The 72089-nt window shown below is 41.0% G+C and overlaps 2 protein-coding genes across 3 annotated transcripts in view; both read right to left on the reverse strand.

The window, feature by feature from the left end:
* Nucleotides 1-4670: 4670 nt before the first annotated feature.
* Nucleotides 4671-44254, reverse strand: LOC130912552 (prickle planar cell polarity protein 3-like). 2 transcript variants are annotated; one of them, XM_057830710.1, is made up of 10 exons: nucleotides 44105-44254; nucleotides 33624-33673; nucleotides 20789-20969; nucleotides 19315-19428; nucleotides 19014-19145; nucleotides 17981-18184; nucleotides 17734-17920; nucleotides 16130-16369; nucleotides 9630-9848; nucleotides 4671-6501 (listed from the first exon to the last, which is right to left on the reverse strand). In XM_057830710.1, exons 1-10 carry the CDS (start codon nucleotides 44144-44146, stop codon nucleotides 6053-6055), a joined length of 1818 nt encoding a protein of 605 aa, XP_057686693.1. In that variant the 5' UTR covers nucleotides 44147-44254; the 3' UTR covers nucleotides 4671-6052. The 2 variants fall into 2 exon arrangements, with proteins under 2 accessions (XP_057686693.1, XP_057686694.1); XM_057830711.1 differs by lacking the exons at nucleotides 19014-19145; nucleotides 19315-19428.
* Nucleotides 44255-46697: 2443 nt separating this feature from the next.
* LOC130911956 (proteolipid protein 2-like) overlaps nucleotides 46698-72089 on the reverse strand; it is a 32269-nt gene continuing 6877 nt past the window's right edge. Inside the window, exons 2-5 of the mRNA XM_057829653.1 lie at nucleotides 52699-52854; nucleotides 50552-50650; nucleotides 50386-50482; nucleotides 46698-48867 (exon numbers count right to left, since the gene is read on the reverse strand). Of these exons, the coding sequence (XP_057685636.1) occupies nucleotides 48854-48867; nucleotides 50386-50482; nucleotides 50552-50650; nucleotides 52699-52854 (366 nt within the window). The 3' untranslated portion in view covers nucleotides 46698-48853. The remainder of the gene's footprint in view (nucleotides 48868-50385; nucleotides 50483-50551; nucleotides 50651-52698; nucleotides 52855-72089) is intronic.

The following is a 72089-nucleotide window of genomic DNA, read 5'->3' on the forward strand; positions in this document are numbered from 1 at the left end:
TGCACAGTACTGTATATATAATTTTTTAATTATTTAATTTATTAGGATCATGGAAGCTTCCACTTGGGGAAAATATATACATACAGTATATCCTGTATATACATAATATAATAAAAATATACAGTACTGTGCAAAGGTTTTAGGCAGGTGTCCTGCCTAAGACTTTTGCACAGTACTGCAGTTTTGGTTTAAAAGTTTACATACACTTGTGAAGAACATAATGTCATGGCTCTCTTGAGTTTCCAGTTATTTCTACAACTCTAAATTTTTCTCTGATAGAGTGATTGGAACAGATACTTCTTTGTCACAAAAAACATTCATGAAGTTTGGTTCTTTTATGACTTTATTATGGGTTAACAGAAAAAGTGATCAAATCTGCTGGGTCAAAAATATACATACAGCAACACGAATTAGCAATTTTGGTGACTTAGAAAGTTGTGTCAGTGAAATGAGCTTCATAGCATTTGTAATTGCAATCATTTTCTGGGAGAAATTGAGCATTATCTGACAGAATTGCAGGGGTGCCAATACTTTTGGCCAGCACTGTATACATACATACATACGTATACAGTTGTGGTCAAAGGTTTACATACACTTGTGAAGAACATAATGTCATGGCTCTCTTGAGTTTCCAGTTATTTCTACAACTCTGATTTTTCTCTGATAGAGTGATTGGAACAGATACTTCTTTGTCACAAAAAACATTCATGAAGTTTGGTTCTTTTATGACTTTATTATAGGTGAACAGAAAAAAGTGATCAAATCTGCTGGGTCAAAAATATACATACAGCAGCGCTAATATTTGGTAACATGTCCCTTGGCCATTTTCACTTCAATTAGGCGCTTTTGGTAGCCATCCACAAGCTTCTGGTTGAATCTTTGACCACTCCTCTTGACAGAATTGGTGCAGTTCAGTTAAATTTGATGGCTTTCTGACATGGACTTGTTTCTTCAGCATTGTCCACAAGTTCTCAATGGGGTTTAAGTCAGGACTGTGGGAAGGCCATTCGAAAACCTTAATTCTAGCCTGATTTAGCCATTCCATTACCACTTTGATGTGTGTGGGGTCATTGTTCTGTTGGAACACCCAACTGCAACCCAAGACCCAATCTTCGGGCTGATGACTTTAGGTTATCTTGAAGAATTTGAAGGTAATCCTCCTTCTTCATTTTCCCATTTACTCTCTGTAAAGCACCAGTTCCAATGGCAGCAAACAGCCCCACAGCATAATACTACCACCACTGTGCTTGACGGTAGGCATGGTGTATTTGGGGTTAAAGGCCTCACCTTTTCTCCTCCAAACATATTGCTGGGCATTGTGGCCAAACAGCTCGATTTTTGTTTCGTCTGACCACAGAACTTTCCTCCAGAAGGTCTTATCTTTGTCCATGTGATCAGCAGCAAACTTCAGTCGAGCCTTAAGGTGCCGCTTTTGGAGCAAGGGCTTCCTTCTTGCACGGCAACCTCTCAGTCCATGGAGATGCAAAACACGCTTGACTGTGGACACTGACACCTGTGTTCCAGCAGCTTCTAATTCTTGGCAGATCTGCTTTTAGGTGATTCTCGGTTGAATCTTCACCCTCCTGACCAATTTTCTCTCAGCAGCAGGTGATAGCTTGCATTTTCTTACTGATCGTGGCAGTGACAACACAGTGCCATGCACTTTATATTTACAAACAATTGTTTGCACTGTTGCTCTTGGGACCTGCAGCTGCTTTGAAATGGCTCCAAGTCACTTTCCTGACTTGTTCAAGTCAATGATTCGCTTTTTCAGATCCATGCTGAGCTCCTTTGACTTTCCCATTGTAGCGTTTGTGGGCGTTTGCATCCAATGAGCCCTATTTAAATGGCCTCAGAGAAGTCACCAGCGCACCACTCATAATCACTCACAAGAAGTTAAGAGGCCATGCTATCATAGGCGTGGCCACAAGGGTGGCCGGGGGTGGCATTTGCCACCCCTGAAATTTGGTTGGCCACCCTAAGTGCCCCCCAACCAACCACCACCTCAGTAAAGCTACGTTCACACCGGCCGCTTAATTTGCTTGTCGCGCCGCGGGTTCCCATGAAAGTCAATGTGAACATGTCACGCATGTCGCGTCGGGGCGATGCGATGACGCCAAATTGACTGTAGCTCGTCAAATTTAACGCACCGCCAAGGAGATGGTTTGGTTGAACTTTCTGCGACTGAGTTCGGCGTCGAGGAGGAAGCAGCCAATCGAATACTTTTTCCTCATTCACGTGACTTTAGGCGAATAGGATGCACAGGAACGTCAATATCATGCATTCACAACAGACCAAGTTGGACAATTTGGTGTTTATGTTGTTCTTGAGAACACACCTACCACGGCGGTGGTTAAACACCATTAATAATTGAGGTAAGTGAGAATGTCCAAACTGTGAAAAAAATGTGAATGTTAGTGTTTAATGTATAGGCATGTCACAGGTGGTTGGGTAACGTTTGTGTAGCTGAAATTAAGAAGCTAATGTTAGCAACACTAGCTCAAATCGTTTGAAAGAATTTAACTGATTAGAACTTGGTAGTTTTTTTCCTTTTTCTTTTTGCCTTTTTCTTGGTTGGGGTAATTTTCACTTGAGTTTGTTTGCGTTTGCTGTGATTTTAGTTTTTTTCAACATGACACATGATAAATGCCTGAGCATTATGGCCTCATTTTCTCGGGCAGATTAGGGAAAGAACAATGAAGAGATCTCAAAACATTGAGACATTCTTTATTGTCAAGAAGAAAAAAAGATCAGCTGCTGGAGACAGTGGGGCTACAGCATCCTCTTCAGGACAGCATTCAGCAGGTAAATATGTCATAAAATTAATAGTTCTAAATGTGTACTTATCTGTAAGACAACAAGTTGAAATATATTTCTTTGTGTGGTCAGAGATTCATTCATGATTGGGGTGATTAGGTAAGGATTTTAATCATTCACGAGGAAGCAAATCCTTGATTTGTGCTACTGTGATCATGTGAGTTTTGTTTTAATAAACAACATGCTGAGCAAGCAAATGGTTTAACATGTTATTCCTGTACTTTACTGAAACGAATTGTGACCCCAAAACCGAGGTAATCGTGACTTTTTTTGTATCGTTACACCCCTACAGTAAAATATGCCACCCCTCTACAGATTGTGACCCTGTTTGGCCCCCCCAAGAAAAAAAATCCTAGACATGCCCCTGTTTGGCAGTAATATTTTCATTGATTTTGCTTGCAATGAAAAAACACAAAAGAGAATGGCAAAAAAAAAAAAAAAATCATCATATTCATTTTACACAACACCCCAAAAATGGGCCGGACATAAGTATTGGCACTCTTTGAAAAATCATGTGATGCTTCTCTAATTTGTAGAATTAACAGGACCTGTTACTTACCTGTGGCACAAAGCAGTTGGCGGCAATAACTAAATCACACTTGCAGCCAGTAAAAATGGATTAAAGTTGACTCAACCTCTGTCCTGTGTCCTTGTGTGTACCACATTGAGCATGGAGAAAAGAAAGAAGACCAAGGAACTGTCTGAGGATTCCTTGGTCTTCTCCTCTTTCATGAGGATGAAAATTGTGAGGAAGCATGGGTAATCTCAAGGCTACAAGTCCATCTCCAAAGACCTGAATGGTCCTGTGTCTACCGTACGCAGTGTCATCAATAAGTGTAAAGCCCACGGCACTGTGGCTAACCTCCCTAGATGTGGAGGGAAAAGAAAAATTCACGAGAGATTTCAACGAAATATTGTGCGGATGGTGGATAAAGAAACTCGACTAATATCCAAACAAGTTCAAGTTGTCCTGCAGTCCGAGGGTACAACAGTGTCAACCCGTACTATCCGTCAGCGTCCAAATGAGAAGGGTGTCTATGGTAGGATACCCAGGAAGACCCCACTTCTGACCCAGAGACATAAAAAAGCCAGGCTGGACTTACTACCTGAGAAAGCCAAAAACATTTTGGAAGAATGTTCTCTAGTCAGATGAGACAAAAGTAGAGCTTTTTGGGAAAAGGCATCAACATCGAGTTTACAGGGGGAAAACTGAGGCCTTCAAAGAAAAGAACACGGTCCTCACAATCAAATATGGCAGAGGTTCGCTGATGTTTTGGGGTTGCTCTGCTACCTTTGGCACTGGACTGCTTGACCATGTGCATGGCATTATGAAGTCTGAAGACTACCAACAAATTTTGCAGCATAATGTAGGACCCAGTGTGAGAAAGAGGTCATGGGTCTTCGAGCAGGACAATGACCCAAAATACACTTCAAAAAGCACTAGAAAATGGTTTGAGAGAAAGCACTGGAGACTTCTAAAGTGGCCAGCAATGAGTGCAGACCTGAATCCCAGAGAACACTTGTGGAGAGGTCTGAAAATGGCAGCTTGAAGAAGGCATCCTTCAAATCTCAGAGACCTGGAGCAGTTGGCCAAAGAAGAATGGTTTAAAATTCCACCAGAGCATTGTAAGAATCTCATTGATGGATACCAGAAGCGGTTGATCGCAGTTATTTTGTCAAAAGGTTGTGCTACCAAGTATTAGGCTGAGGTTACCAATACATTTGTCCGGCCCATTTTTGGAGTTTTGTGTAAAATTATTATTATTATTTTTTTTTTTCATTCTCTTTTGTGTTCATTGCAAGCAAAATAAATGAAGATATTACTACCAAAGCATTTGTAATTGCAATCATTTTCTGGGAGAAATTGAGCATTATCTGACAGAATTGAAGGGGCGCCAATATATTTGACCAGCACTGTATATACACATATATATGTTAGGAGTCCATGGTCAATGTTATTGGACCCATTAAATCTTCCCATTAATATCTATTGGGTCCTGTTCCGTGTATAAGACCCACAAAACCTTAAACCATTCCTCTGAAATCCACCCCAAAAGACTCATTTTTTACCATTCATTTCCAATGGGTTAGTTACCCCCAAATCAACAGGAAGTGACCCCGAAAAAATGTTACAGGTTAAAAAAAAATAGGATTTTGACCATTTTAAACAAATATATTGTTTATTGACAATCAAAATAAATGACCAATCATTTGCCACTCGATAAGTCAATTCATCGCGGTGGCCAATGAGTCAATGGCACTGAATCACATCCAGGAAGTGACCCAAAATCAACAGGAAGTGGCCCAAAATGATCAGGAATTGACTTGGAACTGAACTTAAACATGAGTGGGCCAGAATGGAAGCTAAATAAACAGGAAGCGACCCAAAATTTTCAGGAAGTGACCTAGCAATGCCCAAAAATCAACAGGAAGTGACCCAAAATCATGAAGAAGTGAACTGTAAATGCCGAAAAATGGACTGGAAGTTACCCAATCCACAGGAAGTGATCTGTAAATGACTCAATGTTAACAGCAAGTGACCCAAAATGTTTAGGAAGTGACCTAGCAATGAGGCAAAATCACCAGGAAGTGACCCAAAATTCATAAGAAAGTGACCTGTAAATGCCATGAAAATTGACAGGAAGTTATTCAATCCACAAGAAGTTACCGGTAAATGGTGACAAACGAACAGGAAGTAACCCCAAAATCCAAGAAGTGACCTGGAATTAAAGCTAAATACACAGGAAGTGACCCAAAATCATTAAGAAGTGAACTGTAAATGCTTTAAAATGAACCGGAGGTACCCAATTCACAGGAAGTGATCTAAAAATAGCTCAATGTTAACAGGAACTGACCCAATCTACACGAAGGGATCTGTAGATGGCTCAAAGTTAACAGAAAGTGACCCCAAAAAACAGGAAGTGGCCTGGAATTGCTGGGTAAGTGACCCGTAAGTACCCTTGACAGAGAATAAACTCATTGCCCACCATTGACAACAAAAGATTTCTAAATTATGAACAATGTTCTACGTATACTGTATTGAGTAATCCGAGTAGAGATCTGTATATGTTGCCCTATAGTGTTTGGTGGCCATTACTGGGGTGTTTGCATATCTATAGCAGCTCAGCTTCAAACAATGTAAACAGTAACGTGAGCTGCTGTTGACAATGTCCGGTCTTTTTGCTCGGATTAGTCAATATTTACATACAAAAATTGTTGTTTCCGGTCGTTTGCGTCAAGAAAGCGAGCAGTTTGGATCTTTGTCCTTGGCGTCGCCAGCACGCCTTCGCCTGAAGCTGTCCCTCAAACTCTTTCTGGAAGGCTCTTCGTCTTCTTTCCGTTTTTGGAGCGGCGGCGGTATCGGCCGCCCCAGGAAGTAGCCCTCTGGCTCCGAATCGGAGGAAGATGAACACGTGGAGCACGAGGAACCCGAGTCCCGTCGCTCTCTCTCGCACGGGCTCAGATTCTCCTCGGCGTCCGCCGTGCGCTCGTCGTCTTGGCTTTCCTCGTCCGCAGAGTAGCTGCTGCTTATGGGCTCTCGGAAGCTGACCCTCGCCGGGCCACTTCTCAAAGGGGGCGGGGACTCAGGGGGCGCGTTTTCAAACGTTGGCGGCGGCGGGGTTGTGGGAGCGGACGGGTGGCGAGACTTGACGGGAAGCGGAGGTGCGTCAGGCGAAATGTCGTCTGAAAATCGGAAGGAAACATTTGGATTAATGCAGGGCGAATTAACTCGGAATTAACTCGGCGTTAACTCACAGATGCAAGTAGTTATTTACAGTGGGGCAAATAAGTATTTAGTCAACCACCAATTGTACAAGTTCTCCTACTTGAAAAGATTAGAGAGGCCTATAATTGTCAACATGGGTAAACCTCAACCACCACCAGACAGAATGTGGAAAAAAGAAACAGAAAATCACAATGTTTGATTTTTAAAGAATTTATTTCAAAATTAGAGTTGAAAAGAAGTATTTGGTCACCTACAAACAAGCAAGATTTCTGGCTGTCAATGAGGTCTGACTTCTTCTAACGAGGTCTAACGAGGCGCCACTCGTTACCTGTATTAATGACACCTGTTTTAACTCATTATGGGTATAAAAGACACCTGTCCACAACCTCAGTCAGTCACACTCCAAACTCCACTATGGCCAAGACCAAAGAGCTGTCGAAGGACACCAGAGACAAAATTGTAGACCTGCACCAGGCTGGGAAGACTGAATCTGCAATAGGTAAAACGCTTGGTGTAAAGAAATCAACTGTGGGAGCAATTATTAGAAAATGGACATAGACATACAAGACCACTGATAATCTCCCTCGATCCGGGGTTCCATGCAAGATCTCACCCCGTGGCATCAAAATGATGACAAGAACGGTGAGCAAAAATCCCAGAACCACACGGGGGGACCTCGTGAATGACCTACAGAGAGCTGGGACCACAGTAACAAAGGCTACTATCAGTAACACAATTCGCCGCCAGGGACTCAAAACCTGCACTGCCAGACGTGTCCCCCTGCTGAAGCCAGTACACGTCCAGGCCCATCAGCGGTTCGCTAGGAGCATTTGGATGATCCAGAAGAGGACTGGGAGAATGCGTTATGGTCATATGAAACCAAAATAGAACTTTTGGGTAGAAACACAGGTTCTAGTGTTTGGAGGAGAAATAATACTGAATTGCATCCGAAGAACACAATACCCACTGTGAAGCATGGGGGTGGAAACATCATGCTTTGGGGCTGTTTTTCTGCAAAGGGACCAGGACGACTGATTTGTGTAAAGGAAAGAATGAATGGGGCCATGTATCGAGAGATTTTGAGTGAAAATCTCCTTCCATCAGCGAGGGGATTGAAGATGAGACGTGGCAGGGTCTTTAAGCATGACTATGATCCCAAACACACAGCCAGGGCAACAAAGGAGTGGCTTCGTAAGAAGCATTTTAAGGTCCTAGAGTGGCCTAGCCAGTCTCCAGATCTCAACCCCGTAGAAAACCTGCGGAGGGAGTTGAAAGTCCGTGTTGCCCAACGACAGCCACAAAACATCACTGCTCTAGAGGAGATCTGCATGGAGGAATGGGCCAAAATACCAGCAACAGTGTGTGAAAAGCTTGTGAAGAGTTACAGTAAATGTTTGGCCTCCGTTATTGCCAACAAAGGGTACATAACAAAGTATTGAGATTAAAATTTTGGTATTGACCAAATATGTATTTTCCACCATGATTTCCAAATTATTTAAAAATCAAACAATGTGATTTTCTGTTTTTTTCCCCACACATTCTGTCTCTCATGGTTGAGGTTTAACCATGTTGACAATTACAGGCCTCTCTAATATTTTCAAGTGGGAGAACTTGCACAATTAGTGGTTGACTAAATACTTATTCGCCCCACTGTATTTTTATCTTGCATTGATATTAAAGCAATCAAAGAAAAATAAGCCTTCGATATTGGACTGATATATGCTAGTTAGAAAATGCTATTAGCTTAGGTCACTTCCTGTAGATTTTTTGTCACTTCGTGTTCATTTTAGGTATCATGCCTCGTTAACTCACGGGCTGCCATTGACATTCAATTTCACTAACTTCCTGATCATTTTGAGCCATTCATGGGTTACTTCCTGTATATGTTGTCTTATTGTCTTAGGTGCCTTACAGTCACTTCCTGTTCATTAGTCAACTCCTGTTGATTTTAGGGCTTCTCTGGGTCACTTCCTGTTGATTTGGGAGCATTTCCAGGTCACTTATTGTTGATTTTGAACCACTTCCTTCCTGCACATTAAGTGGGATTACGAAGTCACTTCTTGTACAATTTGGATCATTTCCTGTTGCTTTGAGGACTTTTCCAGGTCACTTTATGTTTCTTGGTCATTTCCTATACATGTTGGGCCATTTCAGGGTCACTTTCTGTAATTTTTTTGGTGACTTCATGTGGATTTGGGGGGTTTTCACAAGTCACCACCTGCTGGTTTGGGTTACTTAATCTTGATTTTGGGCATTTAGGCTCATTTTCTGTTCATTTTAGGAAATTTCCAGGTCACTTCTTGTTCACTGATCATTTCATTTTAATTTTGGGTGACTTCTTGTACATGATGGGTCATTTCAGTCTCAATTCCTGTACATTTTTGGTGACTTCATGTTGATTTTGGGGCTTTTTTATGGTCACTTCCTGATGATGTGGGCCACTTATCTTAATTTTGGCCATTTAGGCAAATTTTCTGTTGATTTCAGACATTTCCAGGTCACTTCTTGCTCATTGGTCACTTTTGATTTTGGGTCACTTCCTATACATGTTAGGCCATTCCAGGGTCACTTACTGTACATTTTTTTTTGGGTGAATTCATGTTTATTTGGGGACTTTTTTCAGGTCACTTCCTGTTTATTTGAGCCACTTATCTTGATTTTTGGCATTAAGGCTCATTGCCTGCACATTTAGGACATTTCCAGGTGACTTCTTGTTCATTGGTTTCTTCCTGTACATTTTGGACCATTCCCCAGGGTCACGTTCTGTACATTTTTGGTGACTTCAAGTTGATTTTGGGGACTTTTTCGGGTCACTTCCTGTTGCTTTGGGCCACTTTATCTTGATTTTGCGCATTTAGGCTCATTTTCTGTTGATTTAAGAAATTTCTTTGTCACTTTCTGTTCATGGGTAACTTGTTGTTGATGTTGGGGCTTTTCTAAGTTCCAGGCTCCTCTTTTGGTTTTTGTTATTTTGTTGCTTTTATACATTTATATCCTAGACATTTTATTATTGCTTTGCACGTGTGGGAATCACAAAAATATCACACTAATAATCACGAGGCCCTAGTTTTGAAACAACAGGCACCTTTCAGGGGACGATCGTTTTGCTCGACGTCCTGATTGGTGGAGGTTCCCCTTGAAGACACGCTAGCCAGTCCAGGTCCGGAATTTCCTTCCGAAAGGCCGTCGTCCCCCGGACGTGGAAGGTCTGGGGGCCCGGGGCCGTTCCCTCCCCTGATGTTGGGGACAGGAGACCGGGAGCGCGCATTGCCGAGCAGAGGAGAGTCTCCACTTGCCTCCATGTCTAAAAGGAAAAATGGAAAAGGGAACATTTGAAAACTGGATGCACCCAGAGCACTTTTGAGTACTCACGGCACTGTTTTGTTCTGCCATTGTACATATTTTTGTCACAATTCTGAACCTTTAGGAATTTCTCACATTTCTGCATAAAATCACCATCAAATGTGATCTGATCTTTGTCAAAATCACGCAGATGAAAAAACAGTGTCTGCTTTAAAGTGCGTATGACACCAAAAAGCATGTTTATTTCATATTTCACGTTGTGTTTTATGCTGCTGAATGAAATGGACCACTTGAATGTGTGTGTGGAAGCGATCATTTTATATATTCAATTTTTGAATCCCGCCCTATGAAAATGAGTGACTTCCAGCTTCAGTCTCGGGTTTAGGACGAATGCGAATGTGACGTCTCCCGGGTCAGCATCTCATAATACAGCATTGCTTTATAGCATGCAGATGGACTACGGATTCAGCTGATTTTGCGGATTAATTCGTTAATTTTTCGCATCATCCAGCCAAACGGCTGCAGAAAATTGTTGCTGCACCAGGGAGAGTCTTTTTGGGTTTCAAAAGGTTCCCGTTCACCGCGGATATTGGCCAAAACAAGCCCTACCACTGTGGGACCATTGGACTTACGAGGAAGTGAGTAAACATCGTATTTTGTATTATGTCAAATACTGCTATCATGGCACACATTTTAATACGGAGGTGGCTTGCATTTTGTGGCTGATTGTCCACAGAGAATATCACTCGGACGATGACCGGCGGCTTGTTTGCACACACCCCTCTATACCCGACTTATTGCCCTCTTCGTGTGCCCGGTGTTTTGTCGATTTTTCAATCCCATCAGAAACTGCAACTTTGTGTTAAAAATGGCCACGAAAACAGGGATCATAAAGTAAACACTACAAACTTTCTTTAAATAAAAGGACAATTTACTTACGTTTGATCATGGACCGACATGTAAAAAAGTTCTTCTCAGACACATCCTGCCATGTTACCTGCACAACAACTGCACGCCGCTCTCTGTTTACGTATTGCTGTGTAGTAAAGCATTATTTTACGCCGTATTCGTATTGACCATGTGGCAGCTAGGCGCTCCTCCAACGTCAGCCGGTTTGTCCGGCGATACTCTCCAAATGGTTCCCCGGCGAGCTCTCCTGTCCGTAGTAGGGGAATGAGCTGTAAATCGCTCGCCGCCAGGCGGGTTGCCGATCGGCAAAGACAATCGCCAACCCCGCCGCTGTGTGACATGATCCGGGCTAGTTTTGTGCGACTTTTTGCTTCGAAAAGCGAAAATAAGACTTTGAGACATCACTCAATTCGGGTTAGCATGGCGGGTAGCTGTCACGCCTCTCGGTTTGTTTACATTCTCCGAAGCTGGGGCAGGGAAATGACAAAAGCCTGACTAACTATGGTGGCATAAAATATCATTCGGGAGGTGCGACAGTAAAGGTGAAGTCGACAGTTTTGACCATTATGGAGAAATTTTGCCATGTTGTACTAAATAAATGCATTTTGATTATTCCATATTCCATTTAGCATAAGACTGTTACTTGTCATGACCATACCATTTATTTAGCAATTGGGGAAAAAATACTTCAATAAAAAGAATATCCTGTAAAAATATTGGAGTAGAGAGACTGAAACAATGACATTTTGCGTCTCTCTTCATCCCATTTTCCTCGTTCTGAATAATTCCCCCTCAGTGGGTTGACACTGCTGACGTCATCCTTCTATTGGGGACGCTAGAGTCCTATATTCAGGCATGAAAATGGGTCAGGGGTTAAAAAGGTGAGAAGGGTGTGGAGGAAATATGTTCCAGTACACTGTACACCCCAACAAAATATTGAGCTCTGTCGACCCACACTGTGTTTCAGCAGGGCCGTGCAGAGACCGGTGGAGGGGCGGGTGCTCATAGATCAAAAGGGGCACATGAACAAGTATTTAATACACCTTAAAACAACATAACTTCAATTTTAACCAGCTTTAGATAATAATTGGCTGCGACTGTGACATACTTTAATTGGGAGGGGGCAACAGTGAATAGAAATCAAAACTGTCATCCACACTTTCTGGCTGTGACTCAGTCAGTCTAGCTCTTTTCTTCCTTCAACCTCTGCATCAAAACTTCCTTCCTCAACTTGTTCATCTGAGAACAAACCACATCAGATGGTCACTGAGCCACCAACAGCACAGTTTTCTCAAAACTATTATTTCATTATTATCCATACTTAACAACTCTAGCACCTAATGATTAATAAAGCAATGACATAAAATCTTATAGAAAAATAACATTGTAATGTGTTTATAATTGTATTTAATACCCGACTATCCTTGCAAACCTGTTCTTACCAGGTCTGCTATTCACCCAGCTGATGAGATATCCGCTGCCTTTAGCAGCCTCATCCAACTCCTTTTTTTATCCCTCAATCTCCTTTCCCTACGAGGCATGTCTATGTAATGAAATATAAATATTAAAAAAATAAATAAAAAAAAACAGACTCCCCGGTGGCTTTTAGTTTTAAAGCTTTCTTAATTTCTTTCTCTCTCAATAACGATGGAGGTAGATTTGTGTTTTTATTATTCAATCAAAAAACAAAGTTACTTCTATCAAAAACAAAGTTGCTTCAATCAAAATGCAGTTATACTTTTAATCCCAAAAGTCACTTCAATAAAAAAAAAAAAAATTTGATTGCAAAATAAATTTGAGACAAAAAAAGCATTTGAAAACTATTTTTCTTGATTGAAACAAATTTTTCCATTGAAGTAATGTTGTTTTGCGTTTGGGCCACATTTTGGCTAGGACATTTGTGTTTTTATTATTCAATCAAATAAGTTGCTTCAAACAAAAAATATATATAAAAAGAAAAACTTTGCACGTGTGTCAATCACCGTTTAACAAAGCCTGAGAGGGTTTGAGTAGACTCAGTATGAAGCATTTAATAAAGCCAAGCATTTTCTTACTACTTTATTCTTGTTTAAAAATAATTCGGTGGGGCAGTAACATGTTTAAAACTTATCATAATTCTTACATTTTGAAGTGCTTGAAAACCATTTATAAATGATACTTTGGTGAAAAAAGTGAAAAAACATGTCATATATATGTATCTTTCTTCCAATGTAAAATCTGAATAAATACATTGAACACACACAAAAAAATGGGGGGGTGCTACTTCGCGGTTTTCACTTATTGCAGCGGGTTCTGGTCCCCATTAACCGCGAAAAACGAGGGATCCCTGTATTTCTGAAAAGCTTTAAGAAGCAAGAGTCATTCCCACCACTCGTCAGCTCAAGTCCCAACCGAAAATAACGCGTCTAAGGCGGACGACGGGAGCGATGCGATGCGAGGCGACCCCTCCATCCGAGAGCATGCCGCTTAATTTGACTCAACAGTGTGTTTCTTCGTTTATATTACCGCTAAATACACAAGCTTGACGCCAATTTAACGGGAGCTATTTTTTTTCATGGGAGATTTGGCTAGCTCTGGGAGTGTTCAACGCAAGCTGCAACGAGTGGCATTAACTTTTTTATATCGCAAAATGTGAAAACGATTGAAACCATTACTCACCAAATTCAATCTGCTGACAAATACAGGCAAGTGTGTATGCTGCGCTCTGGTCTGCCCCGGTGTGGATAAGGCCTGCTTTTTTGTTTTCGCAGCTTTGCAATGCAACCAAAGGCTCGCCGAGCACTCCTTGTTACACGTAAGGAGTGCGCGCGTTTGGAATAATGGCCCGCAGCTTGGGCCGATGATTGGTTCTCGTCAGCGAAGCATCTAGAACAGTGGTCTCAAACCGGTCCTCAAAGGGCCGCAGGGGGTACTGGATTTCATTCCAACCAAACGAGACAAATACCTTTTCACCAATCTGGTTTCTTACAAGTGTAATCAGTTGATTGCAATCAGGTGCTGCTTATGTTAGTAGAAACCTCATTGGTTGAACTGTTTGTGCTGGATCTGTTGGAACAAAAACCAGGACCCACTGCGGCCCTTTGTGGAGTCGGTTTGAGACCGCTGATCTAGAAGGATTTGCTGACTGTCCGTGTCACTTTTTTAAAGAACCGATCAGTTTACGTACTAAGTTAATCACATGATGATAATAATAATAATAATTTAATAAAACCTCCCGACCCCCCCCCTCCCAAAAAGAATTTCTCCTCGGATCTACGCAATTCACGTAGGTCGCCCTTTTTTACTTCAAAACGGCGAATTTCGCCGAAAGGTGAGAGATTTTCATGCCTGTATATTGGTAGGCGTGGCTAAACGGCAGATTAAAAGACTAATTTCTCGTCATCTGCGCTTTGCCAAATTGTTGTATATAGTCGAATTGTCTCAAAATATGATTCTAATTCACACAATAATGCTATTTAAGACTTGTTTTCTCCTGTCGTAGGCACTTTAATGAAAACCACCCAAACATTTATAGGGTTTCATCTTTTAATGAGGATAGTATGCAAACAATGACAAAAGGGGGAGAATAAGTACTAAGTGAACCATCACATGTAATATTTTGTGCCCCCCCCCCCCCCCCCCACCCTTTGGCAGCAATGACTTTAACCAGACGCTTCCTGTAGTGCAGATCAGTCTGGTACATTGATCAGGGCTAATCTTGGCCCATTCTTCTCTACAAAACAGCTGTAGTTCAGTCAGATTTCTGGGAATACTGGCATGAATCGCTGTCTTTAGGTCATGCCACAGCATCTCAAAGGGGTTTAAGTCTGGACTTAGACTCCACCATTACTACAATTTGTTCAGGCCCTGAGGCAGCAAAACAGCCCCAAATCATGATGCCCCCTCCACCATGCCTCGCGGTGGGGATTAGGTGTTGATGTTGGTTCCATTTTTCCTCCACCCATGACGTTGTGTGTTACTTCCAAACAATTCTGCTTTGGGTTCAGACAACAAAATATTTTGCCAAAACATCTGTGGAGTGTCCAAGTGCCTTTTTGTTAACATTAAACAAGCAACAATGTTTTCTTAATACAGCAGTGGCTTCCTCTGCCGAGTCCTCCCATGAACACCATTCTTGGCAATTGTTTTCCATATAATTGATGTGTGCACATATGGACTCTGCTAGTGATTTCTGTAAGTCTTTAGTAGACAGTCTGGGGTTCTTTTTTCACCTCTCTGAGTATTCTGCGCTGAACTCTTGGTGTCATCTTTGGTGGACGAAAACTCCTTGGGAGAAAAGCAACAGTGCCAAACTTTCAATTTGTAGACAACTTCCCTGACTGTCGAGTGATGAACATCCAGACTTTTAGAGATAGTTTTGAATCCTTTCCCAGCTTTATACAAATCCACAATCCTTGGTCTTCAGACAGCTCTTTTAACCGAGCCATGATGCACAACAGACAATGCTTTTCATCAAGACATTTCTTACCAGGTGTGCTTTATATAGTGGGCAGGGCAGCTTTAAACCACTCATCAATGAGTGGGCACGCAACCTGACTTAAATTGTTTCAATTGTTCTTTAATCCTCCTTAGGCAGAGTGTTCACTTACTGTACTTATTTTTCCACATTCTGTCATTGTTTGCATGCTATCCTCAATAAAATATGAAAACTTATAAATGTTTGGGCGGTTTTAGTTAAAGCAGACACTGTTTTTACATCTGTGTGATTTTGACAAAGATCAGATCACATTTGATGGTGATTTTATGCAGAAATGTGGAAATTCCAAAAGGTTCAGATACTTTTTCATTCCACTGTATGTACACGTCACGACACGCATTTTAACAATAAAACAATTGACACAAAACAACTGGTGTTCAAACGTCCATCTAGTCTGATCAATATGTAAATTCAAAAGATTAAATTAGCCAAATTTGCCTAACAAAAGTCTGCTATCTTAAAAGCTACGAATGCTAAGGTCTTTACAATTCTCATAGCAAATCGCTTACACATAAATCCACTAACTGTAGCTCTAAACTTAATTACAAATGCATACACAAGCATATATTAACGGAAACAACTTACAACCTGATGTGGGCCAAACCAGAGCGCACCTGTCCTTCAGACGTCTTGAGTCTGCTCTACTTCAGTCATACAACGCGACAGTCAAGCCAGACCCAACGTTGCTACCAAAGGGCAGTGTATCCTCCATCATTAAAAAAATATATAATACTTCTGGACTTTTTGGATAATTATTTTGATATTTTGGGGTTCTTTAAAGGGTTAATTAAAACTTACATGGAAATTCGTATTACGTCGCCAACATAGGAACGGAACTTGTTCGTAACTCGGGGACTACCTGTATGTCATGCTAAAAGGCAAACCTGAAAACTTACCACAACATCGTTCGGCGCCCTCCGCGGGCCGCGAGGGAGAAGCACACGGCGACGAGAGGCGCCAGGAGCGGGCGCCGTCGGGGCGGTCCACAAGCGAGCAGGCCCCGGAGCAGAAGAGGAGCCCTCGTCGGGGCAGGAAGGGCCGACCCGACAGAGGCAGTCGGCATCGGGCGCAACAGAAGCACAGGTCATCGGCGTGCCAGCGTCCTCCCTCGTATGTCATCTGGCTCTCACCGACCCCTGCCACGTACAACAAACGTAGACTTTTATCTAACATTTACATGTCGAAATGTATAGAAATGCCATTGTGGACCCCCAAACCATAAATATCACCTATGTAGGGAGAGTGGGTTGCATAATGTGCGCAGTGAGCCAACGGGGACAGCTGTTATCGCTCGTCGGCCATTTTGTGTCAGTGCCGTTCCATAAACAAAATAGGGGTGTGACAAAATATCGAAATGGTGATATATAGTGATACTTTGCATCCCATAAGGCCATCGATACGCTTATGCCAAGAATCGAGATATTGTCCTAAATAGATGTCACTGTACCTGCATCCAATTCCAGCTCATCAGCAGTGTCTTTAAATTCTGCGGTTTGCAGAGATATTGACTTGCTGCCATTTGACAGTTTTTATATCCCTTCGTTGTTAGCGCTATCATTGCCTTATTTGTCTGCTATTCACTGTGGTTTTCCTTCAGGTTTTTTTTTTTTTCATCCCGACTTACTGTCACGCACCCTTTTTGTGTCCAGTTCAAACGGATTGGATGTCTTCAAGTGCTAAACTTATTCCTATTCACAGCAAAAGGATGAAGAGAACTTGTTTTTTTGTTTATTTTTCGTTTTGTAGAATATGCTAAATTGATTTCCTCAATTGTTGTATCGCCACATCGTGAGATCATCGTTATCATGACTCTTGTATCACCAATCGTATCACGAGATACCCAGAGTTTCCCACCCCTAGTACAAAACATGATAAACTCCTGCGGTTCACTCCCTGTTGGTTTTAAATGAATGAATACCATGAAATAAAAATAAAGAAGGGATTCCAAATAGCCAAAAATCAATAGGAAGCGACCCAGAAATGCCCTAAAATGTGTAGGAAGTGACCACAAATCGACAGGGAAGTAACCTGTAGAATGCCCCCAAATCAACAGTAGGGATTCAAAATGAACACGGTGGCCCAAAATCAACAGAAAGTGACCCAAAATCAACATGAAATCATCCAGAAACAATCTGAAATCAATGAGTGATCCAAAATGAACAGGAAGTGACCCAAAAATGATCCAGAATCAACAAGAAGTGACCCGAAATAAATAGGAAGTGTCACGAAAATGTTCCAAAATAAGCAGGAAGTGACCCAAAATGAACATTAAATCACCCAGAAATGATCTGAAATCAACAAGTGAGCCAAAATGAACAGGAAGTGACCCTAAATAAAAAAGGAAGTGACCCGAAAATGTTCCGAAATCAGCAGGAAGTGACCCAAATTGACTAACGGTAATGGCAATCAACAGTGACCCAATGAAAAAATAACGACGATATCGACTATAGCGCCTATTGTTGACTAGCAATGAGCAAAGCGCAAGCTCTATCTTTGCTACCTATGGTTTCCCCGCAGGCGTCGCAGCACTGGGCGTATCGGAATCGGTAGCAGGATCGGCAGTAGGGTCGGCACGCTCTCATGACGTAGTGCTGGCCTCCCAGCGCCGCTTGGCACTGGCAACAGCTGAAGTGCTTTAGGTGCCAGAACCTCCCTTCGGCCTCCGTGCATTCGTCCGCAAAGATGATCTGCCGCCAAAAGGAGGCGTCAGTTACATTGGCTTCGGGAGAAAATCAACGGGCTTTCACCTCGTCGCAGGCCTGACAGCGAGGCTTGAGCCTCTCGGCGTGATGCCGGCCACAGTACACGCGGCCGTCCTGGTAGAAGTAGATGAGGTCCACCAGCAGCTCGTCACAGCGCTCGCAGCGGAAGCAGCGCGGGTGCCAGCAAGCGCCGCTTCCTGCGCGGCTAGCGAACACCGCCACCTCGCCGCCACCAATTTTTCGGCCACACTGGGTGGGGAGGAAAACAAACAAACAATAAAACAACTAGTTACGACTTTATTTTGAAATTATTGCATTGACTTTGATGGGATTGTTGCCCCTACTGCCCATTGGATGTCTAGCACCATCAATGGAAAACAATTAGTTAATTTTAGGGCATTTATAGGTCACTTCCCGTTCATTTTAAGTAAATTCCTGTTGATTTAGTGCCATCCTGTTTATTTTGAATAGCTTCCTGTTCATTATGGGGCTTTGCCGGTCACTTCCTGTTGAATTTTGGTCATTTTCAGCTGATTTTAGAGCATTTCTGGGTAATTAATGTTCATTTTGGGTAAATTCCTTGGTATTTTGGCCCGTCCTGTTTATTTTTAATCCCTTCCTGTTGGTTTTGGGGCATTGCCAGGTCACTTCCTGTTGAATTTTGGTTATTTTGAGATGATGTTAGAGCATTTCTGGGTAATTACTGTTCCATTTTGGGTAACTTCCTCATGATTGAGGCCCATCCTGTTTATTTTGAATCCCAATTGGCTTTGGGGCATTGCCGGGTCACTTCCTCTTGATTTTTGGGGCATGGCCAAGTCACTTTCTGTTGATTTTGGGCCACCATGTTTATTTTGAATCCCTTCCTCGATTTTAGGTCATTGATGAGTCACTTCCTATTTACTTTTTGTCACCTCCTGCTGATTTGGGGTGTTCCTAGGTCACTTCCTGTCGGGTTTTGGTCACAACCAGCTGATCTTAGGGCATTTCTGTGTTGCTCCCTGTTGATTGCAGGTCACTATCTATTCATTCGGCATCACTTCCTGTAGGTTTTGGGGCATTTATGAAAGTAAAATACCTGTTTGCAGAGCGCTCCGGCGATGGGGAGGAGCCTGACCACGCCTCGGCCCACGTTGTCTCGTTTCCGCCGCTGGCTGAACGAACGCAACTCCCGCTTCTCGTCCTCGTTTAACGAGCCGCAGTAGTCGGGCTGTGACGGTACACATAACCCCACCGCAAATCACGTCGCATGGCAATTATTCCGCGTGCGACAAATTCCGATTGTGAATTTGGAAGCTAGTAATAACCTATTTTTGGAATTGTCACCAAAAAGGCTTAAAAAAAAAAAAAAAGGAATTTTATCAAGAAATGGAAGTTACCTCGCTGTCATGAGCGGGAAGCTGGTGCAGTAGCTGTTTGAGTCTGTATCGTTCTCCTGCGCTGTTGACGTATGGCACCCTGTCCTCCGGCAAGCTGCTAAAATACTGGTACACCTAAAAACGGGGTTGGAAATTTACTCCCCCTGCTGTAACCAAGTCGGTACTTTTGTGTAAACTGCCATTTTTGGGACTATTTTTAAAAATCAGTCATTAAGTCAGTTTTGTTTGAATAATTTTACTCATTTACATAAATGAACAGCAGGGCCAAGAATGAACAGTGGTATTTGGTATGTGGCAAAATGGATTTTGGCATATGGCATTTTTTTGCCATGTGGCATTTTATTTGGTATTTGGCAAAACTGATTTTGCCATGTGGCATTTTATTTGGTATGTGGCAAAATGTATTTTGGCATATGGCATTTTGTGGCATGGGGCATTTTTTGTTGGTATATGGCATTTTGTTTGGTATATGGCAAAATAGATTCTGCCATGTGGTATTTTTTTGGTATGTGGCAAAATGGATTTTGGCATGTTGCATTTTTTTGCCATGTGGCATTTTTTAGTATGTGGCAAAATGGATTTTGGCATGTGGCTTTTATTTTTTGTTATGTGGCCAAATGGATTTTGGCATGTGGCATTTTTTTGGCATGTGTCATTGTTTTTTTGGTATGTGCCAAAATGGATTTTGGCATGTGGCATTTTTTTCGTAGGTGGCATTTGACATTCAACTGGCACCCAAGTAAGGCTATGCTATTGACTGCTCTGAACGTCCAAATTTTCTATTCATTTTGAATGGCAGAAAAATGTGTGGTTGCAGTTTTGACCACACACTTCACATTACAGCGCACTGACGTTCAACTGGCACCCAAGTAAGGCTATGCCAGTGACAGCTAGGAACGTCCAAATTTTCCATTCATTTTAAATGGCAGAAAAACAAAATTCTTTTTGCCACATGGCAAAAAAAGGCCACATGCCAAAAGCCATTTTGCCACATACCAAATACCACTTTTCGTTCTCACTGTCTGTCGAAATGAAAGGACTCATCTATTTTCAACACCGTTGTAATAATACTAACATTTTCAACTCAGTATCAATACCCCACCCAAAAAAAACTGGATAACATTTTTTAAACTACATAAATAAAACCCCCAAAATTAAATGTTATGCTATGCGAAATGCCCCAAACCCGACAGGAAGTACCCAATGAACAGGAAGTGACCCAGAAATGCACCAAATTGCACCAGAAGTGACACAAAATCAATAGAGGTTCACCCAGAAATGCCTCTAACTCATATGAAAGTGACCCGAACATGCCCTAAAATCAATTAGAAATGAGCCAAAATGTAACTGGAAATGCCCCTTAATGTACCAGAAATGACCCAAAACCAACAGGAAGTGACCAGGATATTGCCCAAAATAATCAGAAAATGGCTTGTATCAACAGAAAGTGAGAGCCTGAAATGCTCAGGCTCACCTGCTCCGGGTGAAGGCCCGGCGGAACCCAAGTGTATTCCTCGGAGGCGCAGCCCGAGTCGTCGTCGGAGACTGAGATCGAATGCCTCTGGAAGTCCCGGCCCAGTTTGGATACAGCCTTCTCCGGGCAGCCCGGAGCCCAACGGGCGGCATGCTCCACCTCCAAGTGCGCGCAGATCTTCCTGTGGACGCAAAGATCAACGCTCGACTTGAAAACAGTCAAAGATCGCTTAGTTTTGATGTCACTTGTAGGGTGCCATGTCTAACTCTGACCAGCAGAGGACAGCATTTGCTGCTTGTCTTCTAAATCAAGCTTTAGTAAAACAAGAGATTATGACTGAACAAGAAGAAGAGAAAACGACACAACAACCAACAACACATCTTAAGCCATTTGCCCTCCTTCATCCCATCTTTGGTTTTAGAGCATCATTTTAAATTTTAGGAGGATTTGTTTTTTTCTTTTAATGAATAAGTATATTTATTAATAAAAGTGCGAGTAAAATACAAAATTATTAACGTTAAAATGTTTTTTTTTTTTTTTTAATTCCAAAGTTGTTTATTTAATTTTGCCAAATTCAAATGATAAAGGTTTCACACTTGGCCTTATTATTTAACCCTTTAGAGGGCAAGTGACTACTTTAGGTCATTTAAAAGGAATCCAAAATCAACAGGGAGTAACCCAAAATGAATAGGAAGTAGTGCTGCAACGATTAATCGATTAACTGAAGTAATTTGATTAGGAAAAAAAGCTTCAAATTAAATTGTGCTGCTCCGAGGATTCATTTAATTAGAGTGGCGTTGTAATGGTTTGTTTTGAAAGTGTTTGCATTTAGTTTTATGGATTTGCGTGGATATACTGCCCTCTGATGGCACCGGTGAATATCACAAAACTCATCTAACATGGCTTGATCCAGTTGCTCCCTATTACGACAAACCTAAGGTTGCAAGTTTTAGTTTGAACTAATTTGATTGTTTCTGAATTCATAATTTAGCTTAGATGTATGTTCAGCAGTTTTTTGTGGGAATATGTGTTTGAAAATTTTGCTAAAAGCATTGTAGGAACAAAAACGTTAGCATTTTATAGCATTTAAGCTAGCGGAACAAAAATGTTAGCATTTTATAGCGTTTAAGCTAGTGGACTTTTGCTAGGCAAGTTAGTCAATTGTTCTTTTGTTATACTTCAAACCTCATTTATTTATTTTTTTATACCGTTTTGAGGCTAAGCTCAGGTATTTTATTTTTATACGCATTTATTGCTCTTGTTCTACATCGCTTGAAGAAACAGTCAGGTATTTCATTTTGCATTCACATTTAATGCTCTTTTTTAAGTGCAATCTTTGCAAGCCAAAATAAATATTAATAATAATAATAATACCTCAAACTTATATAGCGCTTTTTTGGACACTCAAAGACGCTTTACATATTGCAAGCATAAACACTTTTGTTTTTGTTTTACATATCCCAAAATTTATTCTGCAACGCATTAAATTTTCGTAATCTGATTACTCGATTATTCGAACTAATGAATCGATAGATTCATCGATTAATAATCCATAGCTGCATCCCTAATAGGAAGTAACTCAAAATGAACAGGAAGCCCTTGTCTGGATGTGAATAAAGGCTATACAAATCACCGTGACTTGACTTGACCCGTAAATACCCCCTAACTAACAGGAAGTGACCTGTGACTGCCCCAAAATAAAAAGCAAGTCACCCAAAAATGTTCTGAATCAACAGGAAGTGACATGGAATTGATGCTAAATCAACAGGTGTTCTGGAATGAAACCTGAATCTAAGAGAAGCTACTCAAAATTAAACAGGAAGACACCCAAATTGGCCCAAAATGAATATGAAGTGTTTGCTGTTGTGATTCAAGGCTATATAGTAAAATCAATGGGACTTGACTTGACCTGTAAATACCCCAAAATCAACAGGAAGTGACTCTAAATGAACAGACAGTGACCTAAGAATGCCCCAAATTCAATAGGAAGTGACCCAAAATGTTCCAAAATAAATAAGAACTGACCAAAAATCAACAGGAAGTCACCAGCCTGATAACTCTGTTGTGATCCAAGGCTATATAGTAAATCAATGTGACTTGACCTGTAAATACCCAAAAATCAACAGAAAGTGACCTATGGATGTCCCAAATTCAACAGGAAGTGACCTGAAATGCTCCAAAATGAATAGGAAGTGACCCGGAATTAACAGGAAGTCACCTCTCTGACAGCATTGTTGTGATTCAAGGCTATATTATCAATGTGACTTGACCTGTAAATACCCTCAAATCAACAGGAAGCAACCCCAAACCAATAGGACATGACCTGTGAATGCCCCAAAATAAAAAGTAACTCAACCAAAAATGATCCAAATTCAACAGGAAGTAACAGAAGGTGTCCTGGAATGAAATGTACATCTAGTAGAAGTGACACAAATTAAACAGGAAGTGACCCGAATTGCCACAAAATGAATATGAAGTGACCCAAATTCGACAGAAATTGACCTATGAACAAAGGTTGCGCTAGACTTTTTCGTTGTCTGTCATTTTGACTGACAGGGTCATAAAAATCCGGTCATAATCTATTTTTACCCGTCACTTAAATTTTTAAAATGATGATAATGACATTGTGGTGACCCTTTGTTTGGCATAATTCACCTTCCGTACTTGTGTGTCCATTTGGCCGAGCGTGTTAGCGGCTACGACACAGTCACGTGACAGACACTTAAGAGCTGCGTGCGTTCCGGCTTGAATACTAAGAGTTCACAGAGAACAGCAGAGCTACAGCGGCTGGACACAGCAATTCGAGCTAACAAGACTCTTAACATTGCATACCGCTCCCGATTCAATTCCAATCATTCCCGATAATTTTTCCCGATCATATACATTTTGGCAATGCATTAAGAAAAAAATGAATAAAACTCGGGACGAATATATACATTCAACATACAGTACATAAGTACTGTGTTTGTTTATTATGACAATAAATCCTCAAGATGGCATTTACATTATTAACATTCTTTCTGTGAGAGGGATTCACAGACAGAAAGACTTGTGACTTTGTATATTGTGACTAAATATTGCCATCCAGTGTATTTGTTGAGCTTGCAGTAAATGATACTGTGGCCATGCCCAAATGCATGATGGGAAGTGGAACCATGACTGTGCGTAGTGCTACCAATTGATATATCTGCGTTGGGAAATAACATAAGGTGTTAAGAAAAAGATCAATTGCTATCTTGCTTCCCCACATTGCTTCCCATGATATTTCTATTCGTAGGGAGAGAGATTGTAAGGCTTTAGCCAATTAAAAAAATGGCTCCAAAGGAAGCCAAAATTGACTCTACTCATTTTACGCTGCCTTTTAACTCTCTATATAGGTAAAACGGCGCCATTACAGATTGAGCGCGACAATGCGTGAGTGGGTCATGCAGCGCATGCATTAATTGCATTAAATATTTTAACGTGATACATTTTTAAAAAAATTAATTACCACCGTTATTGGGATAAATCTGATAACCCTACCTTAAGCCTAAACTAAAGACTCTGGATGTTTGTAACATATTATGTCTGTAACGTTAAATACAATTAGAGAACGATTTAATAAAAAAATATACTGTATATATATTTAAAAGAGGCATGGCCGATATTTTTTTGCCGATTCCGATACTTTGAAAATGACGTGATCAGACGGGTCTAATAATAATAATAATCATTTCTGTAATAATATAACAAATTGGGTTCTAATGCGGCGGACATGTTTTGCGTGCTGTACCTGAACGCACCGCGTCGCTGATGTGACAGAGAAAGCGAGAGGTGCGGTTGAGGTTTACTTTCTCTTTTAATATTTTGTTGAGAACGCTGTCAACTGCGGCGGACAGTAGGCGTGTTGTGTTGGACAAGTTCTGAAATAAATGATAAAAACCTGACAAAGCTGGTGATTTCACCACAATAATAATTGTCACCTTAACTTATAAAGACTACTAAACGGAGGTCGGAGGGGCACCGTGGAAAACGTTGACATTCTACGGCCGTATTACTGAGCCATTTCACGGAAGCACACCACACTGTCATATTTTTAAATCATTTCAATCTTCATTTCAGTGGTAAGCTCTTTCCTTGTTTCACCACCTGCACTAACCTTCTTGGAACCTGTGTTGATTTCTCTCAAAAGAAAATCAGTCGTGCGTCGGATGTCAAAAAGATCGTGTGTCGAAGTACCACTATACCCCAAAATCAACAGAAAGCGACCTATGAATGTCCCAAATTCAACAGCAAGTGACCCGAAATGCCCCAAAATGAATAGACACTGACTGCAAATCAAGAGGAAGTTACCTATGGTTGTCCCAAATTCAATAGGAAGTGGCCAAAAATGCTCCAAAATGAATAGGAAGTGACGCAAAATCAACAGGAAGTCACCTGTCTGACAATATTGTTGTGATTCAAGGCTATGTAGTAAATCAACGTGACTTGACCTGTAAATACCCAAATCAACAGGGAGTGACCGGTGAATGACCCAAAGTAAAAAGCAAGTCACCCAAAAATGATCCAAATTAACAGGAGGTGACATGGAATTGAGGCTAAATCAACAGAATGTGTCCCGAAATGAAACCTTAGTCTCGTAGAAGTGACTCAAATTCAACAGGAAGTGATCAGAAATGCACCAAAATCAACAGGAAGTCACCTGTCTGACAACATTGTTGTGATTCACGGCTATATGTTAAATTTGACTTGACTTGACCAGCAATAACCCCAAAATCAACAGGAAGCAACCACAAATTTACAGGAAGTGACCTGTGAATACCCCAAATCAACAGGAAGTGACCCGAGTTTTTAATTGAATTTTGATGAACTCATTGTCTGACACTGACGTTGATAGACGTTCAATCCATTTGAAGCGGCTGCTTCAAATGGCCTACTCGTGATAAACTCATCTTCATTCACAGCGGAAGGATGCTCTGACGCCACGTGATCGGACGTCTATAATCGGACATCCATCTGGAGGAGGTTGCCGACGGCGACTAAATTTCATTTTAATCCCATCAGCGCTGAGATCACGGCTAGTTTTTCGAGCGGCATTAACGCCATCCCGAACGGGTGGCAAACCAGGTCAGCGGCTTAATCCGGAGGGGAGAAGACCGCGCCCGTAATCCACCTCTCCGCATCTGTCGAGGGGGGAAGGTCTGCGAAGGCCTCGGCTTTTTCCGTCACTTGTCTGAATTCAAATCGAGTCAATATATCCAAATAGCCATACATGACTTTGTTATCCGTATGCTCCCGCCAGAATACATATCCAACAGGTTGCTAACAAAACCTGAGAATTACAAATAGAAGAGTATCTGTGAGTAGTCATTGGCTGCCGTTGATGGCGCTAGACATCCAATTCATTATGATTAGGAAAGAACCAATGTTCTTCGCCCCCTTCCTCTCAGTCAAAATGGATTAGATGTCTTGCACCGTCAATGGCACTGAAATTAGAGCTTCCACAGTAGCAGGCAATGAGTTCATTTTAGGTCACTTCCTTCTTAATATTAGGATACTTACAGGTCACTTTCTGTTGCTTCTGGGTCATTTCCTGTACATTTTAGGTCATTCTAGGGTCACTTCCTTTACATTTTTTTTCAACCTGTCCAGTTCAGCTGTTTGACACAGAGAAGTCTGGGTGTCCGGTTGATCTGAACAGTTTTAATGTTTCACATTGGAGTATGACATACGCCCATTGTGATCATTCAATATATTAAGATTATTAAGACATTATTAAGACAAAGCAGCAAACAGGAAGGGGTTATGGGGGAACAGAAGAAAAGAAGGAGAGAAAAGAGAAGAAACACAAACAACAACAAGAAATACATTAAACGCCTAAACTAACTATGAATATGTTGGTGTTATCGTCAGCTAGATGTATTTCCGGTTGACACCATGTGGGGGGCCTGTTAACCAGGGAAAGAGAGGGGGAGGGGCGTCGAGAAGATAAGCTATTGGGAGCGGTGGAGTGTACAAAAATCAGCCCTGCGATCTAGAACCCAGTAATTGTGTGAATCCCTTGTGAGCGTGAATCCTCTGGCAACCCACCCTACGCTGCCCCATTGCCAATCAGTGCCACTGAGGAACTCCACCCGAGTGCGCCCATTCAAATCCGGTCATTCGCAAATCCCACTGAAAATGCGATAGCCACACAGACGAGCATAGCGCCACCCCAGGGTAACACAACCCCCCCACCCCCGCCCGCCCCCCAGCCTTTGAAACAGCCCTCCTCCCGCAGCCCAGCAAAGGGGCCATCACCACCCCCCAGGGATCCAGGGTGATTCCCCGGGCCACACTCGCCCCTATCAACCGGCCTTCAGGGATGGGGAGAGGGGATGCACCAACAACCCCCATGCCCACCCGGCCCACGACCCACAGCCGCAGCCCCCCCAGCCGGCACGGCACATTGTGGGACCCTCAATAGCCCGCCAAGCACAGGGCAGGGCAGGGCCCCCCGCCAGAGCAGGCGACACTACGCCGACACACCGGCGTCCAGCCAGCAGCCCGCGTCAGAGCACAGGGCGGATACCCAGGCAGATAAGAGGGGGGAAGGCGGAAGCAGGAGAACGCCAAGGAGCCGCTGCGGGGCGACGCAAGATCAGAGCCGCGACTTCCCCCCACTCCCACAGCCGGCAGCCCAGGCGGGGGGGGGGCACGCCCCGGGAGCCACGCCATAGAGAAAAAGTGTGGGACCCACCTATCACCCTATTACTGCGACTGCCAGCTCCCTGACTACCAGCCATTACCCAGCACCGTGATGGGATTGTGTGGGGAGGGTAGTGCAATGTATGCATTAAAATAGCTAGGTTTGGGACAGTGGGACCGCTGCATGGAATTTTTACCCAGGTGTCTGTCCCACCGCCCTTTGTTGGAGCTCACCCGTGGAGTATGATGTGTGTAGTGCGTTAAAATAGGTATGCAAATTGTGGGGCCTGCCATGAGGAGATAACTGTAATGTCACCCCCTCCCTCCCCCCAAACAGGTCCCATCCATCCCACAATCTTGGTGTGTGATGCATTAAAATCAAGGGGGAGCCGGGCCAGGACTGTGTGGCCCCATCCCGACTCTCCCCGGAGGAATGAATGAGTATGTAGGTGCCAGGGTGAGAGGTCCTTACGGTGCAAAGTGAGGAATGCGTGAATTCAGAGGCAGGCTCCCACAGGCGTGGCCCCGTTCACCAGGACCACCGGCCGCAAGGCAGGGGAAGGCCAGGGTCCCGATCACCCCCGCGCCGCCCAAGCACCCACCCCGCACAGGCGCCACACCAAGCGCCGGAGACCAGGGGATATCCACCCCACCGGTGGGGGACAACAAGCCCCACCCCAGGCTCCATAGAGGCTCCGCCTAGGACCCCACCGACTTCCTGTACATTTTGGATCATTTACATTTAATATTGGGTCACTTTCTGTTCACTTCCTGTTGTTTTTGGGGCATTTACAGGTCCTGTTTACACTACTGTTACAATCACAGGAACGTTGGTTCATTCCCCTCTTCCTCCCAGTCAAAATGGATTGGACGTCTAGCACCATCAATTGCCACTGAAACCAGGGCCTTCGCAGGCGGTCTTCCTTGTCTTGGGGGCATTTTCTGGTCACTTTTTGTTTATTTTAGGTCACAGCTCACAAACTAAATTGGCAATAACTTGATCAGCCAAGTGGCTCAGGGATCGAACTAGGCATGTGCCGGTCTTAGATTCTAACAGTATGATAACCCTTAGCCAAAATATCACGGTTTCACGGTATTGCAATTACAGCTCTAAAATGTGTTACTTTGAGATATCTGGGTTAAAAAAAAAACAATTGAAGAGGATTTTTATTTTTCAAAACATTAGCAATTTGGAACATACAGTCATGTGAAAAAATTAGGACACACTATGGAAGCCTGTGTGTTTTCTAACATATTTGGTCATATGAATATTTAAGGCCTGCCTTATATAAAACTCACATTTAGTTTGTTGTGCCTCTGACTGTTGACGTGAGAGAAAACACCATGTTGGGATCAAAGGAGCTGTCTAAGGCCTTCACAAAGAAGATTGTAGACGCCTATGAGTCTGGTAAGGGATTTCAAAAGATCTCAAAAGAATATAAAATCAACCATTCCACTGTCCGGAAAATAGTATACAAGTGGAGGGCATTCAAAACAACTGCCAAAATGCCCAGGTCTGGCCATCCAGGCAAGTTCACCTCGAGAACAGACCCGCAGATGCTAAAAGAAGTCTCCAAAAACCCTGAAATGTCATCACGGGATCCTGCTGTAGGCTCTTGCTGCTGTTGATGTGAAAGTGCATGCATCTACAATCAGAAAGAGACTTCACAAGTTTAAGCTTCATGGGAGGTGTGCAAAGTGGAAACCTTTGCTCTCCAAGAAGACCAGACTAAAGTTTGCCAGAGTGAATGTAGGCAAAGACCATAACTTCTGGAATAATGTTCTTTGGACAGATGAATCTAAAATTGAATTATTTGGACACCAGGACAGAGGACATGTTTGGCGTAAACCCAATACAGCATTCCACTAAAAGAACCTCATACAAACTGTGAAGCATGGAGGTGGAAGTGTCATGGTTTGGGGATGCTTTGCTTCAGCAGGACCTGGCCAGCTCACCATCATAGAATCTACCATGAATTATATCGTGTATCAGAGTGTGCTTGAGGAACATGTGAAATCATCTGTGAAAAAAATTCAAGCTGAAGCGAAACTGGACCCAGCAACATGACAGTGACCCAAAACATACCAGTAAATCCACCAAGGACTGGCTGAAATGGAGAGTCCTGGTCGAGTCAAAGTCCAGATCTTAATCCCACTGAGATGCTGTGGGGTGACTTGAAACGGGCTGTACATGCAAGAAACCCCTCAAACATCTCACAGCTGAAAGCATTCCGCGTTGTGGGGCAAACTTTCTTCAGAAGGATGTCAAGGACTGGTAGACGGCTACAAAAAGCATCTCGCTTTATTAGTTATTTCAGCCAAACGGGGTAACACTAGCTATTAGGTGGTAGGGTGTCCTAACTTTTTCCTCAGTTAGAATATGCATTTTTGTTGATATATTTGGTTTAAAACAATGTTATTTTTTGTTGGTTACCAACAATTGAATCACTTTCTTTTCCAGAGATAAAGAAAAAAAAGATCAGACATTGATATGTGAAGTTGTGAACATTTCTTAATAAAGAACTGAATATTTCATGCGGTGTCCTAATGTTTTCAAGTGACTGTAAGTATAATGTTAAGTTAAAATAAATTTTAAAAAATAACTGAAATATTCTAAATAAAATTTAGATAAATGCAGTCCTTTAGGTGAGCCTTAATCCACAGCCACATCTCAACATGATTACCATCAGAACAAGAATAATTGAATTATTTTCCATAAAAAGCATGTGTGTATGACTCGTATCATGTTTACATTATACACACACTCCCTTTCTCAACACAGACAGTTGCCGGAGAGAAAAAAAACACGTTTTACCACCACTAGACACACTAATCACGCCGGAGTTAACTCTCGTATCTGGTTGGAAACGTTCATGACAGTGTTTACTAACCTTTAACTTTGTATAAAAGCGAAATCATATTGGAGGTATTGCCTCCTCGGCATCCACTCTCCCCAAACATGTTTTACATGTCGGTTGGCCCTTCTCCTCTAAACCGCGCCCGTCTCTAACTTTTCTGTAGCCGAAGTATTCCCATACAAGCGATTTCATTTTCTTCGATGGGGGGAAATTTTTTTTAGGAGTTTCACCTCCTTCAGCCATTGTGTAGCACCTGCAGACTCACTGACACTGAGCAACAACCGGTGGGAGAGTGTTGAGCCTTGCAGCTGCAAGCGAGGGATTTCTCTCTGCATTTTTGGACATAAAAAATAGCTAATACGGTAGGGACGGTATGACGGAAAATTTTTGCGGTTTTGAAACTGACGTTTTCATACCAGGGCATACCTTGAAACCGGTAATCGGCACATGTTTAATACACATATATACATACATATTATATATATATATATTTTTTTTCTTTTCAATTCTTTCAACAGATTTTGTTGAACACTACAGTACTTATGTTTTGTGCCAATATTGACATTTGATTGACATCATATATAAAATAATTCACCTCCTCTCAGAAAACAGAATCAGCTTGTAAGTGCATCAGGGTGATTCTCATCAAGCTAAACTGAGCTAAACTATGTCTTTGAAGATTTTACTCACAGCTGGAGAGAGACAGTCTTTCCCATCTGGCAATCCTGCCTGCCATTACTTTTACTTGAGTCAAATTTCTCTAATGTACCAGTACTCGATATTTTGCGGGGGTGCCGCAGCCTATCCCGCCCCCTAACGATGGGCAGGAGACAAGGGTACACCGTAAACTGCAAGACAGTTCTTTTACTTTTAAGTAGCAGCTATCGATTATTTAGGTAATCGATTCATCTATCAATTAGTTAGTTCGAATAATCGAGTAATCGGAGTAGGAACATTTCATGCGTTGCAGAAGAAAATTTTAGGAGATTGCAAATATTGCACTTTCAAAAGAGTTATAAATGAAAAAAATACAAAATACAATGGTATTTGAATACAAAATAATTGAATTGAACACAAAATAAAATTCCCAAGTGTTTTATCAAACTACGCAGAATTGCAGTTTCATTTCACAAGAGCAATAAACGCATATAAAAATAATTAAAACACCTGAGCTTAGCTTCAAACGGTATTAAAAAATAAATACGGATCGAAGTACAACAAAAGAACAATTGGCTAACTTGCATAGCAAATGTCCGCTAGCTGAAATGCTATAATATGCTAACTTTTTTTTCTTTTCAACAATGCTCTTAACAAATTTTTCAAATACATACTCCCACCAAAAAAATATGCTAAATATATCTCTAAGCTAAATTATGAATACATAAACAAACTATGGCTATCAAAATTATCGCGTTAACGCCCGGTAATTAATTTTTTAAATTAATCACGTTAAAATATTTGATGCAATTAATGCATATGCCCCGCTCAAACAGATTAAAATGACAGAACAGTGCAATCTCCCCTTGTTACTTGTGTTTTTTTAGTTTTGTCGCCCTCTGCTGGCGCTTGGGTGCGACTGATTTTATGGGCTTCAGCCCCCATGAGCATTGTGTAATTATTGACATCAACAATGGCGGGCTACTAGTTTATTTTTTGATTAAAATTTTACAAATTTTATTAAAACGAAAACATTAAGAGGGGTTTTAATATAAAATTCTATAACTTGTACTAACATTTATCTTTTAAGAACTACAAGTCTTTCCATGGATCGCTTTAACAGAATGTTAATGCCATCTTGCCGATTTATTGTTATCATAAACAAATACAGTACTTATGTACCGTATGTTGAATGTATATATCTATCTTGTGTCTTATCTTTCCATTCCAACAATAATTTACAGAAAAGGATGGCATATTTTATAGATGGTTTGAATTGCGATTAATTACGATTAATTAATTTTTAAGCTGTAATTAACTCGATTAAAAATTGTAATCGTTTGACAGCCCTAAAACAAACTAGTGCTGTCAAATTTTTTTGCATTAACGGGCGGTAATTAATTTTATTAATTAATCACCTTAAAATATTTCACGCATTTAATGCATGCGCGGAATTACCCGCTCATCCATTGCCGTAAACAGATAACAATGATGCCGTTTTTTTTTTTTTTTGCACATTGAGAGTTAAGAGGCAAAGAAATGCAAGTAGACAAAGGCGTTCTTTCAACCGCGCCGTTTATTGGCATAGGTTTTGGCAACTCTTTCACAACAAATATAACTATTGTGGCGAGCGACGTGGAGAAGAATGACAGGAAATAATCTTTTTTCTTAAGACTTCATTGAACACAACGCAGAACATATACCATTTACAGTCACCACTGACAGTCATGGCTGCCCAACTTCCAGTCATGCATTTGGGCGGAACAGTTAAGTCGCTACAGTATCATTTAGTGAAAGCACAACAAAAATAATATTCCTATCCCTCAAAAAAATATAATGTTCACAAAAAGAAAAGCGCTCAATGTAAAGAGAACTGGCATTCCCAATCAAAATAGCTATGCAAAATACACATAAAACTTACTCAGACTTTGGTCAAACTATATTCAAACATTTCGTTTAACTCAACGAATATACTGGATGGCAATACTTAGTCACAATATACAAACCATCTGAGGTCTCATACGTTGTGAAGTCAACACTCAAATAAACGTAAGGTACAATGAACCCGGAAACTACGGCGTCAGTCAGGGGGCAAAACGCACGAAAACATTCACAGGGGTTTTAATATAAAATTACTATAACTTGTACTCACATTTATCTTTTAAGAACTACAAGTCTTTCTATTAGTGGATCCCTTTAACAGAAAGAATGTTAATAATGTTAATGCCATCTTGTGGATTTATTCTTATAATAAACAAATACAGTACTTATGCACAGTATGTTGACTGTATATATCCGTCTTGTGTCTTATCTTTCTATTCCAACAATAATTTACAGAAAAATATGGCATATTATAGAGATGGTTTGAATTGCGATTAATTACGATTAATTTTTAAGCAGTGATTGACTCAATTAAAAATTTTAATCGTTTGACAGCCATAAAACAAACATATTAGCTCAAACAAAAACATACCATACGTTGCTCTTAACAGAGAGCAGCTGGATTCAGCCATGTGAAATGAGTTAAGTCATATTCACTGCTGCTACTAAGGGGCAGTGTATCCACGCAAATCAATAAAACTAAATGCAAAAACTTTCAAACTCGAGTTGATCGATTAATCGTTTCAGTTTCGTTCAAGACAGCGAGCGCGTACCTCCACCCGTGGCATTCTTCTCCGCGGGGCCGTCCGACGTCTGCTTCCTCCTGTTGAGCAGAAAAGTGCACAGCTCATATCGTTTGTTGGCAAAAGTTGCGATGTTTCTGACCAGCCACAGCGTCCGTAAACGCCACGCGGATCCTATAGAAGGAAATGAAGTGCTATACTAAAGCAACTGGTCCTAATACAGCTCAAGGCAAGTTGAATTCAAGACTTTTAATCCATTGTTCAAAGCCACTGAAGGCTCTAGACCGAGGGTCAGCAAACCGCAGCTCATGAGCCACATGCTGCTTTTTAGCGCTGCCTTAGTGGCTCCCAGGAGCTTTTTTCAAAAATGTTAGAAAATGGAAAAAGATGGGGGAGGGAAAGATATACTTTTAGTTTTTATATGGTTCCTGTAGAAGGACACACATTACACAAACCTTCTTCTAATTCATTAAAATTGTAATGAAAAACTTGAGGCGGCATCATACAACAGTGCAGTCACGTGGTGCATCCTTCTCTATAGCATGCACTGCAGGGAAAATACACGTTTAGCATATTTTCCACACTATGAAGCGCATCAGAGTATAAGGCGCACCTTAAATGAATGGCCCATTTTACAACTGTTTTCATGTATAGGGCGCACTGCATTATAAGGTAGTAGTAGTGGTGGTTGATGTTGTGTTGCGTTATGCATCCATAAGATGAAGCTGAGCTAAATGGAATGCCATGCCATTATCAACCAATATTGATCCATATATAAGGCACATCGGATTATAAGACACACTGTCAACCTTTGAGAAAATTGAAGGCTTTCAGGTGCACCTTATAGTGCGGAAAATACGGTAATCATAAAGGCTCATTATGTATTTGTAGCAAACTTCGTCATTTTGATAGTAGGCTAATATAGCGAAGATGGATACATACAGCACGTGTTGCCTTCATTATCAGGCTTTCAATTTTTTGCGGCTCCAGACAATATTTTTTTGTTTTTTTTGCTCCAAAACATTTTGTGTTGCCGACCCCTGCCGAGACGTTCAATCCGTTTGAAGCAAGGGGGTTGGCCGCAAATGAAGTTCGCTGCCAACCCTCCTGCTTCGAATAGATTGAGCATCTAGTGATAAACTCATTTGAATTGATAGCCCAAGCATTAAAAGAGCTTTCATGGCCCCTACAATGATGGCCTCAGGCTGGCAGCCATGTTGGTAGGGCCACGTTAAAATGCAGTCCTAACTAGCATTGACAGCAACAGACGTCCAAGCCATTTGAAGTGGGAGGGTTGGCAACAAACTTTCTCTGTCTGTAAACCAAAATCAACAGGAAGTGACTCGAGTCGTATCAGGAAGTGCTTTCAAATCCACTAGAAGCGACCTGGAAATACCCCAAAATGAACAGGAAGTGACTCGCTGGAGTTTATAATGCTATAATGCCGGCAAGTGAGCACGGCTGTCCTTTTGGCTAATGGCGTGAATTAGGCATCGCTGAAAATTTCTTTTCATTTTTGTTAACTTTCTGTTCATTTAGAGCGGATTCTTTTTCTAGCTAGAACGAATTTAAACCCAAAAATATATATATGGCGGAAAACACAGACAAGGCTGAAAAAGCAGTTTCTGCTCTTCTCCCCTCTCTAAAATAAACTGCTGTATTTTAAGCCAAAAGAACTGTTGTGTTTGATAGAACAATATGTCTATATGCTGCCATTGCAGTCTCATGGCGCATTATGCCCCCAAACTATTTCTAAATTGTCCATTTTAGCCTTGAGACTCCCGTTTGTAGACACAGTGCAACCGCTTTTCTTTCAAATTATTAATTATTCATTATTATTATTCAAAATGTCCATCATTCTTAACTTAGTATCATTGATGTCCAATATTTAGTTTCAAAAAAAGACTTTAAAAAATTATTCATCGTATATTTTAAACCTTTAAACAATTTACGACACACAAAAATAGGGTCTGGAATTAGGTCACGGATATCTACCTCATAACGATCGGTTAATTGTACTTTTTTCTGTTACTGTTGCATTTCCCCGATATTTTGGATGATAAATAATCAATCCAAACAAAGAAAATTTGAAATAAAACGTTTAAAAGGGTAAATATTTGAAAATGAAAATCTCGAGCACTCCTTGTCGTTTGTGAATTCTGCATCACGACCGTTGTTATATTACCATGTTTCCCCATAAAATCCCCACAAAGTCCGGCTGAGGCCATTCACAGCTGTATCTTGACACTCGGTGATACATGCTATATGGAGTTTTAGGATCAAAACAAGGTAAGTACGCGATAATATCTCGTTAAAATCATGGTGTCTTTAATCATGCTCTTTAATGCTCTCACCTCGTGTTAACGGAAAGCCACAAAAAGACATACAGTGCAGTCGAACGCTAGCGCGAGAATAATGGACACAGCAGGCTAACTGATTAGCATGCTGTCCATTATCTTTTCGATCCTTATTGCCATTTACATTGCTTATTATGGGGTGATTAGGGGTATTAGATACATTAGATGCTGAAATCATAAAGCCTAGGTCCTAGGCTTCAAGTCTAAATACAATAAATATACTGTATAGCGTTATGTACTCACATGATCTATATGTTCCCTTTATGCATATGGAGCCTTTTATTCTCAGTATCTCACATTCTTTAATCATAATTGAAAAAATATTTTAAAAGGGCTAAATTAAATCTATATTTACTCACACACCAATTTCATTTATCATTGCACATCCACCCACATGTCTAAGAGCATGCATATTGATGATCAAAGACCTGAGTAGACAAAGGTTGAGGTCTTGAAGTGTTCGTTATTTATTATGTACAAGGATGGCTGTCCGAAACCTTTTTTTAAATGACAAACTTTCAAAGGTTTCATAAATTTCTATTTTTCCCTCACCTGATTTGACCTACTTTTATGGGGTCAAAAAACGCCCTCCTGTTCAAAATGTTTCTTCCCCCCAAAAATTGAGACTTTAAGCTTTCCAATGATGTATCACACATACGCCAATTTTGAAATTTGGCCAAATTGGGGCTCTCAGAGCGGAACTTCAAGTCACTTGAGTGTTTTCCGCCATATATACATATATAAAATACAGGTCATCCCCGGTTTACGAACTAGTTCCGTTCCTGGGCTGGCAATGTAAACCGGATTTCCGCGTGAATTGGAATCAACCCTTTAAATACTTCAAATCACCCTCTAAATTATAAAATATATATATCTAAAAGCATGTATTATACATCACTGTACGGTCCTCGCCAAGACGTTGGAGCTAAGTCCTAGCTAAAAAGCGAGCTAAGCTCCTAAATGATGATGTCAGACATCCGTGTGGTTTGCTGACTTCATTCATCTGCTCATGACATCAACGCTTGCAGAATGAAACTGAAATAAAATGAAATTAATCAGTCTCATCTTCAGCGATTCAAATTTGCATTTATAAGTAGCTGCTGATACAGGAATAACAAAGGATTAGCATGTATCAGTTATCGTCCGCACATCATCAAAAACATTCACATACAGCCGTTGCCTCTGGATGCTTCTCAAGCAACAAATGTGCACGCAGGCTGTCACCTCTATTAGCATGTGCCGGTATGATATTCTGACGGTATGATAACATTAAGGCAAAATATCACGGTTTCACTGAATTGCAATTTCAGATCTAAAATGTGTTACTTTGAGTTATCTGGGTTAAAAAAAATCCATCTAACAGGATTTATTTTTCAAAACATTAGAAAATTGGAACATACATATATTGTTAAGTTAAAATAAAAAAAAAATAAAAAAACAAAACAACTGAAATATTCTGAATAAAATGAATATAAATGTAGTCCTTTGGTGAGCCTAAACCCACAGCCACAGCTCAACATTATTACCATCAGAGCAAAAATATTTGAATTATTTTCCATAAAAAGCACGTGTGTACCATGTTTATATTGTACACACCCTTTCCAAACACAGACAGGTGCCAGAGAGAAAAAAACATCACGTTTTACTGCCACTAGACACACTAAACACGCTGGAGTTAACTCTCGTAGCTGGTGGGAAACGTGGAGTTTCACCTCCTCCAGCCATCGTGTAGCACAGCTGACTCCCTGACACTGAGCAACAACCGGTTGGGGAGGGTTGAGCCTTACAGCTTCAAGCGAGGGATTTCTCCATCCATCTTTGGGATATAAAAACAGCTAATACCTTAGGGACGGTATGACGGAAAATTTTTGCAGTAGACATCCAATTCATCTGGAGCGGGCGGGGCCAATGAACGGAGGCTCATTCGCTGAGTCAAATTCACAAAAGAAGGAATTTCTGACACCATACACCAGGGTTCACTAAATCTGGACCTCGGAGTCACATTTCCTGTTGTGTTTTCCATGTCTCCCTCCTCCAACACACCTGAATCAAATCATCAGGGTCATTACCAGGCTTCTGGAGAGGTTGCTGATGACATAATCATTTGATTCAGGTGTGTTGGGGGAGAGAGACGTGGAAAACACGACAGGATAGATGGCATCGAGGTCCAGATTTGGTGAACCTTGCCATACACCATTTCTTTAGGTTTTAGGCATCTAACCTATACAAAGACGGTCATATCGTCCAGCACTACTTTTGCATATGTCTCGCTTGCCCGCGGACGGATTATCGTGATACCTCCATACGGCAGTAAGCTGGCAAACGTATACAACGTCACGTCCTCTAATGGCTTTTGTTTTGTACACAAGCATCTAAGTAGGATGCTAACAGCTGTTATTTTCTGCCGCTGGCCGACACGCAAAGGCGGACAAAACGCTGACATTTGTTCAATAAGCAGTGTGACAATATATCCAAATTGTGATATACTTTGTATCCCAAAAGTTTGTAGATTCAGTATGCTCCTGCCAAGAATCCATTTGGGTGATTCTCATGAAAGCAAACGAAGGACAATGACCAAAGCTAACTTAAAATAGCAGAGTGCTAAGACGATTTTTTTCATCAACAATTAGCTCTCTAATATTTTATTGACAGGAAAATATTGTCTAAAAACATGCCATGTTACACATTATGGTAATGATCACCTATGGTTGATGGGAAAGTAGGTATATGGCAGAAAACACACACAAGGCTGAAAAAGCAGTTTCTGCCCTTGCAGCCCTCTTTAAAATAAACTTCTGTATTTTAAGCTAAAAGAACTGTTGTGTTTGATAGAACAATATGTCTATATGCTGCCATAGCAGTTTCATGGCGCATTAAGCCCCCAAACTGTTTTTTTAATTCGTCCGTTTTACCCTGGAGACCCCCATTTAGACACTGCTCAACCGCTTGTTTCAACCCAGCCATAAAAAGAGGATAAGTAATCATATTTATTATTCGAAATGACTATCATCTTTAGCTTAGAATCATTAATTAATGTATAATATTCAGTTTAAAAACTTTTTTTTTTTTGGTTACTGTCGCATTTTCCCTGATATTCTAGATGATAAATAATCGATCCAAACAAAGAAAAATTGAAAAGAAAGATTTAAAATCCTAAATATTTGTAAAAGAAAATCTCAACCACTCCTTTTTGTCCCGGACTTCTCCATCGAAACCCTTACTGTGTTTCACCCATAAAATCCCCACAAAGTCCGGTTGTGGCCATTCACAGCTTTGTCTTGACACTCAGTGATACATGTTACACGGAGTTTTTCAATCGAAACAAAGTAAGTACGTGATAATATCTTGTTAAAATCATCGCGTCTTATATTATGCTCTTTCATGCTCGCACCTCGAGTTAACGGAAAGCCACAAAAAGTCATACATTGCAGTCGAACGGTAGCGCGAGAATTATGGACTGACTTGGGTGCTATCCATTATCTTTTCGATCATTGTTGCCGTTTTGATTGCTTATTATGGGATGATATTGATGTATTAGATACATTAGATGCTTAAACCACAAAGCTTAAGTCCTTGGCTTCAAGGCTAAATACAATAAATATATAGTGTTATGTACTCACATTTACAGTATATGTTCCCTTTATGCATATGGAGCCTTTTATTCTCAGTATCTCGCATTCACATTCTTTAACCATTTTTGAAAAAATGTTTTAAAAGCCCACTGCAAAAATTAAAATATTATGTATTGGAACTTAACCCCTAAAATTCCCCAGGAACTGTTTTTCTTTGCACAGATTAAAATCAAGCTAAATCAAAAACTGTATACAGTAAAGTTATAATAAACTGTATGTCTTAGTGCATTCATATTGATTATCAAAGACTTGAGTAGACAAAAGGGGGTCATCTTGAAGTGTTTGTGATTCATTATGTACCAGAATGGATGTCTAAAACCTTTTTTTAAATGAGAAACTTTCAAAAGGTCACAAAAATGTCTATTCTTTCCTCACCTGATTGGACCTACTTTTAGCTCATTTGCTCCCAAAAACGGATAAATACATTCTATTTTTAATTGTTTCAGTGTCCCAAAGACGTATTTATACGTCTTTTACGTTTTTTATTCCCAAGAGACATCTCTGGGTTCTGATTCAACTTAGCTCCAAAGCACAACGCTGAAAATCCATTTTAAAGCAATAAAACTGGCCACTGGAGGGCAGTAGCGCATTTGGTAAGACATGCAACTTGATTCAAAAGAATGATCGGCTGGCCGCACGGCCGGGGCGCAGGCGGAAGACAACCGAATGGACGTCCAGGATGCAAGGCAGCGGACGACCGAGCTGAACAACCGGGAGGACGCTCGGGATGCCAGGCACTGGATGACCGAGCAGAACGACCGGGACCACTAGTGCAGTGGACGAGGCCGTTGAGTCCGTGCTGCTCACCGAGCAGAGACAGGCGGCGATTAGGGGAAAAAGTTTACCCCGTCTGTCGCAGCCACAACATCATCATCTCGCAGTTAGTTATGTGTAAATAAATTGTTACTTTGCTATCAAAAGATCTATTTTTCTTGTTGTTTATGTTATTTTGTAAAAGGAAAACATTATTCAGATGTTTGGGATGCAACTAAAGCAAAAAATAGCTGTGTTAAAGTCAAAGTTATGTTTGAAATGTTTGCTTTCACAAAAAGCTTTCTCATCAGAAATTGGAAAATTGCTCAAACTAAGCTATTTTCTAATGGTGAATTGTAAAGAATGGAAAAAGATATGAACTAACTTTTTTTCCTGCTGAAAGAATAGAGTCTAATCTTTCTTTTGGTGGGTTCCATGTTTATATAGCAAAGAAACAGAATTTTCTGTGGGCCTTGCAAAATCAGTCAAAATCCAGTAAAACGGCCGGGAGCGAAGGGGGTTGCACCGGTGAAAATGGCTGGGAGTGAATGAGTTAAGGTGTCAATAAATGACCTCCTGTTCAAAAAATTTCTTCCAAAAGAAAATTGAGTTTTTTGTTTTCCAATGATGTATCACACATGAAAAAAGGACAACTTTGAAATTTGGCCAAATTGGGCATCTCAGAGTGGAACTTCAAGTTACCTAAGTGTTTTCCGCCATATACTGTATATTAGGAGTGTGACGGTACACCCAAGTCATGGTTCAGTACAACAGCATTTGAAAGTTAAAGTTTGTATACCATTACACTCTTATATACGTGAAATTTAAGAAAATCTAAAAAGGGTGGTGTATGGTTTTCTTAAGGGCTGTCAAATTTATCGCGTTAACGGGCAGTAATTTATTTTTTAAATTAATCACGTTAACGTTATTTGACGCAATTAACGCATGCGCAGAATGACCCGTTCATGAGTTGCCTCAACCAGTTTACAATGACACCATTTTAGCACATTGAGAGCGAAAAGGCACAGAAATGCAAGTGGACACCACAGGCGTTCATTCGACCGTGCCTTTAATTGGCTTAAGCTTTACTAACTACTAACAGTCATGGTTGCCCAACTTCCCATTATGCATTTGGGCGGAGTAAGAAACGATCTTTTTCATAACATGGTTAATTGAATACAGCGCAGAACATATTACCTGTATGTACCATTTGCAGCCACTACTGACAGTCATGGTTGCCTAACTTCCCAACATGCATTTGGGCGGAGCAGGAGACGATCTTTTTCTTAACAGGCCTAATTGAACACAACGCAGAACATACTGTATACCATTTGCAGCCACCATTGACAGTCATGGTTGCCCAACGTCCCACCATGCATTTGGACGGAGCAGGAGATGTTCTTTTTCTTAACACGCCTAATTGAATACAACGCAGAACATACTGTATAACATTTCCGGCCACCACTGACAGTCATGGTTGCCCAACTTCCCATCATGCATTTGGGCGGAACAGTTGAATCGCTACAGTATCGTTTAGTGCAGTGGTCCCCAAACTATTCCACATAGCGCCGCAGTGGGTGCAGGATTTCACTCCAACAAAACAAGACCACACCTTTTCACCAATCTGGTGTTTTATAAGTGTAATCAGTTGATTGCAGTCAGGTGCGGCTTGTTTTAGTAGAAACCAAATTGGTTAAAAGGTCTTTGCTAGATCGGTATGAACAAAAATTAGGACACACAGCGGCCCTCGGGGACTGGTTTGGAGACCCCTGATTTAGTGAAAGCACAACAAAAATATTCCTATCTCTCAAAAAAAATTATGTTCACAAAAAGAAAAGCACTCAATGCAAAGAGAGCTGGCATTCCCAATCAAAATAGCTATGCAAAATACACTTAAAACAGACTTTGCCTTGGCTAGATCTCTAATTAATATAAAACTCGCCATTGACCCCTTGTGGTGTATTTCAATCACTACCTTACGTAGTTAAAGACACTGTGGAAGAACGGCAGGGAGCCCGATGTCACTTTTTGATTGAAAAGTTTACAAATTTTATTAAAACAAAAACATTAAGAGGGGTTTTAATATAAAATTACTCTAACTTGTACTCAAATTTATCTACAAATTTATCTACGAACTACAAGTCTTTCTATCCATGGATCCCTTTAACAGAAAGAATGTTAATAATGTTAATGCCATCTTGTGGATTTATGGTTATAATAAACAAATACAGTACTTATGTACAGTATGTTGAATGTTTATGTCCATCTTGAGTCTTATCTTTCCATTCCAACAATAATTTACCGAAAAATATGGCATATTTTAGAGATGGTTTGAATTGCGATTAATTACGATTGACAGTCCTAGTTTTTTTCGAAAACACAGTTCAGTTCAATCAGTTAATATGAACATTTTTTATGTGAAAGATGGAATAGAATGGATCATGAATAACGTGTAGAACATGAAAAGTAACGTCAGTTACTTTACCGAGTAACTAATTACTTTTACATTGAGGTAACTGAGTGAGTAACTTAATTACTTTTTGGAAGAAGTAATTTGTAACTGTAACTAATTACTTTTTTAAAGTAAGTTTAACAACACTATTACCGGTGTTTTTATATTAGCCTTAATATTGTACTTTTATGTTGTGCACGTTATGGCGAAGCTTCAAATCTTTTCGTCTTAGTCTAAGTCTTTTAGATGAAAATACTTATTAATCTTAGTCATATTTTAGTCATTTCAAAATGCGTTGGTCTTCGTCTAGTTTTCGTTGACGAAAACTCAAGACTAATTATGTCATCTCTAAAATTCAAGTTTTAGTCGAAAAATAAAGGTTTACATTTTTTCCCCCAACCATTTAAAATGAACATTAACAGACAAGCAGTTACTGTACGATCTACAAGGACAACGCCAATTTCCTGGTGAAAATACACTCAAAGTAGCAAAATGGTAATATTTCAATTAATTATACCCACCTGGACGCCACATAGTGTGTGTGTGTGTGTGTGTGTGTGTGTGTGTGTGTGTGTGTGTGTGTGTGTGTGTGTGTGTGTGTGTGTAAAAAAGGTCCAAGAGTTTAAGAATCAGAGAGTTTAGGAGAATGCTCGCCATTAGCATTTAATGCAAAGCTAGCTACGAGTTACATTTAACGGAAACTATGGCACATTTTTGTTTCGTCAGACGAAAGTTCTGATGCATGAACCCAAAAGTCCGGATATTTTTATTGTCCATAAAACAGTGCATGCCATTATCATTTTCATCCAAATACTGGCCAGATTAAGGAAATTTTCTCCATTTTAATGTAGCCACTGATGATGATAGTTGAACCTGAGTTGACTGTCAAATGACCACTTATAACGCTCAAAAACAATTAAATCTTTGTTCAAAAAGCATTGTTATTTCAGAAATGAACTCATTCAGTATGGGTGGTGGACAAACCAAAAAATAGCTGTTTTTATTTTCATCTCACCGAAATTCAAGGCTCACATGACTCTTCCTATCAAACGGCTTGATTGTTAGTTCATAAATTGACTGCGGCTGCAATACTGCACTGGACGGCGCTAGACGTCCAATGCATTTTGACTGGGAGGGGCTGGCATAGCAATATTAAGAAAACATATAGCACGAAACATACATGCCAACAGTAGAAAATTCTGACTAGAACACTGGACTGCGAGTTTCAAATGACAGAGAAAACGTCAAATACGAGTTTAAAAAAAAGACGAGAGAAACGTGTTGAAAGTTGCCGTGAAGAACCATTAAATCACTTACCGAGCTGTTGGTTATTCGCTTTTTCGACCCTCGTAGAAACATGTTACATCATTAAAGTACTCGTGTGTCCAGCTAAATGAAGACAAAGTCGGATTTTCCGGACAAAAAGAAGAAATAAATGTTTTTCCACTCCGTGTGATAGCTAGGTAAACTACCTGTAAAAAAAAAAAAAAAAAAAAAAAAAGTCCACCGAATGCCTCCGGCAAACCACTTCGGAAACTAACAAGCTAGCTTGGCTGAGGAGGATCAACTTCCTGTTATCTTTCAGTGTTAAACACGCGGCAGAACGAGTTTATTAATGCTATTAATTAATGCTGTTCGAACGCTGATTAAATTATGACAGTTTATTCCGAACGATAAAATGTGATTTTTGAAGAAATTACGTGGGAAGTTTTTATTTGACATGGGTCACTTACATAGGTGGAGTTTCACTTTTCGGGCACGGGGGGCACAACATGTTGATGACCCCAAAACGCAGTGTCAGCAATAAAATTAACTGACAAGAATATTTAAAATAATAAGTTGACAATGAGCGTTTTTTGTTTTCCATCATTCTTGAGAGGAATTCTTAATCTGGCTGCTTAAGCAATATTTTTCGCCAAGATCGTCATCCACTGAATTTGGTACGCCCACCGGTGTCGTGCCAATGTTGTTACCCAATGTTGTTACCCGAGTCAAAAATTGTATCCACTGGGCGGAGCCATTTGGAGGTAGATTTGTGTCTTTATTATTCAATGAAAAAAAAAGTTGCTTCAATCAAAATATATACAGTATTTTCAACCCCCAAAAAAAGTCGCTTCAATCAAAAAAAAAAAAGTGTTTAAATGCAAAAATAAATTTGAAACTCAAAAATCTCTAAAAAATGCATGTGAAAGCTATTTTTTCTAAATATATATATATATATATATATATATATATATATATATATATACATATTATTTTTTTTTGGATTGAAGTCAAGTTTTTTTTTTTTTTGATTGAAGCAACTTTTTGATTGAAGTAATGTTGATTGGTGTTTGTGCCAAATTCTGGCTAGGACATTTTTCTTTTTATTATTCAATCAAAAAAAAAGTTGCTTCAAAAAAGTATAGATTTTCAAAAAGAAAAATTACTTCAATCAAAAAAAGAAAAATTTCAATCGTAGAAAAAAAGTTTTTGAATGCGAAAAAATATTTTGAATTGAAAAATTTGCATTTGAACACTTAATTTTTCATTGAAAAAGTTTTCTTTGATTGAAGCAATCCTTTTTGTGTTTGGGCTATATTATGATTAGGACATTTGTGTGTAAATCATTTAATCCCCCAAAAAGCTGCTTCAATCAAAAAAAAAAAAAAAAAAAAAAATTTTATTTAAAGAAAAAAAATCATTTTAGAAATTTTTTTTCCTCTAATGTATAATTAATATGCAAAGCAAATGTCTAAGGTGCTCGAAAAATAATTTCGACCCATTATAAAAATGTTTGTTCATTTCATTCGTTTTTGTTGCAGTTTTATTGCTTGACTACTTTTACATATAGGAAAGTCAATTACATGCAATGACACTTTTCGGCCACCGGGGGGGGCCTGGCACCCCCTTAAAATCCGCTTATGGTCACTTACAGTGGATTTCGGTCACTTCCTGTTGATTTGGGGGGCATTCCCTTCCTAATCACTTGGGGGTCACTTCCTGTCGATCTATTTTCAATCCAGGTCAATTCCAGTCAATTTTGTGTCATTCCTAGGTTACTTTTTGATTATTTTGGGTCACTTCCCGCTTATTATGGAGCATTTTTAGGTCACTCCATCATCATTTTCAGTCACTTCCTGTTGATTTTGGCTCTTTTCCTGTTGATTTGGGGGCATTTTCGGATTACTTCCTGTTTATTTTTGGCATATACAGGCCACTTCCTCTAGATTTTAGGTCACTTTCGATAGGTCATATGTCACCTCATGTTGATTTTGGGGCCTTCACTTCCTGATCTTTTGGGTTCACTTCCTGTTGATTTGGGTCACTTCCTGTTGGTTTTTGGGGCATTCTAGGTCACTTCCTGTTGATTTGGGGGGCATTCCTAGGTCACTTCCTGATTATTTTTATTTCTATGTCGCTCCATAATCATTTTCAGTCACTTCCTGTTCATTTAGCTTCAATTCAGGTCACTTCCTGTTGATTTTAGGGCATTCATTTCCTCACCATTTGGGGTCGGGTCACTTCCTGTTATTTAATCCTTCACTTCCCAGCCACTTCCTGTCAATTTGTTTTCAAATCTAAGCCACTTCCTATTGATTTTGTGTCATTCCTAGGTCACTTCCTGCTGATCGTGGGTCATTTCCAGGTCACTCCACAATCATTACCGGTCACTTCCTTGATTTAACTTCAATTCAGGTCACTTCTCGATGGTTTTGGTGCACTTCCCGACTGTGAATGTTCATATTTCAGTACCCTTGTCGGCACTACAAAACCTTGTGGTCAATACTGACGATTCGTTGGCAGAAAATGCCATTTAATTTTGACAAAAACAACAAAATAAGCAAATTTTCTGTTGGAAGAATAGCTTTTATTTCCTCAAGTGTAAGCAGCTCTTGACTGTGAAATTACATTTGTATAGCACGTTAGGAGGCACATATGAAGCTCCATTTTTTTTTTTTTTTTTTTTTTAACAAACCACAAACCATGAAGTTGAACTCATTTTGAACTCAAACGACAGACACGATTTCACGAATGAGTGACAAATGAGAGGTTACGCCGCTAGGCCAGAGATATCGACATACCTACTAAAGAGCGTTAATGATTAAACGCCACACGCGAGTGAATATCAGCAGTTCAAAATACAAAAAGCAGACGGGTGACTTCAAGTGTTTAAAGGATGTGGAAATGTATTGCTGCCACAATAAAAGAGATCTCATATTAACACGATGAGCAGCCATGAAGCACCGTTTTACTTCATTGTCTGCCACCGACGGCAATTTTTGGTTAGGGTTTTGTTGATTTGCATGAAAAGACCTTTCATCTCCGCTACCAACATGGCCACCTTCAGGCGACGTTCCCATTAAAGCCAAGTCTCAATTTTGGGGTTATATCATGTTTATTTTAGTTACTTCCTGTTAATTTTGGGTTATTTCCTGGTGACTCCCCATTGATTGTAGTCCCTGACTATTGATTTTGGAACAATCCTGGATTACTTCCTGTTTATTTTGGGTCAGTTCTGAGTATCTTCTGGTTGATTTTATTTTGCTCATTTCCTGTTGATTCTGGGTCACTTCTGAAAATCTTCCGGTTGCATTTAGTCTCTTCCTGTTTATTTTTTGGGGGGCATTTCAAGGTGATTTACTGTTTATTTTGGTCACTTTCTGTTGATTTGGGGTCATTTAGTATTTATTTTGGCCACTTCCTGTTGATTTTGGGGCATTTCCAGGTGACTTCCGGTTGATTTTGGGTCATTTCTGAGTATTTTCTGGTTGATTTTAGTCTCTCCCTGTTGATTTTTTTGGCCCTTTCTGTGTGACTGTTTATTTTGGTCACTTTGTGTGGATTTTGGGTCATTTAGTGTTTATTTTGGCCACTTCCTGTTGATATTAGGTAATTTCTGACTATCTTTTGTTTGATTTTAGTCTTTTCCTGTTGATTTTTTGGGGCATTTCAAGATCACTTGCTGTTTATTTTGGGTCATTCAGTGTGAATTTTTGGCCACTTGCCGTTCAGGAATTTGTGGCTGATTTACTGTTTATCTTAGTCATCCAGGTCACTTCCTGTTGATTTGAAGTCATTTCTGAGTATCTTCCAGTTTATTTTAGAGTCTTCCTATTGATTTTAGGGCATTTGTGGCCGATTTACTTTTTATTTTGGTCACTTCATGTTGATTTGGGGCCATTTCCAGGTCACTTGCTGTTGATTTTGGGCCATTTCTGAGTACTTTCCCGTTTAATTTAGTGTCTCCTGTTGATTTTTTGGGGGCATTTCTGAGTGACTTAATGTTTATTTTGATCACTTTCTGTTGATTTGGGTCATTTCATGTTATTTTGGCCACTTCCCGTTGATTTTCGGGCATTTCCTGATTCATTTCTGTTTATTTTATTCACTTCCTGTTTATTTTGGATGTTATCTGTGTATCTTCTGGTTTATTTTGGCCACTTTCTGTTGATTTTGGGGCATTTCCAGAAGAATTACACACACATTAATGGCACCAATAACATTCTAAGTTAAAAAAAAAAAAAAAAAAAGAATCATAATACTGAAATCGTACCATAAAAAGGGTTAAAAGAACTTTAGCTACGTGGCTTGTTATTTGGGTTTAGGAGACAAACCTCCGATTCAGGAATCCCACTTCAAACTTTTAACATGATTTGCTTCAAGTCAAATCATCACATTAACCACTTGGCCGCCGACAAACAGTAAATATATGTTTGAATGTATTCACCGAGCTAAACCGGAAGACATTGCTTGCTTTTCCCTTAACTTTGAAAGTTGGACTCGAGTTGCTTACTCTTGTGACAGCAATACGTCGAATGACTCATGGCAGGGGGTGGGGGGAGCTATTTGTCCTGAGGCATCGTGTGATGTTAAGAGTTACTCCTGACGACAGTAATCTGTCATATTTGAAAGTAAGTAGAAATTGAGAAGGCGAGGCGCTGGCAGGTTTCCCTATTTAAGCCGTGATCCCACGTCGGGTTGGCGGAGAGAGCATTTCCGCTGCGGATGTAGATTTGAAGATGGAACCCTTGCTCAGACCTCTTGTTGTTCCGCCGCGTCCTCAAGGAGCACACGTGGATATGCTTACACTCTGTCATCTGCAAAGGGAAAGACAAAACAAGTAAATGAAGCGTCGTTTTCCAGGAGTGCCAAATTACCGTAGGAGTACCGACAGTGGTTGTCAAAGTGTGCTACGTTGCTTCCCTCTAGTGGTAGACCACTGAATGACCCTGTATTCAACTTCAACTACTAAAAATTCATATGGAATGTTTATGAGCACATTCTTCTACATGTGACCTTCTGTTGATTTTGGATCATTTCCTGTTAATTTTTGGTCATTTATAGATGACGTCCTATAGATTTTGGCTCACTTCATGTTAATTTTGCATCATATACAGGTGAATTACTGTAGATTTTAGAAACTTTAGACTTTAGAAACTTTCTATAGATATTGGGTCACTTCCTGTTAATTTTTGGATCAGTTACAGCTGACTTCCAGTTAATTTTGTGTCACTTTCTGTAGAGTTTGCGTCATTTACAGGTGACCTACTGTAGATTTTGGGCCACTTCCTGTTAATTTTGGGTCATTTACAGGTGACTTCCTGTTGATTTTCAGTCACTTGTTCATTTTGGGGTATTCCCTGGTGACCCCGTTAATTTTGGGGCATTTACAGGTGACTTCCTGTAGATTTTGCGTCACTTACAGGTACTTGTAGATTTTGGGTCACTTCCTGTAGATTTTGCGTCATTTACAGGTGACTTCCTGTAGATTTTGGGTTCACTTCCTGTTAATTTTTGGGTCAATTACATGATGACTTCCTGCAGATTTTGTGTACCTTCCTGTTAATTTTGAATCATATACAGGTGACTTCCAATTCATTGTGGTCACTTCCTGTTAATTTTGGGGAATTTACAGGTGACTTCCGGTTGTTTTTTGAGATTTTGTGGGTTTCACTGGTAACTTCCTGTTGATTTTTGGATCACTTCCTGTTAATTTCCGGGCATCACAGATGACTTCCAGTTAATTTTGTGTGATTTCCGGGTCACTTCCTGTAGATTTTGGGGTCATTTACGGTTCACTACCCGTTAATTTAGGGTCACTCCCTGTTAATTTTGGATCATTTACGGGTGACTTCCTTTTAATTTTGGGGTCATTCACAGGTCACTTCCTGTTAATTTTGGGGCATTTACAGGTGACATCCTATTGATATTGGGTCACTTCCGGGTCACTTCCTGTTGATTTTGGATCAGTTCAAGTTCATTTTGTGGGAATTACAAGTGACTTCCTGTTGATTTTTGGGTCACTTGTTGTTAACTTTGGGGCTTTTACAGGTGGCGTCCTGCTGATTTTGGTCACTTCTAGACGATTTCAGTTCAATTCCACGACAGGTCGTGTTGATTTACCTTCAATTCCGCGTCGCTTCCTGTTGATTTAGATCATTTTTGAGTAACTTATTCTGTATTTTGGGGCATTTACAGGTCACTTCCGGCTTATTTTGGATGAGTTAGTGTGAATTTTGGAGCATTTCCGACGAAGGAAGCCGATTAGGTAGCCATTTTCAACGTCAAAGTGCGCTCTAGCGGTAGGCCGATAGGGATATTCGTGACAGGCTTACCGGTGGCGGCCGGCGTGTGCTGCCTGGTGCTCTTGATTTGCAAAAAGATGGTGTAGGTGTCGTAAGCAAAGAGCAGACTGGCCACCAAGCCGAAGACCTGAAAAGGCAGGCACGTTAACCGCGGCTGAAGGAGGGAGGGAGGGACGGCGGAGGCCTACGGACTGACCCCGCCGGCGATGCGGGCACCGTCGCCACTGCCGCCTATCACGCACACCAACGACGTGATGATGTAAAGGATGGCGCCGATGCCGGCCCGGAACAGGTCCTGAGAAAAGAAAGAAAAATAACAAGGAATAAATAAATACTGCAAAAGAATTAGACATCATGATAATAAATTAAACTAAATTAAAATATACAAAATAATAAATATAAAAATAAAAGGTTACAATATAAAAAAAAATATATATATATATATATATATATATATATATTTAAAAAACAAATACATTAATAAAAATTAATATACATTTAAAGAGAAAAGGAGGGGAAAAAAAACATTGAAAAAAACAATTTAAATTAAATTTTAAAAAATTTAAAAATAAAACAATTAGAAAAATAAATGAAAAATACTAATTTAAACAAAATACAGAATAATCTATAAAATATATATAAAAAAATACATCAATAAAATTTTTAAAATATACATCTAAAGGTAAAAAAAGGACGGAAAAAAAAACATTAAATTTTTTTTTTTTAAATAAATAAAACTTTTTTTAAAAAATCATAAAAACAAATAATTTAAACAAGATAAAGTATAATTTAAAAATATATCAAATCAAATCAAATCAAATTTATTTATATAGCCCTTTACAAAACCCGAAAGGTCCCCAAAGTGCTTTACAACAAAGACAAACATGGCACATAGTAAATAAAAGGCAGGAAAGTATTATACAATTACATTAGGAAGAAAAGAAAAGAAAAAAGAAACGAAACAACGCATCACGATTAGTCAGACAGCAAACAAAACAATAAAACAGATAAAATCCGAAAACATTAAAAACCCTAAAGAAATAAAACCAGGCTAAACTAATCTTGGGGAAAGGCGAGTCTAAAAAGGTGTGTCTTTAAACGAGATTTAAAAAGGCCCAAATTTGTAGTGGTGCGGATTTCAGGGGGAAGACTATTCCATAACCTGGGTGCAGCAACCGCAAAAGATCGGTCTCCCCACTGTTTGAGTTTGGACCTTGGGACTTGCAAATGAAGTTGGCCGGTAGAGCGAAGACTCCTGCCAGAGTTACGGATGGTTAAAATTTCTGATAAGTAAGAAGGAGCCTGGCCATTGATAGAATTAAAAACAAACGGTAAAAGTTTAAAATCAATTCTAAAATGGACTGGAAGCCAGTGGAGCGATGTAATATGTTCGATGTAATATGGGTAATATGTTCACGTCTAAAAATATATATATAACATATAGAAAAAAAATAAAAATTTAAGAGAAAAGGAGGGAAAAAATATAAAAATTTGAACTAAAAATAAATTAAAATATTTAAAAATACTTAAAACAAATTAATAGAAAAATAGAAAAAAAAATGAAAACACTAATTCAAACAATAATAATAATAATGATAAAGAATAATTTTAAAATATGGCGGAAAACACAGACAAGACTGAAAGAGCAGTTTCTGCTCTTGCACCCCTCTTTAAAATAAACTGCTGTATTTTAAGCCAAAAGAACTGTTGTGTTTGATAGAACAATGTCTCTATGTGCTGCCATAGCAGATTCATGGCGCATTAAGCCCCCCAACTAGTTTTAATCTGTCCGTTTTACCCTGGAAACCCCCGTTTACAGACATCGTGCGACCGCTTTTTCAACCCAGCCATAAAAAGAAGTAATTATATTTATTATTCAAAATGTCTGTCATTTTTAGCTTAGAATCATTAATTGGCGGCTGATTATAAAAAACAAAAAATGCTTAAAATTTTTTTTTTTAAACAAATAGAATAAAAAATAATAATTAAAAATACAAATTTAAACAATAATAATAAAGAATCATTTTAATAAATATATATAAAATATAACAAACACATCAATGAAAATATACATTCTAAAGAGAATAGGAGGGGTAAAAATTACGTATATAAAAAAAACAAAATTTTAAATAAAATAATAAATTAAAATATTTTCATTAAAAATTAATTAAAACAAATCAATAGATTTTTTAAATTAAAAATCCAAATTTAAACAATTAAAAAAATATATTCAAATAGGGAGAAATGGAGATGGAAAAAACAAAAAATAGATCAAAATAGAAAGAAGGAAAGTAGTGGCGATAGGGCGAGGGAGGCCAACAATGTCGGTGGGCGACCACTCACGCTCCACATCCAGTTGACCAACTGGAACTGCTTATCCAGGTCCATCATGAAAATGCCGAAGAAGATGGCGGCGAAGACCAGCTCGCAGATGGCCACCGTGGAGTAGCCGCCGTACAAGGATGCCGCATAGCAAATGATGATGATGAAACTGATGACCTGCAGGTCGGGACAAACGTGCATCCATTTTTAGACAACTCAAACATCTGGGTTGCAATTTATTTCAACTGTCAATTTCCTCTACTTTTTGATCGCTTATGAATAGGCAGGTTTGCTGGAGGGCAAAATGTCTTAGTGGCCAAAACAAAAAACAACCATTTGTCACTATCAACCATCTTTGTTGTTTACATTCACTTGGAGCGCTTTGAGGTTGCAACTGGGACCATCCGAGTAGGATAATTGCGACTTCCCACCTTCCCCGAATGCAGCAAAAGTGTTGGAGTTGGTTTTTCTATTGTGTCAATAATGGACGATTCATATGAAGAAAATTTTCAAGAATGGAACATACAACATCAGTACTGATGTCAAAAGCAAGCGAGCAAAAAAAGATGAACAAACCATAAGACATTAAAAGTGTTGAGTCTGACGCAGGGTTAAAAGCCAGAGAATAAAACTTTTTTTTTTAAAACTAGTTTGAGAGATGGACAGTGATAGGCCCTGTTATTTAATGTCCTCTAATATGAGAGAAACAGGTGCACGCGCGCACCATAGAGGAGTTCCAAAAAATCGTTTATTATATGCATCGCGATTCGACACGTGACGATTTGATTACAATTCATAAAGGTTCAAAAACGATGATTTTCACTCATAACTTTATGACAGCTGCTCGTAGCGGAACAAAATTCAAGACACGTCTGGCACCCAGACACCATTAACAGACACACGCACAACGTTAAGATTTACTCCTTTTTAAAACACTGTAAAATAAATTAGTGTATGAGACAGGCAGGAACAGAAGCGCGACCCGGGCCTGTTGCAAGTGGTGTCTGGGAGCCAACAGGCGTGTGTGCGCGTGGGCGGGCAGGGAGAGAAGAAAGTGCGCGCGCTGTAATGAGTGTGTGTGTGTGTGTGTGTGTGTGTGTGTGTGTGTGTGTGTGTGTGTGTGTGTGTGTGGCGGTGTTTTTTTATGTGCTCGGCAATAAACGCCACAAGTTAAAAGTGATTAAGAGCAGTTGTGATTTCCACCTGTCACTCCAAGAGTTACACAAGGGAAGTAACACTGTGAAAACAAAGTACATTAGTTAGAAGAAGTCTTATTTCTAAAGACACTTTGTTTCCAGAAAATGTGGAATTCATTCCACCAGTGTAAATTGTTTTGTATTGTTGAGATAAATAAGTACTCCCTTTAAAATGGTTAATGTTTTTGCACTTTCTTGTAAAAAATAAATAAAAAAGCAGCTTAAGGGCAGCTTTTAGTTGGATGGGCATGTTTTCATCGCTCCTGTTGAATCATAAGGATATTTTAAATAAATAATGGGCATAAATTTGTTTGGCTACTTTATTAAAAAGTAATGTACGATGCACCGACAATCGTGATAATCGCGATAACCGCGATAATCGTCAATACCGTAATCATCGTTCAAAAATCAAATCGTAGCACACTGAATTGTAATCGAATCGAATCGTGCGGTGTCTAAGATGGCACACCCCTAGCGCACACGTTTGCTCCCCCCCCCCCCCCAACTTTCACATTTAATTTTTAGTAATCAACTCAGTGTGTAAGATCATCAATCGCTTTACAAACGCATTTTTAAACAGGCACTTTGAAGCTGACGCATTACTACGGCTCACAAGAACAACTGTAACACTTTTAAGCAAGCATTTTACCGTAAAGCACGGCTCTAGGAGAGCATTTTGACTCTTCGGCCCATCATATCACGAGAATAAGGGAACGTCACTGTCAAGTGCTGGCAGATTGTGCAGCCCGAGTGGATCGTGTATCGACACCGGCACATGCCTAATGGTCAATATACAGTATGTAACAGCTCTGCTAAGCTGTGAACAGCCCTTAAACAAAGGCAGAAGGCTTCAACATTCACTTTACAGGCAACATGCATATTGGCCCAAAACCGATCATGAAAAACTGATGTCGATATTATTCGATATTATTTTAAAATCCGTTCATCGGCTTATATTATCGGGTAGCCGATGGTATCTGCTCTCTTATCCCGTAATGATTAGATCAATCTTCTTATTCTGGCTACCTGATAATATCAGACAACTCGGATAAATAATGTAAAAAATAAAAAGTTTCCATAAATTTTAATGCCTCAAACGTTGAGTTTAATGCTTTTTAAGGCCTGAATTTTGACAAATACGTCTTTTACGTCTTTTTTACAAGAGACATCTCTGGGTTCTGATTCAATTTAGCTCCAAAGCACAAAGCTGAAAATCCATCTTAAAGCAATAAAACTGGCCACTGGAGGGCAGTAGCACATCTGGTAAGACCCACAACCCAATTCAACGGCAACGAATGGCCAAGCCGCACGATTGGGCGCCGGCTGAAGACGACCGAATGGATGCCAGGCGGGGGACGGCCGAGCAGTACAACCTAGAGGACACCCGGGATGCCAAGCGCTGGACGACTGAGCAAAACGACCGGGACCACCAGTGCTGCGGACGATGCCGTTGAGTCAGTGCTGCTCGCCGAGCAGAGACTCCAAAAAAATCCATCTTTATGGGACAGGAGGCGATGAGGGGAAAGTTTACCCGGCTGTCGCGGCCACAACAGCGTCATCTCTCAGTTAGTTAACAAATTGTTACTTTGCTATCAAAAGCTCTATTTGTCTTGTTGTATATGTTATTTTGTAAAAGGAAAACATTGTTCAGATGTTTGGGATGTAACTAAGGCAAAAAAAAGCTGTGTTAAAGTCAAAGTTATATTTGAAATGTATGCTGTCACAAAAAGCTCAATTTCTGTTTTTTTCATCAGAAATTGGAAAACTGCTCAAAGTAATTTTCTAATGCTGATTTCTAAAGAATGGAAAAAGATATGAACTTACTTTTTTCCTGCTGAAGGAAGAGAGTCTAATCTTTCTTTTGGTGGGTTTATATGTTATAATTGTGTGTGTATGTTATATGCATGTTTATATAGCAATAGAACAGAATTTTCTGTGGGCCTTGCAAAATCAGTCAAAATCCAGTAAAACGGCCGGGAGCGAAGGGGGTTGCACCGGTGAAAATGGCTGGGAGTGAATGAGTTAATGACCCACATAAACCCTGAACATTAAATTTCATTTTTCTTGTATTTCATGTGGACGCAACAGTCCAATCCCAGCTCGCATGGGGGCAAAAAGATGGCTGCCGCATCTTCGCTCCCAGAGCGTCGATGGTGGGTGGCAAAAAAATCCAAACTCCTACTTGGTTGGTCACGTTAAATGGCGCTATTGTCCGCCTGTGTGGGCTCACGCTTTTGAGATTTCAGTTCAAGTCTTTCTTCTGAGACTTGACGGCTGCTCTTGTCACCGCTGACCAATCCACATTCAGCTGCAATAATGGTGTGCGCATTATGGGAAAAATCCTCCATCACTATATGGGTTGTTTTATAGCACTATAACGATATGCCACGATATAATAGATTTTTGAATCACTTGATGAAAAAAAAACAATACTATGACAGCTGCGCACGTGCACAACTGCTTGCACATACTCAGCACACAAGAAAATCTATGCAGCGCACAAAATAAAATTCAACAGAAATGAATTTTAGCGTCACTAGGACTACCGTCGGCGCAGCAGTGATGTGTCAGCACGTCACTCCTATTGGTGCGTTCGATACCGCAACAAGACGCTCCTATAGGTACGTTCGATCTGCAATGTGACACTCCCACTGGTGGGTTACTACACCACAATTGTTTATAGGTGTGATGTGCATGACCTGGGTGGGTGCAGCACAAAATAAAGAGTGGAAAAGTGAGCGAGGTTGCTGTACTGATTTACTGAAGCAACATTCCGCTGCCAATTTTTGCAAGCGCTACAGTGTTAATATCTAATTCTAGAACTGATATAATCTAGTTAATTTGACCAACATAAACATACAAAACTGCCTTAATTCATTTCATTCTGCAGCTCTATTTTCTTAGATACGAAATGGGACCACAATAGAGAGGAGTGATTCGGCCACTTATTCTGCTGGGGACTTATTCTGTCGTTCCCACAGAAAAATCAGCGGTGACAAAAACGATGTGATATCACTCCGTCCTGCTTGCCTAGACAGCCTGTGTCCACTTTGCACTGTAAATATTTCACCTTGGGCACCTAAAAAACTGACACAGACAGAAGAGGAGAATTAACAACAACAAGAAATACATTGAACGTCTACACTAACTATGAATATGTTGGTGCCATTGTTAGCTAGTTGTATTTCCGGTTGACACCATGTGGGGGGCCTGATGAACAATGACAAAAAGGAGGGGGGGGGGAAGAGTCAGAAAGATATGTGATTGGGGGGGGGGAAGAGTCAGAAAGATATGTGATTGGGAGAGGTGAAGTGTACCTAAATCAGATATGTGAGGTGTGAAACCCAGTATTCATGTGAATCCCTTGTGAGTATGGATATGTGGGCATCCTATTCTATGCTGCCTGATCGCTAATCCTGACACAGTTTCTCGACCTGAGTGTGTCTAATTGCACCTAGTCATGCGCAAATCCTATCAGACAGGGTATAATCCTCCAGACGACTGGAAATGCCGCGCGGGAGCCGCTTTACCCAGCCAATCGAGGTGTGGGGGTGGGTTGGTGGGTTGAGCTAGTGCAGTCCATCCCTCCTCCCGCAGCGCCAGCAAGGGGGCCGCCGTCATCCCCCCCCGGGTTCTAGGGTGGTCCCCCGGACCATCCGCCCCCATCAACGAGGAGGGGGCACACTACCGCAACCCCACCTATCCCGCCACCCCCCGCCCACCCAGCCAACAAGCCATCGCCACAGCTCTCCAAACAAATTGGCACACCACTGGACCCCTGCAGCCAACTAAGCCCAGGGCAGGACAGGATGACCACCCGCAGCAGGCGATACCCGGCTAGCCCACCGGCACCCAGCCAATGACCCGCGCCGGAATGCAGGAAGGATACCCAGGCAGAAAAGAGAGGGGAGGGTGGAAGCAGGAGGGCACCGCAGGATAGGAGCCCTAACCCCCCCCCCCCCCCCTGCTCCCGCGGCCAGCAGCCCAGGCAGAGAGATGGCCACGCCCTGAGAGCCACGCCATAGAGAAAAAGTGTGGGACCCACCTACCGCACTATTACTGTGGCTGCCAGATCCCCACCAGGCAGCCATTACCCAGCACTGTGATGGCATTGTGTGGGGAGCGTAGTGCTGTGTAGGCATTAAAATAGGGAGCCCGTCTTGGGGCACTGGGACCACTGCATTAACGTTCTTCCCAGCAGCATGTTCCACCGCTCCTCGCTGAAGCTGCAACGTGGAGTATGATGTATGTGGTGCATTAACAGAAGTGCAGGAATGGCGGGGCCTGCTGTGAGGAGGCAACTGTGATGTCACCCCCCCCCACCCCACCCCACCAAGTCCCAGACGTCCCACAACCTTGGTGTGTGATGCATTAAAATGAAGGGGGAGCCAGCCAGGGACTGTACGGCTCCGTTAAGACTGTCCCTGAAGGCATGAATGAGTATGTAGGTGCCAATGAAAGATATTTGCAGTGCCAAGTGAAGAGTGAGTGAGTTAAGAGGCAGGCTCCCGCTGGCGGGGTCCCATCCGCAGGGCAAGACTAGGGCCCTGACCAAATCCAGCCCCAGAGTACTCCCAGTGCCACCCTCCTGCTGCCGCCCGGGCACTGATCCCGCACCCTCGGACAGCCACCACACTGAGCACCGGAGACCAGGGGATACCCAACACGTCCGGCAGGTGACAGCAAGCCCCACCCACGGTCCCCAGGAGCCCCCGTCGATGGTGGGGAAACCGTAGGGGGCGGTGGCGCATACCCTCATCTCTTCCCTGAAGGCCTGTTAATAAGGGTGCGGATGGTCCAGGAGACCACCCTGGGTCCTGAGGGGATGGCGGTGGATCCTTTGCCTGAGCTGCGGTAGAAGAGATTGGCCGCACTGGCTATCGCACGTTTGAAAGGATTCAAGCATGACTGGGTGCAATTAGACGCACATCACCCAATGTCCAATATTTATTTACATGCAATATACTATGTGCAATACTTACTAAGTGCAATATTCAATGGCTCACTGTCAACTTCTGCAACTTCTATTCACACAGTTTATGTGCAATACTTATTTACGTGCAATATTAATCTGCAGTATTCAAGGCCTTCACTGTCAACTGCTGCCCCGTCACTTCAATTATTTGCACTGCCTGAACATAGGACAATTTTATACTTTTATTCTTGCAAGCCACTTTCGAGATTTTTACTTGTGCAATATTCAATGCCTTCACTGTCAACTGCAGCTACTTCAATTATTTGCACTGCCTGAACAACCTCATACATATTTTATATTTATTTAGATTTTATACTTGATTTTATACTTTATTCTTGCAAGCCACTTTCGAGATTATTTTACTTGTCCTGCACTGTAAAGGGAGATGCTCCACAATTTCATTGTACAACCATATAATGACAATAAAGGGCTATTCTATTCTATTCTATTCTATTCAAGTAGAGAGATTGTCGGTGCCAGGATTAGTGATCAGGCAGCATAGAATAGGATGTCAACATATCCATGGTTATATTGTGATTCACAAAATAGTGGGTTCCACACCTCACATAACTCATCTGTGTATGCTCCACCCTGCTTGATCACATCTGTTTTTGACTCACTTCCCTCCCCCATTTCTCCTCAGACATCAGCCCCCCCCCCCCCCACACACGGTGTCCACAGGAAATAAAATTAGCTAATGATAGCACGAATATATTCATAGGTAGTGTAGCCGTTAATGTATTTCTTGTTGTTGTTTGGTCTTCTTCTCTTCTATTTTCCTATCTGTCCCCCAATAACCCTTCCTGCCAGTTGCTTTCTCCGAATAAACGAAACGCAATGAATAACCACAATGTGAGTATATTATAGTCACATGTATTACATTAAAACTGTTCAGACCGTAAGGACACTCAGATTGATACTCTCCATGTCAAAGCAGCTGAACAGGATATGTTCATAAAAAAAAAAATAAAAAAAATTAATTTAAAAGGTGAAGTGGAAGTGACCCACGGGAGAGCATAGCATCTCTAGAAATTGAGCTTTGAAGTGACTGGTTCATCTATCACCGTCAATGGGTCAACGAAGGCCATCACCGCCCCCAAAAATGTTTGGTGTACAACACAGGCGACTTTGACATATTCCGGCCTGGCACGGCCCGTCTCGGTCCGGGGTCTTCTACAAAAGAGGCTCTTTTGCGAGCGGCGCTTCCACAAGCCCCGCCCCGCGTGAGAACAAGGACGCCTCAGAGACGCCGACACCTCAGTGTTGTTACGTATATGATGGCGCGGTGCCCGTTTGGGTTGGGTTAGGGAGGGGGAGTGCTTCTCCCTCCCTCCTGCTGTGAATACTTGGCTAATTATAGCGGGCGCGTACATACTGCGAGGGCTGCTTAAACAGCAACGGTTGCCAAGGAAGTGGCTTGGAAACCACTGTTACAGCAGCTCCCAAAAGACAACAGCGTGTTCACCACTAAACTCACTCATTCACACACACAGCCAAAAAGCAAAAAATATATATATTTTTGCTTATTATTTGTCAAGATTTAAAATGATTTCTATCAAGATGCATGTTGCTATTATTTTTATATGCGTTTATTTTGTATATATATTTGTTTTGACATCTATATTTGACCATATTTCATTGTATTTCTATCCATTCAACATCTCAATTCCTTTCAATGTATAGATATGAGTTGTCATTTCGTGTCCTTTTTACACAGTGGCCATACTGATATTTATAATGTTGTACATTGGTCAAGTCATAAAAGCTGTTATAACTGTTCATACTTGAATGCTAATTGTTTACAAGGTATTTTTGTATACTTAATGTTTACAATGCATGGACAATTGTTAAATATGTTAAATTGAAAGCTGGTAAATAAATAAAAAACAAACGGTTTATTTGTATTTCATGCATTGACTCAGATTTTCAAATTACAGCATCTATGTACAGTGGTATGAAAAAGTATCTGAACCTTTTGGAATTTCTGACATTCCTGCATAAAATCATCAAATGTGAGCTGATCTTTGTCAAAATCACACAGATGAAAAAAACTGCTTTAACTAAAACCACCCAAACATTTATAGGTTTTCATATTTTATGTAATGAGGATTGTATGCAAACAATGACGGAAAGGGGGGGTAAATAAGTGAATCCTCTGCCTAAGGAGACTTAAAAGAGCAATTGAAACCAATTTTTACCAAAAATTTAAGTCAGGTGTGTGCCCAATCACTGATGAGTGGTTTAAAGCTGCCCTGCCCACTATAAAACACACACCTGGTAAGAAATGTATTGATTAGAAGCATTGTCTGATGTGCATCATGGCTCGGTCAAAATAGCTGTCTGAAGAACAGCGATCAAGGATTGTTGATTTGTATAAAGCTGGGAAAGGATACAGAGAGTTCAGTGCAGAATACTCAAGAGAGGTAAAAAAGAACCCTAGAGTGTCTGCTAAAGACTTACAGAAATCCCTGGCGGAATCCTATATCTATGTACACACATCAACAATATGTAAAACTATGGCCAAGAAGTGTGTTCATGGGAGGACTCCACAGAGGAAGCCACTGCTGCCTAAAAAAAATTGTTGCTCGTTTAATGTTCGCAAAAAGGCACTCCACGGACGTTTTGGCAAAATATTTTGTGGACTGATAAAACCCAAATTGAATTCTTAGGGAGTAATATGTGTGCAGAAAAATGGAACAGCTCACGATCATCAACACCTCATCCCCACCTTGAAGCATGGTGGAGGGATATCATGATTTGGGACTGTTTTGCTTCCTCGGGGCCTGGACAACTTGCAATCATTAATGGAAGAATGGATTTAAAAGTTTAGCAGTATGTTCTGCAGGAAAACCTGAGACCCTCTGTCAGACAGTTGAAGCTCAAAAAAGGGATGGATCCTGCGACAAGACAATGACCCAAAACACAGAAGTAAATCAACTTCAGAATGGTTTCAGAAGAACAAAATACACGTTCTGGAGTGGCCAAGTCAAAGTCCAGACTTGAACCCCATTGAGATGCTGTGGCATGACCCAAAGACAGCGATTCATGCCAGACATCCCAGGAATCTGAGTGAACTACAGCAGTTTTGTAGAGAAGATTGGTCCTGATCGATGTGCCAGATTGATCTGCAGCTACAGGAAGCGTCTGGTTGAAGTTATTGCTGCCAAAGGGGGTCCACAAAATATTAAATGTGATGGTTCACTTACTTATTTTTCCCCCTTCTGTCATTGTTTGTATACTATCCTCATTAAAATATGAAAACCTATAAATGTTTGGGTGGTTTTAGTTAAAGCAGATACTGTTTTTTCATCAGTGTGATTTTGACAAAGCTCAGATCACATTTGATGTCGATTTTCTGCAGAAATGTGAGAAATTCCAAAAGGTTCAGATACTTTTTCATACTACTGTAACAGTCTGCTTGGGCGAATTTATCGTTACCGAGGTAAATCAACTCAATTTACCACAATACGTACTTAAAGCCATATCGCCCAGCCATACAATTGGGGGCTGGTTAACCTCAGATTTACCTATAAAAGAATTGTACTCATCTAAAAAACAATAGCAGCACAAACAATACTTTTTACAGCACAAACGATTGACATCATTTTTCTATAAATCTGCATCTGATGGGGGGACAACTTCGTGGAAGTGTGAGAAAAAGGCCAAAAATCAAGCGCAAGTGACCTGGGAATGATCAGAAAGTCACCCATACGGGGCTTACGTTTCTCCTGCAGTGACACCTTACTTGCACTGCTGCACTAAATCGACGTGCGCAATATATTTTATTTTTACTGTGTACCTTTTAGATTTTTTTCTTCATGTCAAGTACTTTAGCATACTGTTTTTGACTTCTCTCGTTCCCTAAGGCAGTCAACGAGACTTCTTCTCGACAAACACGGACGGCGGGAGGACGAAAAACTCCTCCGTTCCCTAGGCCAAAGTTGTCAGCCGGTGAGGAATTTGCGTACGGCACGGCAGCTACTGGACTTTGGAACGCGGGGGAGGAGGAGGCCTCACAGTCAGAGATGTTTCAGCGCAGGAGATCTATCCCTCCCTTTCTATTTGCGGCGCTTGACGGGCCGGCGCCAGATCGCCGATTCGGCTGACGGGGATGCGCAGCTGCTCCTTTTGCATTGGAACCGCCAAAAAGTCAGCCACTGAAGGAGCGTCAGTATTGTTGGGGAATTTATGGGTCAAATCTGTTGATTTATCATGACTTCCTGTAAGGGGCATTCGTGGGTCACTAATTTCTGTTGATTTTGGCACATTTTTGGGTCAATTCCTGTTGATTTTGGTGGATTTGCATGTCACTTTCTGTTTATTTTGGGGCATTAACACGTTACTTCCTGTTAATTTTTTTGCGCATTTATGGGTCACGTCATGTTGATTTTGGCGCAATAAGGCAAGGCAAGGCAAATTTATTTATATAGCACAATTCAACACAAGGCAATTCAAAGTGCTTTACATCACATGAAGATCATAAAAATCACATTTAAATCAACACAACGTAGAAACGAAGACAAAAGATCGCATTTAATCACAGAATAAAAATAAATAAATAAAATAAAAATAAAACAAAAACTACTACTAATAATAATAATTGAAATCAGCAATGGAGATAAAAACAAGAGGAATAGAAAGCAGGTAGATTGAAATATATAGACAGTTATAGATATGCAGTGCTAAACAAAAGCGTTTTTAGCCCTGATTGAAAAGAGCTAACAGTTTGAGCATACTTCAGACGTTCGGGTAACTTGTTCCAGAGGTGAGGAGCATAATAACTAAATGCTGCCTCACCCTGCTTGGTTCTTGTTCTTGGAACATGCAGAAGACCCGTTCCAGACGACCTTAGTGGTCTAGATGTCTCATAGGACTCTAACAAGTCAAGCATGTATTTTGGTCCAAGGCCATTAAGTGTTTTGTAGACGAGCAGTAGTATTTTATAGTCTATCCTTTGACTTACTGGAAGCCAGTGTAGCGATTTCAAAACTGGTGTAATGTGGTCCAGCTTCCTTGTATTTGTGAGGACTCTGGCTGCAGCATTCTGTACCAGCTGCAACTTCCTGACTGATTTTTTATCAAGACCTGTAAATATACCGTTGCAATAGTCCAATCTGCTGAAAATGAATGCATGCATAAGTTTTTCCATGTCTTGTTGAGTCAGAAGCCCCTTAATTCTGGTTATATTTTTTAGGTGGTAATAAGCGGATTTAGTGACGGACTTTAAATGGCTATCAAATTTTAGGTCTGAGTCAAAAATTACGCCAAGGTTTCTGACTTGATTTGTAGCTGTAAGTGACATTGTGCTAAGTTGGCTGCTTATCTTTTACCTTTCCTTTTTTGGCCCAAAAATGATCACCTCTGTCTTCTGCACATTTAACTGGAGAAAATTCTGGCACATCCATTCATTGATTTGATGAATGCATTTGCTCAGGGTGACTAAGGGACTATAATCATGTGGGGACACAGAAATGTAAAGTTGTGTGTCATCTGCATAGGCGTGATAGGAGATGTCATACTGTTCTATTATCTGAGCTAACGGAGGCATATAGATGTTAAATAAGAGTGGTCCAAGAATTGACCCTTGAGGGACTCCACACGTGAATTTGGTTCGTTCTGACTGATGGTTTCTGATTGACACAAAGAAATCCCTATCATGTAAATAGGATGTGAACCACTGAAGAATAGTGTCAGTAAGCCCTACCCACTGTTCCAATCTGCTGAGTAGTATGTTGTGATCAACCGTGTCAAATGCGGCGCTGAGATCCAATAGTAGCAGAACAGATGATTTGCCTGCATCGGTATTCCGACGAATATCATTTAGGACTTTGATAAGCACAGTCTCGGTGCTGTGTTGTGGTCGAAATCCAGACTGAAATGAGTAAAAAAGATTGTTTTGCATCATATAATTCTGGATCTGTTCGAACACAACCCTTTCCATAATTTTCCCCAGGAATGTTAGATTTGATATTGGCCTGTAATTACTAATTAATTACAGTCTGTCTAATCTTTAGTACTTTGTGTGTAAAGAATGCTGCGAAATTATTACAGGACACCTCAGATGCCAATTCCTGAGGTATTGATGCTTGTGGGTTTGTCAGTTTGTCAACAACAGAAAATAGTGTGCGGGTATTGTTAGTGTTTCTACTAATGATCTCTGAAAAATATGACTGTCTAGCATTTTTCAGTTCCTGGTTGTATTTGCGAAGACTGTCTTTGTAGATATCATAAAAAACTAGGAGTTTGTTTTTTCGCCATCTGCGTTCTGCTCGTCTACAAACTTGCTTTTGTTTTATAGCTAGTATGGCATTTCTCCAGGGTGACCTCTTCTTTCTTGACAAAGATTTTGTCTTAATCGGGGCAATAGTGTCAATTACAGTCATCACACTGGAACTGAAACTATTTACAAGTTCTTCCACTGGAGCTATTGTAGGGGTTAATGGTGAGGCATAGGCCTGTGTGAATAACGCACAAGTGTTATCACTTATGTAACACTTCCTAATCACCTCTGTTTCCCTTTTCAGAGGATGGACAGGGGTGGTCATTTTAAACATAATGCAGTAGTGATCAGACAGAGCAACATCATTCACTGTGACCTCAGAGATGTTAAGACCTTTGGATATTATTAAATCCAGTATGTGCCCTCTGTTATGTGTTGGAACTGTGACATGCTGAGATAAACCAAATGTATCCAAAATATTTAAAAGCTCTATAGCACATCCTTCTTCAGGATTATCAACATGAATGTTAAAGTCACCCACTAGAACAACACAATCAAAGTCCATGCAGACAGAAGACAGCATTTTGGTAAACTCATCAAAAAACATTGTGTTATACTTTGGTGGTCTGTAAAGTGTTACCAAGGCAGCTCTGCAAGGGCTTTTTAGCTGAATGACAATATATTCAAAGGAATCAAACTGACCACATGAAATATTTGTGCATTGGAAACGGTCCCTGATCAGACTGGCAACCCCACCTCCTTTCTTATGGGTTCTTGGCGCACTAAAGAAATTGAAGTTTGTGGGGGTTGCCTCAATCAGAACTGTCGAGCTCTTATCTTTATCTAACCAAGTTTCTGTTAGGAACATCATGTCAAGGTTATGTTTGCTGATAAAATCATTAATTAAGAAAGATTTGCCAGCTAAAGATCTTATATTTAGCAGAGCCAATTGGAGATGCCAGACTGGATTCACTGGTGAGTTTTGGGAATGACATACTATGCTTAACAGGTTGGCAGAGTTGATTGAACGTTTTTTTATTTCTCACCAATCTAGCCCTTTTTGTGTTGTTTATCACCACTGGGATTGTTGAGCATACAGACTGTACTCCATAGGGCCCCGGCTTTTGCTGGGACAGAACAGTCTTTGTAATGTCACAGCCTGGACCCGGTGCATATCATATTGGTGTCGCAAACATGGCTTCCTCCATAGAAGGATAATACCGTGTAGTTCCAGAGTTGTAGTGCTTTGGCTTTGCCCCGAGAGAATTCCAGGGGAGGCTGGTTGGTTTGTTGCCATCTTCCCCTGGTACCTGTCGGGTGTGACAGGTACAGGGTGGAAGCGAAGACATGAACTTGAGGAGATCAAGAGACTGGTTAACCTTGCTATTTAGATCCATGGAGTCCAGACCAGGTTGACTCATTATTCCATCCAAACTAAGTCGTCGGCGGGGTGGCTTCCGGGACTGTGGGGATTTAGGCCTTGATGAGGCCTTAGCCTGACTGAGTCGGCGGAGTGGTGGCGTCTTTGAGTGTGAGGATTTGGTGCTGGATGGGGCCTTATCCTGGAGTCGGCGGCGTGTTGGCGTCTTGGAGTGTGAGGATTTGGGGCTGGATGGGGCTTTAGCTTGGAGTCGGCGGCTGGTTGGCGTCTTGGAGTGTGAGGATTTGAGGCTGGATGGGGCCTCATCAGCAGAGGATTGCACGGTCAGGTGGTTCTCCTCCTGTTGAGCTGATGGAGCCGCTTCTTGGGTCTCGTCTGAAGGAGGTCGATCACCTGCTACCAGGGTCTCCTCCCGTTGAGGCAGTGGAGCCTCAGCAGAGGGTTGGTCACAGCCTGGCAGGGCTGGCTTAGTCACTTCTCCTTCAGCGATTGTAGGCTCCATTTTTGGAGGAGACGATCCTGCGTGCTCACCAGCCTCAATGTTTATCAGATGTTTTGGGACAGCTTGCCTCCTTTCCTCGAGATAAGCAGACTGTCTGTGCCTCAAGAGATAAAACATGCTGCTGCTTAGTAACCGCACTCCTGACTTATTTAGGTGAAGGCCATCGTTTTTAAAGAGATGCCTGCGCCCTGAAAATATGTTGAAATTGTCAATGAAGTACATCGATTGTCCAGCGCATGTAGCTTTGAGCCATTTGTTGAGCATCATCACTCTGCTGAAACTTTCATCCCCCAGCCTGGGCACGGGTATGGGTCCACTGAAAAACACCTCAGTATTTAAAGTACTGACTTTGTTTATCAGTTCAGTGAAAGTCTTGCTTTAAAAGCTCTGATTTTTGCTTCGCAATATCAAGTGCTCCTGTGTGTATTATCAGAGTAGTGGCTGTTGGATGCTGAGCAGCAATGCTCAGGATACTAGCTGTGATATCAGACACAGTTGCTTTATTAAAACAACATACTTTGGTATTTTTGCTACAAAAGTGTTTTATCCCATTCACAGCAATGTCGCCCACTATCAGAGTGCGGGGCCAAGTGGGTCGCTTTCTCTGTAGCCTGTTAGCACATGCATTAGCATCGTACCTCTCTTTTGAGCTGGGTGTTCCAACTTTCCCGGGTTCAGGAGTCTCGGAGAGTGGCGTAAATCTATTTTCCAGTAGAATTCCAGCAGCTTGAGGCACTTTGCTTTGACCCTTTGTTGTTGCCTTGATCTGTGATAATTTCTTTTCTGGTGCCGGAGTAGATGACGCAATGTTCTGCAGAGGTGGCCATTCCTTTTCATCGTAAATCTGCCAGTGCTGGGTTCTGCCAGGGTCCCGTTGAGTCTCGATGGTGTTTGTTTGCATTCTGTGGGTCCGCTCCCACTCGCTGTTTTGGGAGATCGGCAGAGTGGTTTCATTCCCGAGCTGTCCATTTACCTCCATGTTCACTTCAAGCCGGTAGATTTTTGTTTCCAGTACTGCTATCTTCTGGAGCAGTTTGTGGTAATCATCCATTGACAGGGGAGGCATGTTGCTACTTAGCTTCCGTTAGCCGAATTCCTCAGTTCCAGTCGCGATAAGGCAGACTTGTGTTCCAGTAACGACAAAAAAGCACTTTAAAAGGCTCAAAAATGCTCAGAAAGCCTTTGTTTAAATATAAACAAGATTAGAAGAAAATCCCAAGACTTGCTGAGTAATTTAGAGGTGATTAAAAATGATTAAAAAGATGATTGAAGCTTGAGAAGCAGGAGCAAAGCAGAGAGACGTCTGCACAGTAGCGAAGCAGCAGGCAACAATAACACATAACTCCCTGTGGATTTTTGGCGCATTAACAGGTCACTTCCTGTTGATTTTTGGCGCATTAACAGGTCACTTCCTGTTGACTTTTGGCGCATTTACGGGTCACTTTCTGTTGGTTTTGGGCGCATTTGGGGGTCACTCCCTGTTGATTTTTGGGCGCATTTACAGGTCACTCCCTGTTGATTTTTGGGCGCATTTACATGTCACTCCCTGTTGATTTTTTGGCGCATTTACGGGTCACTTCCTGTTGATTTTTAGGGCGTTTACGGGTCACTTCCTGTTGATTTTTGGGGCGTTTACGGGTCACTTCCTGTTGATTTTTGGGGCGTTTACGGGTCACTTCCTGTTGATTTTTGGGGCGTTTACGGGTCACCTCCTGTTGATTTTTGGCGCGTTTACGGGACACCTCCTGTTGATTTTTGGCGCGTTTACGGGTCACTTCCTGTTGATTTTTGGCGCGTTTACGGGTCACTTCCTGTTGATTTTTGGCGCATTAACTTTTTCCTGTTGTTTTTTGGCACATTAACAGGTCACTTCCTGGTGATTTCGGCGCATTAACATGTGACTTCCTGCTGATTTTGCCGCAATTACGAGTCACTTCCTGTTATTGCCGCAGCATTTAAGGGTCAAATCTTTTGATTTGGGATCGCTTACTGTGAGGGGCATTCATGAGTCCCTTACTGTTTATTTTGGCACATTTATGGGTCAAATCTGTTATGTAGGATCACTTCCTGTTTGGGACATTCACAGGTCACCACTTTCTGTTGATTTTGGCACATCTATAGGTCATTTCCTGTTGATTTTGGTGCATTAACATATCATTGTTGATTTTTGTAGCTAAATGGGTAAGTTCCTGTTGATTTTTCTACATTTACGGGTCACTTCCTGTTCATTTGCCGCATTTACGCGTCACTTCCTTTTATTGTTGGGGCATGTATGGGTCACATCTGTTCATTTAGGATCACTTCCCATTAAGGGCATTTATGGGTTATTTATTATTAACTTTGGCAGATTTATAGGTCATTTCCTGTTGTTATTTAGTGCATGAACAAGTCCCTTCCTTTTAATTTCAGAGTTTTTAGGGAAAAAAATCAGGAATTTAGGAAAAAATTATTTCAAACTTTTGATTTTTTTCCCCCAATTTAAGATGTTTTTTTTTTTCAAATACATATTTTTAATACAGTAAAAATAATTAAACAACAAACCACCCTCCTGCAAAATGAACTCATTGGCAGCCATTGACGGCGATCGACGTCCAATCTATTTGACTGGTCGATCGCTGCCCCGCTTTCCCATTCGAAATAGATTGGACGTCTATCATCGTCTATGCCTCTGAAACGCTCATTCAATACGAGTCGTCCCAATTGAAATAGGCAAGAAATGAATATCGCTCACTGGGTCAGTTTGCTTAAGTGTGGGCGTAAGCGTTGGATTGTGACAGCGACCCTAAGATCCTTTTGAGGAAGTGAGACTTTTTCTTTCCTCTCATTTTGCAATTTCCTATGTAAGTGACCCAACTCCATGTCATTTTTTCCACAGCTGGATTCAGGACATTCCCCCTCGTCACTCTAAATTTACAATGTTTTCTTTTACGACTGCCAACTCACTTGAATGAAAAGTCAGAGGTGGGTAGTAAAGGAGTTCCAGAAAACTCGATTATTAGATGCATCGCGAATCGACACGTGACGATTCGATTAAGATTCATAAAGGTTAAAAAATGATGATTTTCCTTCATAACTTTATGACAGCCACTCGTAGCGGAACAAAACTCAAGACACGTCTGCCGCCCGGACACCTTTAACGGAAGAATGCACAACGTTATGATGGATACTGCTGGTTACTGAGCGAGAGATTTACTCTTTTTCAAAAGACTGGAAAATAAATTTGTGTATGAGACAGGCGCTTCTGTGCGCAAGTTATTTTTTACAGCGAGAGGGGAAGAGAGATAGTTCGTTGCTCCCTGTCTTTCAGATGTCCAGCAGTAGTTTCAATTGTAGTGTCAGTAGTGTCAATTGAAAAATATCCTGAGTGTGTTGATAAGACCCGTGTGCGTCTATGAGAGGTGAGTACACGAACCCTCTTGTACTGTTTAGCACCCTCTTGTACTGTTTAGCCTTTATTGTTGTTGTTTTTGAGATGTTAACAGTTAGCGCCGAGTGCTAAGCTAATTAGCTAACATGTATTTCATATGCAGAACGTGCAAAACCATGATTAAGTACAGCGGTAACACTACAAACATGCAAAATAGTACAGAAATCTGTGAAAACAAAGTATAGTGGTTAAATATAGTCTTATACCTGAAGGCACTTTGTTTGTTTCCAGAAAATGTGGAATTTATTCCACCAATGTAAATTTGATTGTATTGTTGAGAGAAATAAGTACTGCCTTTAAAATGGTTAATGTTTTTGCACTTTATTGTAATTTTTTTTTTTTTTTTTTTTTTTCCAAAAAGCAGTTTAAGGGCAGCTTTTTGTTGTATGGGCATGATTCCATCATTCCTGTTGAATCATTAGGATATTTTAAATAACTAATGGACATAAATGTGTTTGGCTACTTTATTCATTAGTAATGCACGATGTATCGATAATCGTGATAACCGTGATCATCGTCAATAAAGTGATCATTGTTCAATAATCGAATCGTAGCACCCTGAATCGAATCGAATCGTGGGGTGCCTAAGACCTGGCTGTGGCTGCCAGGGCAGCCACAGTAATAGGGTGCTAGGTGGGTCCCACACTTTCTCTCTATGGCGTGGTTCCCGGGGCGTTGCCTCCCCTATGCCTGGGCTGCCGGCCGCGGAAGTGGGGTGAGGTCGGGGCTCCGATCTCGCGCGCATCACCATGGCAGCTCTTCTGACTTTTGCTGCTTCCACCTTCCACTCTCTACTCTGCCTGGGTATCCACACTGTGCTCCATTGCGGGTCACTGGCTGGACGCCGGTGTGTCGGTTGGATGTTGCCTGCTCCGGCAGAAGACCCTGCCCTGCTCTGGGCTTGGTGGGCCATTGGGTGTCCCATGACGTGCCAGTTGGGGGGGTCCGGCTTGTGGGCCGAGTGGGCGGACTGGGGTGGAGGTGGGGTTGGTGGTGCATCCCCTCTTCCCATCCCTGAAGGCCAATTGATGGGGAGGCGGGTGGCCTGGGGGACCACCCTGGATCCCGGCCGGGTGACGATGGCTCCTTTGCTGGGCTGCGCTGGCTCCCCACCTCTCCACTCTCCCTCCCTCCCCGGGCTGGGTGGGGGCCGTGGCCCTGGGGTGGCGCCCGCACAGCGTCTCTGCCCGTCTGTGTGGCTGTCGCGTGTTTGGTGGGGCTCGCACGCGGCTGGATGTGATTGGGCACACTCGGGTGGGGGGCCCCGGTGCCAGGATTGGCAGTGGGGCGGCCTAGGGTCGGTTACCGACGGGCTTACACTCACAAGGGATTCACTTGATCACTGGTTTCTAGATCACAGAGCTGATTTGTGTACACTCCACCCCTCCCAATCACTTATCCTATCCACTCCCACACCCCCTCCCCTTCTTTCCATGGTCAACAGGCCCCCCACATGGTGTCAACCAGAAATACATATAGCACCAACATATTCATAGTTAGTGTAGGCATTCAATGTATTTCTTGTTGTGTTTTTCTTTTATTTTCTTGTCTTCTGTTCCCCCATAACCCCTTCCTGTTCGCTGCTTTGTCATCATAAACGAGGTATGTTGAATGATCACAATGGGAGTATATCATACTCTTAATGTGAAAGAATAAAACTGTTCAGACAAACCGGACACTTAGACTTCCATTTTCAGTGTCAAACAGCTGA

Source organism: Corythoichthys intestinalis, chromosome 2 (assembly GCF_030265065.1).
Source record: "Corythoichthys intestinalis isolate RoL2023-P3 chromosome 2, ASM3026506v1, whole genome shotgun sequence".
NCBI lineage: Eukaryota > Metazoa > Chordata > Actinopteri > Syngnathiformes > Syngnathidae > Corythoichthys > Corythoichthys intestinalis.

Excerpts from the sequence above, each read along its gene's own strand:
- LOC130912552 (XM_057830710.1), bottom strand. The coding sequence starts at position 44,146 with ATGTTTCTACGAGGGTCGAAAAAGCGAATAACCAACAGCTCG. Across the intron at positions 16,370-17,733 it reads CGCCTGCGGGGAAACCATAG|GGGTCGGTGAGAGCCAGATG; the intron begins GTAGCAAAGATA and ends TGTACGTGGCAG. Across the intron at positions 6,502-9,629 it reads AAACGATCGTCCCCTGAAAG|ACGACATTTCGCCTGACGCA; the intron begins GTGCCTGTTGTT and ends TCCGATTTTCAG.